Source organism: Stenella coeruleoalba (assembly GCF_951394435.1).
Source record: "Stenella coeruleoalba genome assembly, chromosome: 20".
In the NCBI taxonomy this organism is placed as follows: Eukaryota; Metazoa; Chordata; class Mammalia; order Artiodactyla; family Delphinidae; genus Stenella; species Stenella coeruleoalba.
The window spans coordinates 57,727,568-57,788,515 of record NC_137166.1 but is presented as its reverse complement, the minus strand read 5'-3'; the positions used below and the strand labels follow the sequence as shown (position 1 = coordinate 57,788,515).

General features: G+C 42.8%; 4 protein-coding genes across 8 annotated transcripts in view; 2 read left to right on the top strand and 2 right to left on the bottom strand.

Annotated features, from left to right (window-relative positions):
- Positions 1-486: 486 nt before the first annotated feature.
- On the bottom strand, positions 487-6,933 carry ZSCAN4 (zinc finger and SCAN domain containing 4). Its single transcript, XM_079907647.1, has 4 exons — positions 6,828-6,933; positions 2,531-3,033; positions 2,241-2,406; positions 487-2,148 (listed from the first exon to the last, which is right to left on the bottom strand). The coding sequence occupies exons 2-4, from the start codon at positions 2,924-2,926 to the stop codon at positions 1,391-1,393; spliced, it is 1,320 nt and encodes a 439-aa protein (XP_079763773.1). The 5' UTR covers positions 2,927-3,033; positions 6,828-6,933; the 3' UTR covers positions 487-1,390.
- Positions 6,934-7,017: 84 nt separating this feature from the next.
- Positions 7,018-27,529, bottom strand: LOC307179190 (zinc finger protein 587B-like). Of its 3 annotated transcripts, XR_013825340.1 has the most exons (5): positions 27,074-27,529; positions 26,410-26,448; positions 25,671-25,800; positions 19,384-21,108; positions 7,018-7,113 (listed from the first exon to the last, which is right to left on the bottom strand). XR_013825340.1 is itself a non-coding variant. In XM_079908055.1 (4 exons), exons 2-4 carry the CDS (start codon positions 26,440-26,442, stop codon positions 19,793-19,795), a joined length of 1,479 nt encoding a protein of 492 aa, XP_079764181.1. In that variant the 5' UTR covers positions 26,443-26,448; positions 27,074-27,529; the 3' UTR covers positions 18,467-19,792. The 3 variants fall into 3 exon arrangements, 2 of the variants coding, with proteins under 2 accessions (XP_079764181.1, XP_079764182.1); XM_079908055.1 differs by lacking the exon at positions 7,018-7,113 and having other exon boundaries at positions 18,467-21,108; XM_079908056.1 differs by lacking the exon at positions 7,018-7,113 and having other exon boundaries at positions 18,467-21,108; positions 25,671-25,797.
- Positions 27,530-33,650: 6,121 nt separating this feature from the next.
- On the top strand, positions 33,651-45,930 carry LOC307178302 (uncharacterized protein). Of its 2 annotated transcripts, none has more exons than XM_079906358.1 (4): positions 33,651-33,950; positions 34,576-34,614; positions 35,227-35,353; positions 43,930-45,930. In XM_079906358.1, exons 2-4 carry the CDS (start codon positions 34,582-34,584, stop codon positions 45,321-45,323), a joined length of 1,554 nt encoding a protein of 517 aa, XP_079762484.1. In that variant the 5' UTR covers positions 33,651-33,950; positions 34,576-34,581; the 3' UTR covers positions 45,324-45,930. The 2 variants fall into 2 exon arrangements, with proteins under 2 accessions (XP_079762484.1, XP_079762483.1); XM_079906357.1 differs by having other exon boundaries at positions 35,224-35,353.
- Positions 45,931-55,346: 9,416 nt separating this feature from the next.
- The window catches only part of LOC307178293 (uncharacterized protein), a 16,470-nt gene continuing 10,868 nt past the window's right edge, over positions 55,347-60,948 (top strand). The window contains exons 1-2 of one of the 2 annotated variants that reach the window (XM_079906343.1): positions 55,347-55,585; positions 56,700-56,826. In XM_079906343.1, coding sequence (XP_079762469.1) covers positions 55,553-55,585; positions 56,700-56,826 — 160 coding nt within the window. In that variant the 5' untranslated portion in view covers positions 55,347-55,552. The remainder of the gene's footprint in view (positions 55,586-56,699; positions 56,827-60,948) is intronic. The other variant, XM_079906344.1, reaches the window with a different exon arrangement.

Genomic DNA, 60,948 nt, shown 5'->3' with positions numbered 1-60,948 from the left:
ATTGCCAGTAAATCAAATGATTATATATTATTTAAATACAAAGGTCCCTTTCTTCAGTTAAGGTCTCTTTCTAAGTTTCCATCTCTGCTCCCCACCTTTTTAGGTGCCTGTGGCTGCACTAGAGATAAAGAGTGTGGACAGAGGACAGGGCAGCAGGCAGGGAAAGGCTCGTTGGACCACTGAGCTTGGAACTCACTGTCTTATTGTAACCGAAAGTGGGGTCCGGCTGCTCGCCACTCAAAAGCCAATAAAGAGGTCAGGTTTGTGGAAAGGAAAGTGCTTTATTTTGGATGCCGGCAACCGGGGGATGGAGAGGGTGGACGCCTGTCCTAAGGCTGACTCCACCTCCACCCCCACCCCCCCGCGACAATCAGTGGGCAAGAGCTTTTATAGACAGAGGGAGGGGACCACATGCAGAAACAGCACAGTCAGCTCTAACAGTCATCTTGAAATTGGTCATCTGTGCTCTGATCAGCGTCATCTTGATTGTTTTAAGCACAATTAGTCTTCAGGTTCAGGGTCTTTTCTTTCACATTTCTTTGAGGCCAATTCTCAAAATTGTGGCAGCTATGTCATGGCTACAACCTGGTCATCATGCTGTTAACTTCTTCCACCTGGTGGAGGTTTCAGTATCTACAAGAGAGCTCACAGGATATGGCTCAGAATATTATCTATAGTCCTTAAGGAGGAACTAAAGATCCTTGATTTTTGCTTAATGACTAAACAGTTATTATTTGGTCTCCTTTGACTGTTTTCCTTTGTTTCTGCATTTTCTCACTTCTCTGATTAAACTTATTCTTTTGCTAAAGTTTTTCCACAGACAAAAGCAGGCTGAGGACATGGTGTGTGTGGAGGGGCAAGGACCATAGGGTCCTGCTCCGTTTCATTCTCACGTGGGACACACGCCAAAATTTTAAAGAATAAACACCAACATAACACATCCATTCATTTATTCAACAGATATATATTGGTTATTTGAAATGTACCAGATGTTTTCTACACACCTGAGATACTTTAGTGAACAAAACTGAGAAATTCCCTGCTCTTCATAAACTTATTTTTTTGGGGGGAGGGGTGAAACAATAAATGGAAAATACAATCAGGAAATTACATTTTTTTAAACTGTCTTTTAAAATTTATTTTCTTTCCTTTTTAAATTTTTAATCTTATTTAATTATTATTACTTTTGGCCGTGCTGCAAGGCATGTGGGATCTTAGTTCATGGACCAGGGATGGAACTTGTGCCCCCTGCAGTGGAAGTGTGGAGTCTTAACCACTGGACCGCCAGGGAAGTTGCCACATTTTTTCTTTTTTAAATTATTTTTATAAAGTATATTCTATAGAGCAGTACTATGGAAATAAACATACGCACATACATAATTTATATACATCACATTGGGGCCACAGCCAAGGGAGCTTTTAGTGTGGAGGGAACACTTTTGAGGGCAATTTTCTGGTGAAACCTAAGGTGGCGGTGGTAGGTGGAGGACTGGCGGAAGCGTCTCTGGCAAAGGGAACATACATAGGGCTTCTCTCCCGTGTGGATTCTCTCGTGAGCCCGAAGGTTGGTTTTGTGGTTGAAGGCCATTTCACACATGCTGCACATGAAAGGCTTCTCTCCTGCATGAATCCTCTGATGCACATGTAGGTCTGATGCCTGGAAGAAGCCTTTGCCACACTCAGCACAAATATATGTCCTCTCATTATTGTGTCTTTTCTGGTGAACTTTTAACCGAGAGGAATACCTAAAGATCTTGGGACACGTCTCACATTTGTATACTTTTGGGGCTCCGTGGAATCTTTCTTGGTGTTCCCCATGTGCAGAATTCCCCTCAGTGCTCTGGTGCGTAGAAACAGGCTCAAGGGTGACCTGGTCTGGCTTGAAGAGAAACTCTGGTTCCACCTCCACAAGGACATCTTGATAGGAGGGTCCTTTCAGGGATCCTTCCTGGGACCTGGAGGGGTCTGGACCTGCTCTTCTGGAGCTGAGTGGATTCTCCAAACAAACACCTCTTTCTTCAGGCCTCAGACTGTTCTCTTCTTGGATAATGAGTAGGAAAGGTATTTGATTGCTTGGACTAGTAATACGGTCATTTACTTGACAAGTTTTCAAAGAAATGTTGCCACCATTTTCTTTACCTTCACATTCTGTAGCGGGGGAAAAAGGGACTCAGTGAAGTTATGCCCAAGAAAGAGTCCACACAGATCATCCCTCTGGTATCTGGGCTTTCCCCACTCACTTTGTCTTGTTTCAAGGGAAGTATCTTGAGGCATCCAGAAAGGTGTCCCCATTTTCTCTCTTGCTGGAGTTCCTGTCGACAACTGTTTTGTGAAGTGAACAATGACTTCTCTTAAGGGTGTATTCTCACTAAAGAGGGCTTCCTGTCCCTGCATGTGGACGTGGACCTGTGAACAAAGCCTGATTACTATCTATAATAACATCTTTCTCTACTTCCAGGCAACTCCAACAGACTACTGATTCCTTACACCCCCTTTCCCCTCACCCTGGGGGTCAGAACCCTCTACTTACTAAGCCAGGTGGCTTCATGCCATCATCGGTCAGACCTTCCATGAATTTCTCCAGGTTTCTGCCGCTTGCATTCCATTTCTCTTGTAAAGTGGACCTGTCACCGCAGCGGCCATTGATCATAAACTGTTCCAGGACCAAACGAGAAATTATTTCATCCTTGCTGTGTTTTTCTGGCTGCAGCCATGAATGAAATAATTTATAGAGTCTTTGCAGCTCCTGCCTTGCACTTGAGTTATTATTGTTTTGAAATAAGCTGAGCTGAGTGCTCTGGAACTCAGAGATCCCCTCTCTCTCCTGGATGGCAGATCCTTGTCTGGGTTTAAGCTCTAGATTATCTGACACAGGATCCTTCCTTGATGGTTCATCTTGAAAGGAGATTCTGAGGTCTAAAGCCATTCTTAACAAGAATTCTCAGAGAACCGCAACTTCAGGGATTCAAGCTCTGCTGACTTGTTTCTTGGGGGATCTCTTTCAACAACTGGTGGATGTTTAAGAACTGCAAACTAGAAATAGAAGAGATATGTAATAAATTACAACACTGGTATAATTGAAAAAAAACAAACAAAATTCAGGTTCAGTTGAGTTCACGGATGAATTCTACTAGACATTTGGTGAATACACAAATGGAGAAAAGCATAACCTCATCAGTCATCCCAGAAATGCAAAATAAAACTACAACAACATGCTACAAAATAACTACCAGAATCACTAAAATAAAATAGAGTTAGCATTGGCATGGATTGGAGCCCCTGGCACTCTCAGTCACTGCTAGTGAGTACTCACGTTGGAAATGCTTTGACTAGTATGTGCTAAATCTGTATTTATGCATTCCCTGTGACTCATCAATTTTACTCCTCGGCATGTACTCAACGGAAGAATATACTCGTGTGCATCAAAGGCATATACAATAATGTTTCTATCAACATAATTCATAATATTCCCATGCTGTAAATAATCTAAATGTCCAACATTCAATGGGACAGATTACAATTAATTGATGTAGAGGCATATTTGATAGCAATAAGAAGAAATTCTTCATGCAACAACATAGAATAACCACAAAACAGAATGTCAAATGAAATAATCCCGGCACCAAACAATACATTTTGTTTCTTCTTGTTTATGTTCATTGAAAAGCATATAAATACTATCAATATTATTTAGGATGTTGGTTAAAATTTTGGAAACAATAGTAGATCCTGGGATAGGTACATATGGAGGGCTCCATAGGACGACCACATCCCAGTTTGCCTGGGACTAAAGAGAGAGTTCGTGTGATGCTGTACTTCCAATTTTAGCTGGCGATAGTCTACCTCTTGATCTTAGAGGTAGTTACACATGAGTGTTTCTCTGTAAAAATCCACCAAGTATATACTTTCACTTTTCCTTTTTTCTGTATGTGCATTACATTTCAATTTTAAAAGTTCAATTTTAAAGAGTAAATAGCGTCTTAAGTTGTAATTGGACATGATTTAACTGAACGAAGGCGATCTAGTACAAAGATGTTCTTTCAGTCATTATAAGAAAACAAAATATGACAAACAATTGACAAGAAAGTGAATGAAATAGGACAGGCTGGAATCCATATACATGATTTCATCTTGTGTTAGAAACTCGTACATCAGACACAAACATCTGCAAAACCACCTCAGCTACACCCCGTGTCAGCCCAATGATACATTCCTCAGGAAATTTTCCTTTTACTTTCACCTCTTTCTTTTCTCCAATTACTCTTCCTTATGAAAAACATTTGTCTCTGCTTCACTGATCTTATCAAAGTTATAATTTTATATTGATCTGTTTCTTTCTTTTTAAAAGTAAATTTATTTATTTATTTTTGGCTGCGTTGTGTCTTTGTTGCTGCACATGGGCTTTCTCTACTTGCGGCGAGCGGGGGCTACTCTCCGTTGCGGTGCGCAGGTTTCTCACTGCGGTGGCTTCTCTTGTTGCGGAGCACGGGCTATGGGTACGCGGGCTTCAGAGCACAAGCTCAGTAGTTGTGGTGCACGGGCTTAGTCGCTCCACGGCATGTGGGATCTTCCCGGACCAGGGCTCTAACACATGTTCCCTGCATTGGCAGGAGGGTTCTTAACCACTGCACCACCAGGGAAGTCCCTATTGAGCTGTTTGTATTGCCTATCCTTTTCTACTGGAGTGTAGGATTCAGAGGAGAAACTGAGTTTGTATTATTCAATATTGATTTGTGACTGCAAATCAATGATCTGGGCAACCACAGGCATACCCCTTGGGATGTCAAACAGATAAAAGATTTAATCCTCTTTCTATATCATTGCTCTATTTTTGTGTGTGTGGTTTTTTTTATATATAGTCAACATTTCAAAGACTTGTATTATTATTATTATTATTTTTGTCCACACCAAGCAGCTTGCAGGATCCTAGTTCCCCCAACCAGGGATCGAACCTGCACCCTTGGAAGTGAAAGCACGGAGTCTGGACCACCAGGGAATTCCCAGAGTTTTTTTCTTTTGGCTGCGCCACGCAGCATGTGGGATCTTAGTTCTCCGACCAGGGATGGAACCCGCGCCCCCTGCATTGGAAGTTGGAGCTTTAACCACTGGACTGCCAGGAAAGTCCCTGGATTTGTTGGGGTTTTTTTTTAAAAAGCAAACCTTGTGCCACAAAATCAGAAAATGTGGGTGTTTGTTGGGATATGTGGGCTCCCAAATACCTAATTAATTTCTGTTAACTGATGTCATGTTTTATGTCAACCTCACCTGCTGATCTGATCAAACTAGCCACGCCTCATCTCATCAATGAATGAGGCAAAGATGATTCTAGGCAAAACCCTATAGGAGAAAGTTGAACACATCCTTGCCTTCTCCTAATCCACTTATCACACCTATTTAGTCAAACTTTTTTTTTTTTTTGCGGTAAGCGGTCCTCTCACTGTCGTGGCCTCTCTGGTTGCGGAGCACAGGCTCCGGACGCGCAGGCTCAGCGGCCATGGCTCACGGGCCCAGCCGCTCTGCTGCATGTGGGATCTTCCTGGACCGGGGCACGAACCTGTGTCCCCTGCATCGGCAGGGGGACCCTCAACCACTGTGCCACCAGGGAAGCCCTTAGTCAACCTTTTTAAAATGTTAATCTGCTCAGCTCATGCTCCACTTAATTCCCTCCATGGCTCCCTTTTGCTCTCAGGGAAAAGCACTAAGTCCTTCGTGGTTCCACCAGGCTTTGCCTGGGCTTGTCCTCACCCTTCCCACCCCACCTTAGGTACTGTGGCTGGTTATCTACATCCGGGTATACTGGTCTCTATTGCTTTTCTTTTTTATGTATAATCCATACCTCCTCCTTCACCTGGGACTCCCCACGAGTTCTCTCTCTCTCTCTCTATATATATATATATATTATTTTTTGGCCACACCACATAGTATGTGGGAGTTTAGCTCCCCAACAAGGGATCGAATCTGTGCCCCCTGCACTGGAAGTGTGGAGTCTTAACCACTGGATGGCCAGGGAAGTTCCATGGGTTCTCTTTCTGGACTACCCCAGGCACACACAGACCACATGGTCACATTTGCAGACATGCACTCAATTTCACACAAACAAGGCCACGGAGCACTATTATGGCTAGGACCTTGGAATTTGAAATTGCCATATTTTGAATTTTCATCACAAGAAAAAGGAATGTAATGATGAATGCTGACGGATGTTAACTAGACTTACTGTGATCATTTCCCAATACATGCAAATATTGTATCATATGCAGTACATCTGAAATTAATACAATGTTATATGTCAATCATATCTCAATAAAAAACAAAACACAACAAAACCCCCCCAGACTGCCAATGTTCTCAACCTGGAGCCTGGCATTTACAAGCTGTGTCGCCCCAGACACGTTACACATCAGGCCTCCATCCTTGTCATGGAGGCTCTGATCTCTAATGACACCCAGCTCAGAATTTCCATGGGAGCTAAAAGAATTGATACATGTGAAGCACGTGAGCATTCACCGGTAACTGACACACACCCTTTCATTTTCAGCCCCACCATCATCTCAATCGGCCGTGAACCTCCACTGCCACAAGATGCAATAAAAATGAATTACTAGAACATAAAATTAACAAAAAGCAATGCCAGACTAACAGACATTCCTAGGAGAAGTCTACTTCAGTCAGGCCAGATTTTGCACAGCCAGAGCAGCTTTCACAATCGATGATCCCCCATGCCTGAGAGACATCCATATCTTTGTACCTAGGAATTTTCTCCCCACAGCTATGCATAAATATACACGCATACACAATTGCACACACACACGAAATGGGAAACTTACCTCCTCCAGAAGACTGAACTTCAGACTGGGTAATCTTGAACTGAAGGCTGAGGACTCGCTGTGTGACTCACTTTCTGAACTGGGTTCATCTGACGTGCCTTCCCAAGGCTCCTCCCTTTTATAGGATCAGGGACAATAATGCATTTAAAGACGTGATTGGATAAAATGTAACTGTTGATGGAATCTCTGTTGGAATCTTCATCAGCTGCAGCTCCAGCTTTTCAGTATGGTATTATATAACAGCCCTGGGCCTGGGGCAATAGGCCACAATCAACCACACATATTCCTGCAGTGAAATATAACAACATTCACACTTAAGTGGGGATATAATGTTTAATCTCACGTCAAATTTTGTCCTATGTGAGTCTTATACAAAGTTAACACTTTCCAATTTTCCAACACTTGTGGATTGCAAGTGCAGAAAAAAAGGCTAAGATTCTCTCCTGGGAATTTCCTGACGGTCCAGTGGTTAGGACTCTGCACTTTCACTGCTGAGGACACAGGGAACTAAGATTCCTCAAGCCCTGTGGCACAATGCGGGGGTGGGGGTGGGGGGATTCTCTCCTCCTGTGCATCGGGTCTGGTGAGTCAGAGGGTGCCCCAGTACCCCAAAGGAGGGGTTCCTAATCCAACAAAGAAATTGTAGAGGCTGAAACTAAGGTCATTTAGTGGGAAGGAAAAGAGCAGTTCTTATTTTATATAAAGGAAGCACATGATGTTTGATGGACTTTTGGGGACTGAGTTAGAGGAAGGGGTTAAAATGGGGAGAGGCTTCTGGTTTGAAAATGTGGTGGGAGGGGTGGGGTCTTAACACTCACTAGGGGGAAAGCAGGAGGAAGAGATTTTAGGAAAACTCAGCACTTCTGTTTCCTGACTTCTTGTGGAGTGAGTGACCACCTGGAAGATCAGAGAAGAGATAGGGAAGCAGATGGAATGTTTTTTGGAGAGAAGGGACTTTTGCAGCAGTCCTAACATTATCTGCTTTCAAGTTATATCCAGAATCAAATCACGTTTTACCCTGCACTGCCCAGGCCCCATCATCCTTCCCTTGGATTAATGAGGTCAGCTCCTAACTGGCTTCCCCTCCTCCCAGTAGTCTTCCTTCCTTTCTTTTCTTTTCTTTTTTTTTTTTGGCTGAGCCACAAAGCTTACAGGATCTTAGTTCCTGACCAGGGATTGAAGCCGGGGCCATGGCATTGAAAGCACGGAGTCCTAACCACTGGACTGCCAGGGAATTCCCACACAAGTCTTTCTATTCCCAAAGCAGCCATCATAGGGACCCTGTTATAACCGAGCCTGGACACGTGCCTCCTCTGTGGAAGCTCCCCAGTGGCTTCGAGTTACTTACAGCAGGGCTCAGACTGCCTCTGGTAAAAAAACTTTGCCGCTCCCCGTGGCCTCACAGTTTCACAAAGTTCAATAAAGCCAAATTATCAGGGACTTCTTAGTGGTGCAGTGGTTAAGAATTCGCCTGACAGTGCAGGGGACACGGGTTCAAACCCTGGTCCAGCAAGATCCCACATGCCGTGGAGCAACTAAGCCTGTATGCCACAACTACCGAGCCTGCGCCCTAGAGCCCATGAGCCACAACTACTGAGCTCACGCACCACAACTACTGAAGCCCGCATGCCTAGAGCCCATGCTTCGCAACAAGAGGAGCCACCACCATGAGAAGACTGCTCACTGCAACGAAGAGCAGCCCCCACTCGATGCAACTAAAGAAAGCCTGTGTGCAGTAACGAAGACCCAACGCAGTCAAAAATAAATAAATAAATACATAAATGAATAAATAAATTTATTAAAAAGAAAAAGAAAAGCGGTTTCATACTCGCTTCGGCAGCACATGTAATAAAATCGGAACGATACAGAGAAGATTAGCATGGCCCCTGAACAAGGATGATACACAAATTAGGGAAGTGTTCCATATTTTGTGCACTTCCCTACCATCCTGAAACCCGTTGCCAATTCACACACACACACACACACAGAAAAGTGGTTTCAGTTACCACCTACATGGCCTCAGTTCAGTCATTACGAGCTGTACCAGCTTCAGACTGTGGTGCTGGAACAGACCGTGATATCTGGCAAGAGCGGTCTGAGGAGAGGTCAGGCAGATCAGCTGCCCCTGGGCTGTCAGGCCATCCCCTCTCATCCCGCAGACTTTTGGGATGACAGCTCAGGAGACGCCTCCACCCTGGTTAAGTTAAGATGAAAACAGATGATCCTGGTTGCCTAGTGTGGTGAAAACTGGGCTCCCTTCCCTAGCCCATCTCCTCATTTCATACTCTTGCATCTGCCAGGGCATCTGGCCTGACCTTGGCCATTCCTCCATACACACACAGAGCAACTCATACATCCAGGAAAAAGTAACTAGATACGGAAGAAGAATCGCAACCTCACAAAAATCATAGTAAGCAACATATGTTATATAGTATAAAGAATTGGAAGTACAAAGAAATTAAAATAAGAGGATAAAATAATCCAGGACATGAGGAAAGAAAAAATCCACAGGAGCAAGAAGATATGCTTCAAAAAATTGGGAAAATGTTGGTTATGGAAAACATTGATAAAGAAAGGACTGAGTAGAATACATAGGAGGATGGGGATATTTAAAGAATGAATCAGTGAGTCCGATGATCAGATTGAAGATGACATCTAAATGGCCAAGGGTAGGAGAATGAAATAGAAAGCATAAAAGAACAAAAGTTGTGATCAACCTGTGGGAAGGGATTTTCTCTGTTTTATGCCTCTGAAACAGTGGCTAACACCTATTGCTATTAAATACTAGTTGTGGGATACATAAAGAAAATGGAACTAGAAACACCAAGATCTGGATCCAAGTTGTCTCCAAAAGAAGGGGAAAATATGTGATGCCCGGGCAGGAGACATGGGGTGGTGGTGGGGGAGGATGGGGTTCAGCGGTCTAAAGTCAGGTGCAGACATGAGATCCTTTTTTTTTTTCTCCTAAATTATCCTTTTTTACTTTTTTAAAAACATCTTTGGGCTTCCCTGGTGGCGAAGTGGTTGAGAGTCCGCCTGCCGATGCAGGGGACACGGGTTCGTGCCCCGGTCCGGGAGGATCCCACATGCCGCGGAGCTGCTGTGCCCGTGAGCCATGGCCACTGAGCCTGCGCGTCCGGAGCCTGTTGCTCCGCAACGGGAGAGGCCACAACAGTGAGAGGCCCGCGTACCGCAAAAAAAAACCAAAAAAAACACAAAAAAACCCAAAACTTTATTGGAGTATAATTGCTTTACAATGTTATGTTAGTTTCTGCTATATAACAAAGTGAATCAGCTATATGTATACAAATATCCCCATATCCCCTCCGTCTTGCGTCTCCCTCCCACCCTCCCTATCCCACCCCTCTAGGTCGTCACAAAGCACCGAGCTGATCTCCCTGTGCTATGCAGCTGTTTCCCACTAGCTGTCTATTTTACATTTGGTAGTGTATATATGTCAGTGCTACTCTCGCATTTTGTCCCAGCTTACCTTTCCCCCTCCCCATGTCCTCAAGTTCATCTCTATGTCTGCGTCTTTATTCCCAGACACAAGATCCTTGAGTTGCTGGGCTCTGAAGGGCATGGTTGGAAGTGGCCAAAGTTCAGGGATGAGGCAGGACGACCCATGTGGGTGAGTCAGGGGACGAGAAGACAGAGGCACAGGTGACCGCTGTTGGGGGCACCATGAAGATGTTACCTGAGGGCATATGTATAGAGGCTGGCAGGAGTGGTAAAGAGGCCAGAATGCAAGAAGGCAAGGGTCCTGGGAATTCCCTGGAGGTCCAGTGGTTAGGACTCTGCGCTCTCACTTCTGAGGGCGTGGATTCGATCCCTGGTCGGGGAACTAATATCACACACACACACACGCACACACACGCACACAAAAATCCAAAAAAAAAAAAAAAAGGCAAGATTCCTAATCAGGAAATGGCGCAGCTCATTTAACTTGAGGGGGTGTGGCAGGGTCTCTCCCATCTCCCAGTGGCCCTTAATCTTGAGCCATTTAGAATAGCTCAGAGACAGTTACCGACTTGGGTTCTTGGAATTTTGCCTTTTTTTTTTTTTGGCTGCGTTGGTATTCATTGCTGCGTGTGGACTTTTAGTTGCGGTGCGTGGGCTTATTGTGGTGGCTTCTCTTGCTGTGGAGCATGGGCTCTAGGCGCGTAGGCTTCAATAGTTGTGGCTTGTGGGCTCTAGAGCACAGGCTCAGTAGTTGTGACGGACCTAGTTGCTCCACCGCATGTAGGATCTTCCCGGACCAGGGTTGGAACCAATGTCCCCTGCATTGGCAGGTGGATTCTTAGCCACTGCGCCATCAGGGAAATCCCTCTTGGACTTCTTTAATCAATAGAAATTGGTTAAGAGGCCAGGGACTTCCCTGATGGTCCAGTGGTTAAGACTCTGAGCTCCCAATGCAGGTGGCCCGGGTTCGACCCCTTGTCAGGGAACTAGATCCCACATGCATACTGCAACTAAGAGTTCACATGCTGCAATAAGACCAGGGGAAACCAAATAAATAAGTAAATAATTTAAAAAATAAAAAGAAATTGATAAGAGGACAGATGAGAAATTTAGGCAAGGCTTTATTGGGACTTGTGCTGCATCAGGAGGGAGCAAAAACAAGTAATAGATGCACTTGCTCTCTCCTCACGAAGAGACAAGCTGGTCTCTTAAATGGGGGGAAGAACAGGAGCGGATTAGTGGGTCTGCCTGCCCCCTTGGTGGTGTTCTGTGCAGGTATCATGCATAGTACACTGCTTTTGCTCCTGGCAGGCAGTCACCTCAAAGGTGGCAGTTGGGTTTTGGCCTTTTCATATCTTATTGTTTATAATTTGCCCCAACTTCTCATGCATATATTTTTAGTCCCTTAGAGTTTCTTTGTATTCTGCTGTTCAAGAAGACGTTTGTCCAGGGGCAAGTACTGCAGTAAAGGGTCTCATGTCTCAGGTCCCAGCCTGTCTCAAGGTGAGGAGCCAATCTTTCATTATTTCACCTGCGGTGGCCTATCAGAACTGGGCAGCTGAGGGCCAGATCCCAGTCTTTCTTTTGTTTTCCTGTTGGATGTTAACGTCCAATCTCAGTAGAAAGGCTTTTGGTCTCTCTAAGGCTGTTGTTGATATAGATTATGCACACATCCATACTTACTATAACGCTTTGAAATTGATGGGGGGTTTTCCCCCTGTATCAGTAGTTTATTCCTTAATATTGATGGGGAGTATTCCATTTATAAATATAACAATTTCTTAACCATTCATCTGTGGATGGATGTTTGTTTTTGTTATCTAGTTGTTGGGTTTGAAGAATAAAGTTCCTGGAAAGTGCCAATACGTACAAATAGTTCAGTGGACACAGATTTCCATTTCTCTTATAGTTATACTTAGGAAGAAGTGGATGATTAACTTCATTAACTGCCAGTGTTTCCAAATTTATTTTTACTATTTTGCATTCCTACCAGCAATGTGTGAGAGTTCCACTTTTCTTCACATCTTCAACACCTAGATATTTTCAGTCTTTTAATGTTACCATTAAAATGAGTGTGCAGTGGGACCTCACTGTGGTTTTCATTCATATTTCCTTAAATAATAATATTGAATATTTTCATGTGCTTACTTATGATTCATATATCATATTTAGTGAAATGTGTTCAGATGTTTTGCCTATTCTTTTAGTAGTGTTGTTTACCTTATTACATGTTCTGTATACCTGCCTTTTGTCAGATATAGGTTTTTAAAATATTTTTTCTTAGGCCATAGATAGATTTTTTTCCATTTCCTTATCAGTACCTTTTGAACTGTAAGAAATTTAAATTTTATTAAAGTCTAGTTTATCATATTTTTCTTTTATGGTTTGTGTTTTTTTCCTGTGTAAGAAATCTTGGCCTAAAGCAAGAACAAAGAACATTCTTCCTGTTATATTTAAGATGGTATATATTTCTATCTCTTATATTAAGGTTTATGGCCCATTTTGAGTTCACTTGTGAAGATTTTGAGGGAAGGGTTGAGGTTCTTTACTTTTATGTGTGAGGATATCACAGTTTTTCAGAATAATTTGTTGAAAATATTATCCTTTCATTTTTAATTTGGCAACTTTGTTGAAAATAAATTAGTTATATGCATGTGGCTCTATTTCTGGACTCTTCCATTGCTCCATTGTCTATCCTTTCACCAATACCACATGGTCTCATTACTATAGCTTCATAGTGTTTTTTTTTTTTCATAGTAAGTTTTGAAATCAGGTCTTTAAAGTCCAAATTTGTTCTATTTAAGAAAATAGAAAGTGCTTTGACTATTATAAGCCTTTTGCATTTCCATATATATTTTGTTTTTTTTTAAAGAGAACATATTATTGTCTTCATAATAAAAAAGATGAAGCTTGGAACTGGATTGCTTGGCCTTGTATATTCTTTTCTCAATTCACATGTGAAGCAAGGAGTGTGGGCTAGTAGCTAAGTGCTTGGACTCTAGAGACACACTGTTTTTCTAATTCGTCTGAGCTGTGCCATTTACCAACTGGCTGACCTTGGTCATGTCCATTCTCCTCAGTACTCAGGATTCACATCTGTAAATGTGGGAAAATGGGACATTGAACTGTACAGCTATGCAGTGCAATGAAGACCCCAACCAGGTGTGAAAGTGAAGAAAAATTCCCTGGAAAGAGAAAAGCATGTATTAACACCCCAAGGTTAGTGAGAGCTTGGCTTGTTGGTATAGAGAGTGAAAGACTGCAGGGCTGGAGCGGGAGACTGGTAGGTAGTGAGATGAGCGGGGTAAGGGCTGCTGCATGTATTTTGGAGTCTATGATGAGAAATTTGGGTTGTATTCTTACTACTCTGGGAAGTTGTGGGGATTTAGCAAGACAAGACACATGATCTGTTGTTTTGTTTTTTTCAATGTCTTATTCCGAAATAACTGTATATTCACGGGAAGTTGCAGATATAGTACAGAGTATCTTTCACTTAGTTTCCTCTGTGGTAGCAACTTATGTAACCTTAATATCAAAACAAGGAATTTGACATTGGTTAAATCCTCGTATCTTTTTCACAGTTCACCGTTTTTACGTGTGTGTGTGTATGTGTGTAGTTCTATGCAGTTTTTTTGTTTTTTTGTTTGTTTTGCGCTACGCGGGCCTCCCGCTGTTGTGGCCTCTCCCGTTGCAGAGCAGAGGCTGCGGATGCGCCAACTCAGTGGCCATGGCTCATGGGTCCAGCCGCTCTGCGGCATGTGGGATCTTCCTGGACCAGGGCACGAACCCGCGTCCCCTGCATCGGCAGGTGGACTCTCAACCACTGCACCACCAGGGAAGCCCCTATGCAGTTTTATCACATGTAGAATCATGTAGGCACAACCACAATCAAGATACAGAATTTTATTGGCAGGAAGCCGAAAGGTTATATGTGGCCCCCAAATGCAGATACTACAAGTCACATAAAGAGAGGGAAGTCTGATATGGAGGAGGATATGCCTGCAGAAGTGAGAAGTATTTAGGGAAATAAAACCAATAGACCTTGAGGGCTAAAATCTTGAAAACAGCATTTGACATGAGCAACCAAGAATTAATATATTGCCAACAGGAATTTTGGTCAGGACCTTATAGTGACCATCCTGAATGGCTGGAGTATTCTTTTTTTAATTAAAAAACCACTGGACCGCCAGGGAAGTCCCTAGAGTTGGTATTTTAAAGGGAAGGCCAGGGAAAGTTGCCCTTTAACTACATAAGCAAGAGTAGCCCTTAGGCACACTGGATGAAGATAAGAAATCCAGTGGGGTGGCATGAAGCTGAAATGTGTGGGGCAGTAGCCCATCTGTTCTCTGTAAGCACAACAATGAATGTATGCCTTGCACAATTGTCTAGCAAATCCCCTCACGAGGGGATGTCATCAATGTAGCGCCATACTTGGGTGTGTGGGGACAGCTGGATCCAATTAATTTCTTGTGAGTTGAGGTTGTATGTGATGGCTGAACCGTTGTGGTATCCCATGGGCAACTAAGTAAAGGTGTATAGTACTGAGTTCCTATGTAGGCAAAGGAGAGGCTGTAAAAATAGGCACTGGCTAGAATACATGTAAGAGCAAAGTATTGGCCTGTGAAGATTGAATGGCACATTCATTTGAATTATGTGAGGTATGGGACCTCAATGGATGGGATCAATGTAGCTGTAATCCACCATGAGATGCCATTCCTCCTAGGACAATTAACATCTATGGTGGTGTCTCAGATCTAAACAAAATTAGTTACTTCTCACTTTAAGTTAATGAACCTGATCTGTATGTCAAAGATATTCTTTTGATATGTCTTCAACATGATTTCTGGTCATTTTATTTTCTCATTTAATGTGTTATTTTTGTCTATTAATTCCTTTTTTTATTTCGTGTTTAAATTTACTTGGAAAAGTTCGTGTAAATACACGAGGATAAATTTAACACATACACTTTCCTCCCCACCTGTATATGTATGAAACGAATCAATTATGGTTAGGATCCTTTCCGTAACATTTGGATTTGCTTACATACAGTAGCATCTGTTCTCACTCTCCCGATATGACCACCTGACTGTTTGATTCATTCCCATAGTGCTCTTTTAGCCCCTGCCAGATGCCTATATACAGCTGCACGATTGTAGCTCGTGAGATATGCCCTTCAAGATCCTGCCCCAGAACTGTGGACAATAGGCAACTATTTTCTTCCCAAAACATTAGTGCTAATTATATTTATTATTACAGTATGCACCAAATATGGACAATTGGTATGTGACAAAGACAAAAAGATAGACAGACAGAAAGAGTCTTCAACAAATCCTAGTTTATATGCACTGGATAACTTTAGAAATTAGGACCTAAAATCTGCTCCTCTGTTAAATATGGGTGATAATATTGAGAATGTCTAGAGCTAATAGCACTTTAAATTATAACTGTGCTTCCTCTGATTGTTCTAAAATGTACTGAAATTCCCCAATCACTTTACAGAACCCCAATTATTATGAATTATGTTGGATTACTTATGGCTTTTCTGTCAACAAGAACAAAGACACAAAATACTAGAGGATTCATACTGAAAACAGTATGGTTTTGACTCCAAAATAAAATGCTGGAAAACTGCCTCTCAACTTTTAATTTATACTTTTTTTTTTTTTTGGCCATACTGAGTAGCATGCGGGATCTTAGTTCACAGACCAGGGATAGAACCCACACCCCCTGAAGCGGAAGTGTGGAGCCCTAACCACTGGACCACCAGAGAATTCCCTAATATGCATTCCTTCTGATCCTTTGTGAGAAAAACATTTTCAAAGTTTGGGGGTTTTTTTCCCTCAAGAACTGCCTGTACTTGAAATATCTTGCCTGCTCTACTTTTGTTTCTTGCATAATTGAAGTAGTGAATTGAATAATTTAACTGAATAAGTGCCATTATTATATCAATAGACTGTCTTTTGTTTCCAATGAAAATTTTGGTTTCAGGGTGTAAGAATGTATCAAAACATCAAAATGTACACCTTAAATGCATACAGTTTATATGTTCCGTCAATTATACATTCATGAAACAAATATTCAAAACCTGTCACTTCCTAATAATTTTATTATGTTTTATTATCATCTGTGTCCTACAGGTTATTGTAGCTACTGGAATAGTATGGCGGAGTTAGAATGATGGACCTCTGACAACTTTTCCCAACTCCATGTTCAGTGACATCATGTTGACAGTTTGAAATTGGCCATGGTGGGAGTATTTATATCAGGGAAATTGGAAAACACTACAAACCAGGACTTAACTGTATTATTAAAGCCTAGACTTAAGAATATAGGAACAATGCAGATTAAAATTGTACGTATATGGTGTATGTGGTAATTACATTGTACAGAATGCACAAAAATTGAGGAACAAAAATGAGCGTATTACTTGTTAATGAAAAGGGAAATAGTCACAACATAAAAAAGTAAAATAAGCATAAGATATAAACAGATATTTTACCAAGAAGGTAAACAGATGGCAAATAAACACATGAAAAAAATGCTCAACACCATGAATCCTTAGGGAGATGTAACTAAAACTACTGCTTCCTTACTAAAAGTGTAAATTCAAAAGACTGACCATACCAAGAATTGGCAAGAATGTGGAAGCATTTTACATAAACCTGGTGGGTATACAAAAGCAAACCATAATTTTAGGTCACCATTTGGCAGTTTTGTAAGTTAAACACTCACCTATTTTATGACTCAGGCATTATACTTTGAGTTACTAACACAAGACAAGTGAAAATGCGTACATACATAGAATTACACACAAATGTTCTAGCACCTTTACTCACAATAGCCAAAACTGGAAGTAACCCAAATTCTCTTAACCAGACAAATGAATAAACAAATGGTATAAGTATAGAAAAGATACTACTCAGCAATAAAAAGAATGAACTACTATGGATCATTGAAGAATCTGAAAATAATTATGAACCATGAACGAAACCAGAAAAAAAAAAGTAAACATTTTATGAATAAAACCATATAAAATTCTAGAAAATACAAAATAATCTATTATAAATAAAGGTAAATAAATGATGGCTTGGGGGCCTGGGGAGAAGAGCCTGAGTTAAACTGGGGGTGAGAGACATGTTCATTATTGTGATTATGATGAGGTTTCATGGGTTTATATGTATGTAAAATTTAAATTGTATACTTCAAATAGATACAGTATATTGCATGTTGACTATACCTGAATAAAAATTTACAAAATGGTTCAAAAGAAAAATATAGATATCCCACTCTTTTCAGAAAATCAGGCCTGGCAATCCTATATTGCCTCTCTTTCTAATGACCTTGGAGGAGCAGCCTTGCCTTAGTGGTAGAAAATACTGATGAGTAATAGATTCCTTCCCACCTGAGTTAACAGGAATGTTGGCTGGTCACAGAGCCACACTGTGGACTAAGGCAGCAGTCCCCAACCATTTTGGCACCAGGGACAGGTTTTGTGGAAGACAATTTTTCAGCAGACAGGGGAGGGGATTTGGGCAGTGAGGTGGGGTGTGTGATGGTTCAGGAGGTAACGTGAGCAATGGGGAGCAGCAGATGAAGCTTCACTCACTCGCCCACCACTCAGCTCCTGCTGTGCAGCCCGCTTCCTAGTAGGCCGAGGATCGGTGCCGGTCCGAGGCCAGTGGGTTGGGGACCCTGGACCAAGGGATCTCCTTTCGCTCTATGCTTGTTTCTTTGTGTAGCAATGGCCTTTAGCTGAACATCCAAGAGAGGCTATAGGAATCCAGAAAACCAATAGCTTATTTTCTTTCACAATGACCTCAGCTAAAAAAGATACACTTGCCTGGAGGTTCTGAGAATTTCTGAGCATCTGTGCCCACTGATACTGCACAGTCACAGTCAATTTGTTGATGCAATTTTAGAAGGGGCACACTCCATCTACTCCACTGCACTCTCCTCCGCTCCAGGGTTTCTTTACCAAGATGGTTCCCCCTGGCCCTAGTCTCACAGTGGCATTATCTAGTGAACTCTGGGGATCATGGCATGTGGTTCTTTTGCAGGATAACTGCTGAGCATTATGTGATATTTACTGTGAATAAGAAAAACAATTTGTGTTGTTATCAGAAGCACTGGAGGCTGTCATAACTTCCTGGCTCCTCAGGGTGTTTTCTGAGCCCACAAAAAAACCCTGATACCCAGTCCACAAATTAGGACTCTGAAACCCTGCAGTCTTTCCTAGGAGACCCTGGGTAACAATGTACATTAGGCCAAAACCAGAAAGAGAGCTATATTCTTTATTTATTTTTTTTGCAGTACGCGGGCCTCTCACCGCTGCGGCCTCTCCCGTTGCAGAGCACAGGCTCTAGATGCGCAGGCTCAGCGGCCAAGGCTCACAGGCCCAGCCGCTCCACGGCATGTGGGATCCCCCTGGACCGGGGCACGAACCCACGTCCCCTGCATTGGCAAGCGAACTCCCAACCACTGCATCACCAGGGAAGCCCGAGAGCTATATTCTTAATCATACTGACATGTGAGGCACACAAAGCATGGGACCTACATGAGAGCTGTGCAGTCCTTAATGCTGGTAGAGCCCAGTTGTTTTCAGATCACCTCACACAGTGAATAGAACCCCAACACCAAAGGTGGCTTAAACATTAATGCCTTTATTATTAAAAAATGCAGAGCAATAGGAGGCATGCAGTTCCCCGCTTTGTGACTCGGAGGCTGGGAAAATCCAAGAGAAGTGTCACCAGAAACTAACGTGTCCCTGAATATGCAGTGCTCCCTGACAAGTCACCAATAGAACTCAGACAGGGTCCACTGGGCCCAGACTAGGTCGGGTCCAGGCCCTACTTTGGAAATGAGAAGGGAATGAGGACCCCATAAGAGCTAAGACTACTCATTGCTTCCCCCGCAAATGGGGATGGGACAGAGGTCAGCTTCCCTGAGTATGTTGGGAGGTAACTTTTGCACACTGTGGACCTCCCAGGTGATAGAGATGAAATGAATTCTCCCATAGATGGCACTGACATAAAGCTGGCAAGGGTCCTGGGCAGGCAAGAAATTATAACACAGTTCCTTAAAGATTATCACATACCTGGGACTTTAGGGAAATCTTCCCACTGCAGACTTTCAGATATATGGGCTTTAATTCAGGCAGATGGCTCCCTCCCAACTTCTCTCCTCCAGTGTAATTATACTAGAACTGTACATCCCAGCATATCTACGGCTTTTCACTAGTCTGAAGGCTCTGGTATTGAATGAGATCAGATTAGCAGCTAACAGATTACCTGCATTCACTGCACTCGTAAAACACCTTCCACTGTGAACTCTCTAATGTTGAATGAGGCTGGAACTTTGGCTAAAGGATTTTCCAGTCTCCACACTCACAAGGCCTTTCTCCAGTGTGAATTCTCAGATAAATGGCAGTTGGGGCATGTTCAACAGCCATTTATGGCATGTTCAACGAAGTTAGATTTGCAGCTAAAAGATTTTCCACATTCTTTTCACTGATGAGGTCGTTCTCCAGTGTGAACTCTCTGGTGGTAAATGAGACTAAACTTTCGGCTAAAAGATTTCCCACATTCATGGCATTCATAAGGCCTTTCTCCAGTATGAATTCTCTGATGTTGAATGAGGATGGATCTTTGACTAAAGGATTTTCCACACTCTCCACAATCATAAGGCCTTTCTCCAGTGTGAACTCTCAGGTGGTTAATGAGGTTAGATTTGCAGCTAAAGGATTTTCCACATTCCTGACACTCATAAGGCTTTTCTCCAGTGTGAACTCTCAGGTGGATAATGAGGTTAGATTTGCAGCTAAATGATTTTCCACACTCCTGACACTCATAAGGCCTTTCTCCTGTGTGGACTTTCCGATGTGAACTGAGGCTGGAGCTTTGCTTAAAGGATTTCCCACACTTACTGCACTCATAAGGTCTTTCTCCAGTATGAAGTCTCCTGTGGTGAATGAGAGTGGAGCTTCGGCTAAAGGATTTTCCACATTCATCACACTGATGAAGCCGTTCTCCAGGGTGACCTCTCTGATGCTGAATGAGGTTGGATCTTTGACTAAAAGATTTTCCATATTCCCTGTATTCATAAAGTTTTTCTCCAGTGTGAGCTTTCTTATGGCTATTGAGGCTGTAGCTTTGGGTAAAGGACTTCCCACATTCATGGCATTTATAAGGCCTTTCTCCAGTGTGAACTTTCTTGTGCTCAATGAGGTTCCATCTTCGGGTACAGGCTTTTCCACATTTGCTGCAATTATAAAGCCCTTCTCTAGTGTGGACTCCTTGGTCCTCAACAAGTGTGTCTATGCAGCTAAAGGCTTTCCTGCCTTCTCCCCAGTTGTGATGCATTTTTCCACTGTGAAAGACAGCCTCACACTCATTATTGTTGTTTGGGTTCTCTTCAGTGTGAGTGACTGGTTGATGGAAAAATCTCGTGCTGGCTAAGAAGTCTTTCCCTATCTCCCTACAGGAAAAGGATTTCCCTGACACATAGGTTGTGTGGCTCTTTATAAACAAGGCTCTGTCCACAGAACTTCTGATGTGTATCTCTCCAATGTGCTGCCCTTGATACTGTTGAAGGTTGGCAGAGAAATAGAATCGATTCCCACAAGTGTATGGTTTCTGCCCAAGATGTGTTCCCTGGTGATCAGGCAAGTGCAAAGTATCTCCCAAGATTGGGCCACACATCTCAAAGGGCTGGGCCTTCTGGGGAGATGAACCTGCCTTGAGAGTCCTGATCTGTGACACTCCATCTACAGAAATGCTCTGTTGAGAAGGTGCTTCCTTATCTTCTACTCCATGCCAACAGCCTGAAAGTAAAGAAGTGATGATGAAGTACATGTTAACCTTATTGAGAGGGGGCAAAATCATCACAAATGTAAATTGACACATCAATGAATCAGTCCATGAAACTGTTTTCAGGAAAAGGAAGTTGGGGTCAGCTTGAGGAAACAACTGCTGTGCCCTACTGGGTCCCTAAGGTCACAGGATGGTGCAGGCCTCACTAGGCATAGGACAAGAGTAAAGGGTGTGGCCCAGGAGAAATGCCTGTTCTACAGCTTATTCTTCTGTCAACAGCTTTTCTTTTTTTGGCCGTGCCATGCGGCATGCAGGATGTTAGTTCCCCAACCAGGGATCGAACCCGTGACCACTACAGTGGAAGCGTGGAGTCTTAGCCACTGCACTGCCAGGGAAGTCCTGTCAATGGCTTTTAGCAGGATTATATCTGCTGATGACATGTGATGCTGTTCAGAAGTCTTGTTCAGGCCCAAAAATATCTGACTGAAAAAAGGTAACAGGTGTTTAAGGATTATTAGACACGTGCACTCTTTAGGACACTACAAAATGGTAAAGCACTGAGGAGGGAAGAGTGTGAGGAATCAGTGAGGTAAACAGTCCAGAGAGGTGGGGAATAGTCTCAGCTGGAGTCAGAATACAAATGACTAGTATTAGACATGACAAGTCAGCAAAGTGTTAAGAATGGAGAAGGAAAGTTGGAGGTGAAGTGTGGCCACAGGTGATGGCATCACCAAAACAAAATTAAAACAGGACAGGTTCTTGATATGATTGATATGAACCAAGCCCTGAAGTCATGTCCTCCCCCAACTGCCATTTATCGGGATCAGGCCCCATCTGGGCCCATCTTGTGGAGAATGGGATCATATCCATCCTGGGAAGCACAGAGGACTCTTCCTCTAACCCCAGCTGAGCTACTGCATGAGAGATGGATGATACAAATCCTAAGGGAAGGACAGGAGAAGTCAGTAGCCAATACTGTCCCAGACAACTCAGACAAAACAGATCACAGGAAAGATATTTCAAATATTACAAGAAGTACCCATGGGCACAGCTAAAGGGAAGGTGGCAGAGTAGTAAAACCAGGTATTTTCCCACCTGGACAGAAACTACAATGGTAGAATCAATCTGATGTAAATACTTTGCAATGCAAAATTGCTTTAATTTAGGTCAACTGCAGCTGTTACTATTACCCTGATATAAAAAAAAAACAGGCAAAGACACTAAAAGAAACCTACAGGGCAATATATTTGATGATTATTTGTGCAAAATTAATCAACAAAATACTAGCAAACTGTATTCAGCAGCATAGTAAAAAGATTATACACCATAAACACCTGGGATTTATTTCTAGAATGCCAGGATGTTTCAACATACAAAATTAATCAGGGTAATATGTCATTTTAACAGTAAGAAAAAAACTTATTATCACCTCAATCAATGTACAAAAACCATCTGACAAAATTTATCACCCTTTTATGACGAAAATACTCAACAAATTATATATAGAAGGTAACTAGCTTAACATAATGGAAGCAAAAAAATTGAAACCCACAGCAAACATTAAACTCAATGGTAAAAGACTGAAAACGATTCCTCCAAGATCACTAACAAGAAAAGAATGCCAGCTTTCACCACTACCATTCAACACAGTATTAGAAATTCTAGACAGAGCAATTAGGCAAGAAAGACAAATAGGCATCCAAAAGAGAAAGGAAGAAGTAAAACTCACTACAGCTCATGACATCTTGAAGATTCCACCATAAAACTGTTAGAATAATTGAAGTTTGCAAAGGAAGAAGATATAAATACAAAATGAAAAAAATCAGTTATATTTCGATACATTAACAATGAACAATCTGAACGGGGAACTAAGAAAACAATTCCACATATAAAAGTACCTGTCAAGGGACTTCCCTGGTGGTGCAGTGGTTAAGAATTCACCTCCCAATGCAGGGGACGTGGGTTGAATCCCTGGTCAGGGAACTAGATCCCATGTGCATGCTGCAACTAAGAGTTCGCACGCCACATCTAAGGAGCCCACCAGCCGCAACTAAGATTTGGCACAACCAAAAAAAAAAAAAGTACGTGTCAAAAGTATAAAATAATTAGAAATAAACTTAACCAAGGAAGTAAGATTTGTACAGTAAAAAGTACAAAACACAGCTAAAAAAAATTACAGACAATAAATGGAAAGATTTCTATACTCATAGGCTGGAAGACTTAACACTGTGAAGATGTCAATACTCTCCAAGCCATCTACATATTCAATGCAATTCCTATCAAAATTCCCATGATGTTTTCTGCAGTAATAGAAAAATTCATCCTAAAATTCATATGGAATCTCAAGGGACACCAAATTGCCAAAACAATATTGAAAAAGAACAACAAAGGTGGAAGAGTCACAATTCTAAATTTCAAATATTACTGAAAACCTACAGTAACCAAAACAGTGTGATACTGGAATCAAGGCAGACATATAGACCAATAGGATAGAATAAAGAGCTCAGAAATAAACTCTCACATATGCAGTCAAATGATTTTCAACAAGGAGGCCAAGAACATTCAATGGGGAAGGACAGACATTTTAACACATGATGCTGGGAAAACTGAATATACACATGCATAAGAAGGAGGTTGGATGGATACCGAGTACATAAATTAACTAAAAATGCATCAAAGATCTTAAGAGCTACAACTATAAAACTCTTTAAGAAAACATAGTGGAAAAGCTTCATGACACCACATTTGGCAATGATTCCTTGGATACGACAAATTCACAAGGAACGAAAGAAATACAAACTGGATTTCATCAAAATGAAAACCTTTAGTACATCAAAGGATAGTATGAACATAATAAATGGCAACTCATAGAATAGGAGAAAATATCTGCAAATCACCTGTCAGATGAAGGGTTAACATTCAGAATATATAGAGATTCCTAAAACTCAAGAACAAAAAATCCAAGCAACTTGATTCAAAAACTGGCAAAAGACTTGAACAGACATTTCTCCAAAGAAGATATACAAATGGGCAATAAGTGCATGAAAAGATGCTCAACATCACTAGGCTGTCAGGGAAATGCAAATCAAAATACAATGAGATACCACTTGACATTACTTAGGATGGTTATTACTCAAAAAAAACAGAAAAGAAGTGTAGGCAAGCATGGGAGAAATTGGAACCTTTGTGAAGCTGCTATGGAAAACAGTATGGTGATTCTTCAAAAAATTTAAAACAGAATTATCATAAAATGCAGCAATTCTGATTCTGGGTATATACTCAAAAAGAACTGAAGCAGGGACACTAAAAGATATCTGCACACCCATGTTCATAACATCATAATTCACAAGAGCCAAAGGCAAAATCACCCAACTGTCTACCGATAGAATAATGGGTAAACAAAACGTGGTATATACAATGTTATTCAGTCATAAAAAGGAAGCAAACATACTACAACATAGATGAACCTTTAAGATACTATGCTAAGTAAAGTAGGCCGGACATCAAAGGAGAACTACTGTCTGATTCCACACACATGGGATACTCATAATAGGAAAATTCATATTTACAGAAAGTAGAATGGTGGTTATCAGTAGATGAGGGAAGTTACTGATTAAGGGGAACAGAGTTTGTCTGAAGATGAAAAAGTTCTGTGGATGCATGACTGATGGTTGCACAATGAGAGTGTACTAAATGCCACTTAGAAATGTAAATATTTTGTTTTGTATATTTTGCCACAACTAAAATAAAGTAAAGAGACTTCCCTGGTGGTCCAGTGGTAAAGAATCCGCCTTACAATGCAGGGGACATGGGTTGGATCCCCGGTTGGGGAACTAAGATCCCACATGCTGCGGGGCAACTAAGCCCGTGCATCTCAACTACAGAGCCCACACGCTCTGGAGTCCACCCGCCACAACTGCAGAGCCCACGTGCTCTGGAGCCCAGTTGCCACAACTAGAGAGAGAAAATCTGCAAGCCACAACTAGAGAGAAGCCCACGTGCCACAACGAAGAGCCCGTGCACTGCAACGAAGATCCCGCATGACACAACAAAGACCAGGTGTAGCCAAAAGAAAATACAAGATAAATAAATAAATTAATTAAATATTTAAAAAAAGAGAAAGAAATATAAACCTTTAAAAAATAAAGTAAAACGAACTTAAAGAAAGGACCTCTCAAGATCATCTGTGTAAGCAGTGACTATATAAGTGACTACACTTCCAGGCACAGTCAGGAACAAATAAATGTGAGGTACAGGAAGGGAGCAATACTAGGGTGCCATGGAACTAGACAGTCACCCAGCGAGAGACAGGGCATGACAGGTGGGATCCATTAGGCTGACCTAAAGAACAGCGATACCTAATCCTTCCCTGTGAAGCTTCGGGGCAGGAGGTGCTGGAGTGATAAGGATGAGAAGTAGACATGCACTCAGCTCAACCCTTGAACCACAGCACATACCCAGGCAACTGGGAAAGGAAGCAGTACCCATGGTTTAGATGGAGACATACTTGACCCCGGAGAAAAGAGGAAGGCCAAGCCTTGCCCTGGGCATAGGGGCAGGTGTAAGAGCTTACCCAATGAAGATGTAAGTGCAAAATTCTCCAGCATCACATCGTGGTACAGGCATCTCTGAGCCTCATCAAGGAGAGCCCATTCCTCCCAGGAGAAATACAGGGCCACATCCTCAAAGGTCACACTTCCCTGCTAGGACAGAGACAGATGAAATCATCAACAGCCTCACTCCTGAAGACCCACAATCTATCTCCTCACACATCTACCCCATGTCCATCCTCCTCCTAAGATCTCAGAGGAGATCCCAGATCCTGGTGCCATTGGTGTCTGCTGTCTTCTCATACTCCCAGCACTGTGTTCACTCTGCTGTCCACTCTGCAACCACATGGGGCCTGTTAAGACCTAGATGCGTACACCTCCCTCATCTGATCCAGACCTCCCACTGCCTGCAGAACAGATGCCTAACCTCACAGGCAGTCATTCCAAGTCTGACTCTTACTCCCCACACCCAGTTTGTTCTCACCAGAAAGGAAGGAGACCTGCAATTCCCTAAACCAGCTTAGCCTCACCTCCAAGCACTTCCCGTTTTAGTGATAAGCTTCTACATCTCTTTCCATTGGTGGCCTGAAATGGGAACCCCTCCATCAAACCCCTGGACTCAACTCAGGACCCTGAGCTAATGTTCTCTAAGGTCCCCACACACAAAGGTTGGGAAAATGGCACGTGACAAGTCTCATGACACCACAAATTTGGAGAAAATAGGGGTTGGGACCAGTGAGGGAGGACGAAACCGCCACTTACCTGATTAGGTTCCAAAAGCACTTCCGCAGCCATGGAAACCTGTGGGAAGAGGCAGGTCTTAGAGGGATGTGAGCATGGCATCCTACTAGGGGCTCAGGCCTTCCCTGCACCCCTGGGAGTCACCAGAGCCAGGTAATCTCGGACCGACCATCTAACCTCTGTATTGACTCTCAGCAGTTTTGTGTCCTTGGGGAAAAAACCCCAAACGCCCTCTGCCGCAATGTCCTCAGCAGCCCTACAATTTGTGCTTCCACTGAACAGACTCTGGGTATTTTTTCAAACTTAACTTAGATCATGTCCCTTTTACGCAAAAATTTCCATGGCTCCAAGAGCCCTAAGAAGGAAGGTACAACTCCTCAGCCTGTCACTGCAGGTGCGACTCTACCCACACTTTGTTCCCTGCAGAAGCAACACGGACCCCAGTTTTCCCCAATCCTCCCGGCTCAATCCGACCTCCCAGCCTTTGCACCTGCCGGTGCCTCCACCTGTGACCCTCTGCCACGCGCCATCACACCGTCTGTCAGAAACAGGGCCCCACACACGGCCACCTCACCGTCCTGGACACCGGGGCCTGGGCTGCGGGCACGAGAGCAGGCGCCCCGCACTCGGGGCTTTAGTGTCTGGTGGGGCGAGGGCGGTGAGGACCCGCAGAACGAGCGTTTACCTGAGGCGGGTCCCTCGGCGCCGCCGCCGCCACCTGAGCCACAAGCCGGGGCAGAGAGGGGACAGCCGAGCGTCTCGAACGGACCGGGCACCAACGTCTCCAGACCGGCCCCGCAAGCGGCGATGTGCCCGACTATAGAACCGCCTCTAGTCACTGGGGACAAAGCCTCTTCCCGCGCCTCCTCTGTCTGTCTCCCCAATACAGACTCTGCGCTCTGACCCCAAGGACTGCCAAAATGACCGCCACAAAATACAGGAAGTCTCGTCTTCGCCCAGTGCGCCCTCCCGGAAATGCCGAAAGTCTGGATGTTCATTGGGTGTTCTTCGCTGCCGCTCAGCGCATAGCTTTCTGGGTAATGGAGTTCCCGCCGGCACACAGGCCCGCAGGAGCGGCGCCTTTGCTGGAATCTCCCAGGGAAAGGGTCAAGCAATGCCACGGGGCTGCTCAGAGCTGAAGGCCTTGTTCTTCTAGGTCGGAGAGAAGCTTCGCTTCCTTTCAAAGGGGCGAAGGCCAATTTCTGGGGAGCCCGAAGTGCATTTAGAAATCCTTCAATGCTATTGATCTCTGAAGTGTTTAGAAATTCGGATTCCATGAGAACATTGTCTGGTAGATGTTAACATTGTCTGGTAGATGCAAGTGATTATACATTATCCTATTGTCCTGTAAATGCACGCAGACTGAGGCATTAAAGTCATTTTTGTGAGCTTTAGTACGTTTTGTCTGGGAATTTAAAGAAAAGGAAAAAATCACCTGGGCCACAGTAGACAAGATAGAGGAGGCATATTGGACGGCTCTGACGAAGCCGGATGTGGTGGGATCCGGGCCTCTCCTTCCTGGTAGTCAATGATTAATGATTATGCCAACTCAGTGAGAAACACCATCTTATCCATAAAACATTAAATCATTTTATCTAAAAAACATAAATCTGTTTAACACATGCACATTCCTTTTTGTACTACACAGCTGACAGTTTCTCTTGTATGAAATATGACATTGGCTATTGTTTATTAAGGAGTACTACTCTCTGTACATTTATAAAATAAAAAGTTGTTGATAAACAAAATTTAACTGACTACATGTTAAAGATCTAAATGTGTGTATTGAATGATTTATGAATTTGGCAGCATCATATGTAGCAAGTAGAGAGGAGCTTCAAAGCTCCACGGAAAGAGAAAGATTTTTAAAGGCAACACAGGGAAGTCATAAACACAAAAAAGGATTATTTCACATAAGGTCATCTCCCTTTGGAGAAAAAAGTTCTTTTGAGGTGGGTTACCTCATCTTCCTTTGAGAAATGGAGACGGCCCATGTGACAGATGGTCCAATTGGTACTGACCTCACAATTCCACACTTACTGCTTCTGATTACATTTCTGGGGAAGGTTATAACTGCAGCTATGTTAGGTATTAAGTCTTGGTGTTAGCAGGAGCGACTCCACTTAGAGGCTGTTGTTTCTGGTTTAGCAAAGTGAAAAGTCTGATAATTCTATCTTGTGGAGAAAAGCAATGTTTATGCCATGGTAACTTTTATGAATTCTGTCTGCACATGAATGCATCTCTCTGTGTTTGCCTGTGTATTCATATATATATATATATATATATATTCCATTTTTTTGTTTGTTTAGTAAAAGGGAATTCAAAATTTGTGTATAGATCTGTTGTTTGCTTATTTAGCAAGGGTTGTTCTTATTTACTATTATATCCCCAATTCTAGCAGAATAATTTGGACCGACAATCATGTAATTTAAAAAATTAAAAATACAAATTAATATTGATCCAACTGGAGAAATCATAAGACTTATAGCTATTTGAGCTAGATTAGGAAACTTTTTTTCCTGGTTCAGAAATCACAGAAGAACTTAGAGACATGGGTGTCACTGCTGATGAACACAAAGGAAAGCAGGTAAAGTGATGCTATTAGCACAGACGTGTCCATTAGCTACTGTTTTGGATTCACAATAAGAGTAATGCAAAGACTCAAAATGGAAGAGAGACAATAAAAGTAGACAAAGGAGCTCACTAGAATCAGGGTGGTGTGCGTGTCTGTAGCCTCATGGGAAGGTCTGGGGGAGAGTCTGTTGCTGTGAATGTGTTGGACTTGTTCCTTGTGCCTGTGCAGGAAAAGGACCATGTACCCACTACTCCAGATCATGAAGCCCAAACATATAACATCCGTGTAAGATAATATAATTACACGTAATAAGCTGATAAATTTATCAGGCATGAGTGGGGAACAGTATCCATAATTTGTTTTTACACTTATATTTTTGCTACTTCTTGGGCCAATTACTCTAATAGGAATACAGACATTTACCAAGAGTTGTAGGATCCAGAAAAGAAAACTACAGAAACCAATACACTTTGTGGATCGAATTCTGAAGTCCACCCATAAAGAGGTTCTGGGGCAAAACTTAATGGCCTGGAAACCACTCAGAAGACTGGTAGTGCTGAGAGAAACCCCTCTGGCCAGTTTGTGTAAATAGAAGACAAGTTTACATCCAGCATCATCCAGGAAATATTTCAATCCAAAAGCTGCCATTGTCTGTGGGATCCCTATGGAGAAGAGAGACAAGTTGTTGGCTAAGGCCAGTGGTTGATAATCTGATCTGTGGATCTCAACTTCTATCCAGTCAACAAAGTGAAGTTTAAAAGACAAAAGAGGGAGGAGTTTCCCAGGATCACAACTCCAGTCTGAGTGAGGAAGATGATTTCCATTTCCAGGTTGACATGCCTTTAACTTTCTTCTTCTTTATTTTTTTTTAATTTTTGTTTGGCTGCGTTGGGTCTTCGGTGGGCTTTCTCTAGTTGTAGTGAGCGGGAGCTACTCTGCTGTGGCGTGCGGGCTTCTCATTGCAGAGCCTTCTCTTGTTGCAGAGCATGGGCTGTAGGCGTGCGGACTTCAGTAGTTGTGGTACGCAGGCTCAGTAGTGTGGCACACGGGCTTAGTTGCTCCAGGCATGTGGGATCTTCCCGGACCAGGGCTCGAACTTGTGTCCCCTGCATTGGCAGGTGGATTCTTAACTACTGCACCACCAGGGAAGTCCAACCCTTCACTTTCATATCTAGGAGATATTGATTTTAATTTGAGATAGAAATAAATGAATAAATGCTAGAAAGATAAATGAACATAAATGTGTCATCTTCTTCTGCTCAGCTGTATCTACTGCTAAACATAGCACATGATTTCCTCTCTTTTGGTAACACGTTTTCTTAATTTAACTGGATTATAGGAGTACATACTTATGGGTGCAGTGGTTATTAATAAAGGTCTTGAGATGGAATTCATACAAGTGTTCATATGAAGGGGTATTTGAATAAAGGATGCACCATTCACAGAACATATTTTCCTACAGCCATGAACTGAATGAAGATCATTTCCCTCCATGTATGAAATTACCTTCAGGATATATTCTTAAGTGAGAAAAGGCAAGTGGGTTAAAAGATGTTTAGTATTCTACAATTATTCTTATGATTGTGAAGGAATAAGAATATAAATAATGTAGATAAATACACATTTTCTCTCTACCTATCTATCTATACAATTACATTAAAAACAATTAAAGAATGAACTATAACCTTCAATAAGTAATGATATAGACGGGCAGAGATTAAACAATGTGGAGGGACGAATAGAAACTAGATATATCTGAATTAATTTACCTCAATTATAATTTTGACTTTGGGGTAAATATAAATATTTTACTTATTTATTAAACTATATTATATCAAAATAAAATTAAAACAATCAATCAAATTTAATGACAAAAGTAAAACAAATATATAAATCTCTTTGTGTAATAAAGTTGTAGTCTATCCATACAAAATAGTAATACTTAAAGTACTTTTTTAATTTTTGGCCGCACTGCACTGCTTTCAGGATCTTAGTTCCCCGACCAGGCATCCAACCTGGGCCCCTGGCAGTGGAAGCACAGAGTCCTGACCACAGGACCGCCAGGGAATTCCCCAAGTACATTTTAAAAAACAGTTTTGACTGTACATTTGTACTGAAACATATCTGTGGAAAATCCTTACGGAGATTTAAAAAATTTACTCATGTTTATATTTCAAGAAAATATTTATATTTAAAATTAATAAGTACATTATACAAGAGATTCGTCACAGTTTGATCAAAAGTTAGAAAAATTGAAAGGAAACAATTTAAGGAAAAATTATATCATTTTAAACTTGTTTGGAAGAATGAACTTAAACTTGATCTGTATTTGTTTAAACCATGTTTAAACCATATATGTATATTGTATCTCCTCTCATTAAAGGGATCTACAGATGATAGCCCTGTTCTGAGTAATTACCATCCAAATTACTCAGGCTGTGTTCTCCAAATGCACTTTCTCATGAAAGAAAATAGCATCTTTAAAAAATTTGCCAATTCCAGATCTAGTGCAGGAAATGTTCAAGATGGAACATCTATTCAATCCAGGACACAAGGACAGTCTACCACACAACTGGGGTCACGTGAGAATGAGGATGACACAGGATTCAACTTGAAAAGCATCCCCCTCCACAGTTGTGGTACAAATTAAATCTCAAAGAAAATTACCTGGACAAGTTTTAAATGCATCAAGTACTTTAAGTAACCACATGCTCGTGATGCTACAAAGCCAGAGTCAGAAACCTTTCAGAAAGTTAAGGAATTGACTATTTATTCTGGAAACATAAAAATAAAGGGAAATATGAATGATTTCTACTGTCTTTCCAGTACAGACTATTTCAAGGTAATCAAATAGAGGACGCAGAAAAGTTTTTTTAGAAGGATTCTAAGTGAAAATACAAAAATTGTAATAGAATATTAACATTCTGCTTCCTCTAGTATAGTAGTGGATCTACAGAATGATCATCAGTGACAGCTGCAACCAACCGATGACAGGCTGTGGGAAACTGATATTGGGGCACATGGTTGTGCTGATCAATCCTCATGATCAATCCTCATGTCACAGAAAGGGTTAAATACAGCCTGTCATAATGGCTCTCCATTGTAGGCAATGAGAAGGACATTGTACCACCTGCGAACTATCCTTGACAAAAATATGAACAAACATTAGATCACCCTTTGGAGCAAATTATGCATTTATTGGCCATTTGGAAGAAGGTGTTAGACAATATAAAACAGCTGCAATTAGATAGTAGAATGATGGAAATGATCTTGTACAAATGATCCATTTTCTTCACGAAAAAAAGTTTTGAAGGAGAGAGAAATATTAATTACAACTGGTCTAAAAGACAAAATGACTGGATCGTGATTCAAATGATCTAAAAAGGAAATTTTTGGGGGGGAGGAAATTTGTTATGCATAAACTCTGACCATGTGTTTGATGTCACTGTTATTTTTGTAGGTGTGAAATGCACATACATGCTCTGCTCATGAATGAATTTCATGTTTAAGAGATACATTCATGATTATATACTTTTAATTTTTTTGAAAACTATTTTCTTTCTTTTTTAAAATTAATTAGTTTATTTATTTTTGGCTGCGTTGGGTCCTGGTTCCTGCACGTTGGTTTTCTCTAGTTGCCGGGAGCAGAGGCTACTCTTTGTTGCAGTGTGCGGGTTTCACATTGCGGTGGCTTCTCTTGTTGCCGAGCACAGGCTCTAGGTGTGCGGGCTTCAGTAGTTGTGGCTCATGGGCTCTAGAGCACAGGCTCAGTAGTTGAGGCGCAGGGACTTAGTTGCTCCACGGCATGTGGGATCGTCCCGGACCAGGGCTCGAACCCGTGTCCCCTGAATTGGCAGGCAGATTCTTAACCACTGCACCAACAGGGAAGCCCCCATTTAGATCTTTAACATGTAGTCAGTTAAATTTTGTTTATCAACAACTTTTTATTTTATAAATGTACAGAGAGTAGTACTCCTTAATAAACAATAGCCAATGTCATATTTCATACAAGAGAAACTGTCAGCTGTGTAGTACAAAAAGGAATGTGCATGTGTTAAACAGATTTATGTTTTTTAGATAAAATGATTTAATGTTTTATGGATAAGATGGTGTTTCTCACTGAGTTGGCATAATCATTAATCATTGACTACCAGGAAGGAGAGGCCCGGATCCCACCACATCCGGCTTCGTCAGAGCCGTCCAATATGCCTCCTCTATCTTGTCTACTGTGGCCCAGGTGATTTTTTCCTTTTCTTTAAATTCCCAGACAAAACGTACTAAAGCTCACAAAAATGACTTTAATGCCTCAGTCTGCGTGCATTTACAGGACAATAGGATAATGTATAATCACTTGCATCTACCAGACAATGTTAACATCTACCAGACAATGTTCGCATGGAATCCGAATTTCTAAACACTTCAGAGATCAATAGCATTGAAGGATTTCTAAATGCACTTCGGGCTCCCCAGAAATTGGCCTTCGCCCCTTTGAAAAGAAGCGAAGCTTCTCTCCGACCTAGAAGAACAAGGCCTTCAGCTCTGAGCAGCCCCGTGGCATTGCTTGACCCTTTCCCTGGGAGATTCCAGCAAAGGCGCCGCTCCTGCGGGCCTGTGTGCCGGCGGGAACTCCATTACCCAGAAAGCTATGCGCTGAGCGGCAGCGAAGAACACCCAATGAACATCCAGACTTTCGGCATTTCCGGGAGGGCGCACTGGGCGAAGACGAGACTTCCTGTATTTTGTGGCGGTCATTTTGGCAGTCCTTGGGGTCAGAGCGCAGAGTCTGTATTGGGGAGACAGACAGAGGAGGCGCGGGAAGAGGCTTTGTCCCCAGTGACTAGAGGCGGTTCTATAGTCGGGCACATCGCCGCTTGCGGGGCCGGTCTGGAGACGTTGGTGCCCGGTCCGTTCGGGACGCTCGGCTGTCCCCTCTCTGCCCCGGCTTGTGGCTCAGGTGGCGGCGGCGGCGCCGAGGGACCCGCCTCAGGTAAACGCTCGTTCTGCGGGTCCTCACCGCCCTCGCCCCACCAGACACTAAAGCCCCGAGTGCGGGGCGCCTGCTCTCGTGCCCGCAGCCCAGGCCCCGGTGTCCAGGACGGTGAGGTGGCCGTGTGTGGGGCCCTGTTTCTGACAGACGGTGTGATGGCGCGTGGCAGAGGGTCACAGGTGGAGGCACCGGCAGGTGCAAAGGCTGGGAGGTCGGATTGAGCCGGGAGGATTGGGGAAAACTGGGGTCCGTGTTGCTTCTGCAGGGAACAAAGTGTGGGTAGAGTCGCACCTGCAGTGACAGGCTGAGGAGTTGTACCTTCCTTCTTAGGGCTCTTGGAGCCATGGAAATTTTTGCGTAAAAGGGACATGATCTAAGTTAAGTTTGAAAAAATACCCAGAGTCTGTTCAGTGGAAGCACAAATTGTAGGGCTGCTGAGGACATTGCGGCAGAGGGCGTTTGGGGTTTTTTCCCCAAGGACACAAAACTGCTGAGAGTCAATACAGAGGTTAGATGGTCGGTCCGAGATTACCTGGCTCTGGTGACTCCCAGGGGTGCAGGGAAGGCCTGAGCCCCTAGTAGGATGCCATGCTCACATCCCTCTAAGACCTGCCTCTTCCCACAGGTTTCCATGGCTGCGGAAGTGCTTTTGGAACCTAATCAGGTAAGTGGCGGTTTCGTCCTCCCTCACTGGTCCCAACCCCTATTTTCTCCAAATTTGTGGTGTCATGAGACTTGTCACGTGCCATTTTCCCAACCTTTGTGTGTGGGGACCTTAGAGAACATTAGCTCAGGGTCCTGAGTTGAGTCCAGGGGTTTGATGGAGGGGTTCCCATTTCAGGCCACCAATGGAAAGAGATGTAGAAGCTTATCACTAAAACGGGAAGTGCTTGGAGGTGAGGCTAAGCTGGTTTAGGGAATTGCAGGTCTCCTTCCTTTCTGGTGAGAACAAACTGGGTGTGGGGAGTAAGAGTCAGACTTGGAATGACTGCCTGTGAGGTTAGGCATCTGTTCTGCAGGCAGTGGGAGGTCTGGATCAGATGAGGGAGGTGTACGCATCTAGGTCTTAACAGGCCCCATGTGGTTGCAGAGTGGACAGCAGAGTGAACACAGTGCTGGGAGTATGAGAAGACAGCAGACACCAATGGCACCAGGATCTGGGATCTCCTCTGAGATCTTAGGAGGAGGATGGACATGGGGTAGATGTGTGAGGAGATAGATTGTGGGTCTTCAGGAGTGAGGCTGTTGATGATTTCATCTGTCTCTGTCCTAGCAGGGAAGTGTGACCTTTGAGGATGTGGCCCTGTATTTCTCCTGGGAGGAATGGGCTCTCCTTGATGAGGCTCAGAGATGCCTGTACCACGATGTGATGCTGGAGAATTTTGCACTTACATCTTCATTGGGTAAGCTCTTACACCTGCCCCTATGCCCAGGGCAAGGCTTGGCCTTCCTCTTTTCTCCGGGGTCAAGTATGTCTCCATCTAAACCATGGGTACTGCTTCCTTTCCCAGTTGCCTGGGTATGTGCTGTGGTTCAAGGGTTGAGCTGAGTGCATGTCTACTTCTCATCCTTATCACTCCAGCACCTCCTGCCCCGAAGCTTCACAGGGAAGGATTAGGTATCGCTGTTCTTTAGGTCAGCCTAATGGATCCCACCTGTCATGCCCTGTCTCTCGCTGGGTGACTGTCTAGTTCCATGGCACCCTAGTATTGCTCCCTTCCTGTACCTCACATTTATTTGTTCCTGACTGTGCCTGGAAGTGTAGTCACTTATATAGTCACTGCTTACACAAATTTTCTTGAGAGGTCTTTTGCTAAGATTCTTTTTTCTTTATTTTAGTTGTGGCAATTTTGCAAAACAAAATATTTACCACTTCTAAGTGGCATTTAGTAATTCTCATTGTACAACCATCACAATCATGCATCCACAGAAGTTTTTCATCTTGTAAACTTCAACTCTGTACCCATTAAACAGTAACTTCCCCCATCCACTCACAACCACCATTCTACTTTCTCTGAGTTTGACTATTCTGAGTGTCACATATTGGCAGAATCATCAGCAGTTTTTGTTTTTGGTCTGGTTTTTTGACTTAGCATAATATCTTAAAGGTTCATCTGTGTTGTAGTATGTGTCAGAATTTCCTTTCTTTTTAAGGCTGAATAATATTCTATTTTATGAATGTAGCACATTTTGTTTACTATTAATCTATAGGGGGACACTTGAGTGCTTCTACATTTTGGCTCTTGTGTATAATGCTGTTATGAACATGGGTGTGCAGATATTTAGTGTCCCTGTTTCAATTTTTTGGGGTATATACGGAAAATTGGAATTGCTTCATCTTATGTTAAATCTGTCTTTAATAGAATTAAAATTACAGCTGCACAAAGGTTCCAATTTCTCCCATCCTTGCAAACACTTCTGTTTTTTTGGGTGATAACCATCCTAATTGGTATGAAGTGGTAGCATAGTTGGGTTTTTTTGTTTGTTTTGTTTTTGTTTTTTTTAAACAGGCATGTTCTTTTATTTATTTATTTATTTTTGGCTGCATTTTGTCTTTGTTGCTGGGCACGGGCTTTCTGTAGTTGTGGCGAGTGGGGGCTACTGTTCGTTGTGGTACGCGGGCTTCTCATTGTAGTGGCTTCTCTTGTTGCAGAGCATGGGCTCTAGGTGCACGGGCTTCAGTAGTTGTGGCATGTGGGCTCAGTAGTTGTGGCTCGCGGGCTCTAGAGCCCAAGCTCAAGAGTTGTGGTGCACAGGCTTAGTTGCTTCGCAGCCTGTGGGATCTTGCCGGATCAGGGATCACATCCGTGTCCCCTGCATTGACAGGCAAATTCTTAACCACTGCACCACCAGGGAAGTCCCAGTATCATAGTGTTTCAATTTGCATTTCCCTAACAGCTGGTGATGTTGAGCATCTTTTTGTGTGCTTATTACCCTTTTGTATATCTTTGTCGGAGTAATGTCTGTTGAAGTCTTTTCCCAATTTTTTTTTTTTTTTTTTTTTTTTGCGGTACGCGGGCCTCTCACTGTTGTGGCCTCTCCCGTTGCGGAGCACAGGCTCCGGACGCGCAGGCTCAGCGGCCATGGCTCACGGGCGCAGCCGCTCTGCGGCATGTGGGTTCTTCCCGGACCAGGGCACGAACCCGTGTCCCCTGCATCGGCAGGTGGACTCTCAACCACTGATCCACGAGGGAAGCCCTTTTCCCAACTTTTGAATCAAGTTGCTTGATGTTTTTGTTTTTGAATTTTAGGAATTCTCTATATATTCTGGATATTAATTTTTTTATCAGATATTTGACTTGTAAATATTATCTCCCATTATGTAAGTTGCCTTTTTACTATTTTCTTAGCATCGTTTGATGTACCAAAGTTTTTCATTTTGATGAAGTCCAGTTTGTTTTCCTTTTGTTCCTTGTGCCTTTGATGTCATTTCCAAGGAATCACTGCCAAATGCAATGTCATGAAGTTTTCCTCTGTTTTCTTTGAAGCATTTTATATTTGTAGCTCTTAAGTTTATATCTTTGATCCATTTTGAGTTAATTTATGTACCTGGTGTCCATCTAATTTCATTCTTATGCATGTGGTATTCAGTTTTCCCAGCATCATGTGTTGAAAAGCCTGTCCTTCCCTGTCGAATGGTCTTGACCTCGTTTTTGAAAACCATTTAACCATATATGTGAGAGTTTATTTCTGAGCTCTTTATACTGTGCCATTGGTCTGTATGTCTGCCTTGATTCCAGTATCACACTGTTTTGATTACTGTAGCTTCACACTAATAACTTGAAATTTAGAATTGTGACTCCTCCAACTTTGTTCTTCTTTTTCAAGATTGTTTTGGCTGTTTGTTGTCATTTGAGATTGCATATGAATTTTAGGATGAATTTTTATATTACTGCAGAAAACATCATTAGAATTTTGATAGGGATTGCATTGAGTCTGTAGATGGCTTGGGGGTCATATCGACATCTTCACAATATTAAGTTTTCCAATTTATGAGCATAGAAGTCTTTCCACTTACTGTCTTTAATTTTTTTTTTAGCAGTGTTTTATATTTTTTAGTGTACAAGTCTTACTTCCTTAGTTAAGTTTATTTCTAAGTATTTTATTCTTTTGATAGATAGTTTTATAAGTGGAGTTTTTTCTTAGTTTCCTGTTCAGATTGTTCATTGTTAGTGTGTAGAAGTACAACTGTGGAAAACTGCCGCCATGTCCTGCTTGCCGTCTGCCGCACATGGTGGGTAGTTGATCCAGGACCTTGCTTCATACGTGTGGAGGGAAGCCCTTCCCCTGAAGTTAGTTATGACTTACAGCAATTGGGTAAACTACACCTGTGTGTAGAATTGAAACATTTTTCTTTTCTCCCTGCCTGGTGCCTCCAGAAATTGGGGACTCTTGGGTTCTGAACAGCCTTATCAGGGGAATGGAAAAGGCTGACTCCTGACATGTGCAGGAATCTCAATATTTTGGGAACTTCTAGAAGAGAAAAATCCACCAAGGCATAATCTGGTGGCATGCCTTTGGCATGGCTTTCCTGGCCTTGAGAGGCCTTTTGGGAATTCATTCTGACACTCCTTCTGAGGAATTCCACCACAACTAGTTTGGAGGAGCCTAAGTGGTCAATTGACCACACTTGTTTTACAAACAGATTAGTTTCGATTTGGCTGTTTGGTGGAGATGAGGGTAATTTCAAGGAGAAAAAAGGCTATGTTTTAGTGGATATTAAATTCTAGTTCTGTTAATTGAGGTTTGTATTTATGAAAGTTATTATGTTAGCCATACTTTTGCCCTGATGTTCTGGATGGAAAGAAACTTATCTAGTGAAATTGCCACAGAGTGTGTGACAGTGTGACTGTGTCACATTAAGTGTGACACTGCTTGCTTTAAGTCTGCTACTAAAAGCACATGTACAATGCTTGTGTGACAATTGGGTATAAGAAATATATGGTCTAGGGCTTCCCTGGTGGCACAGTGGTTAAGAATCCACCTGCCAGTGCAGCGGACATGGGTTCGAGCCCTGGATCAGGAAGATCCCACATGCCACGCAACAACTAAACACGTGCACCACAACAACTGAAGCCCACGTGCCTAGAGCCCGTGCTCTGTAACAAGAGAAGCCACCAAATGAGAAGCCCACGCACCACAATGAAGAGTAGCCCCTGCTCACTGCAACTAGAGAAAGCCCATGTGCAGCAACAAAGACCCAATGTAGCCAAAAATAAATAAATCAATTTATTTAAAAAAAAGAAAGAAAGAAGTATATGGCCTATAAAGTGTTTGCCCATTAACATTCCTCTGAGCCTGTTCATGAGATCTGATTGGTTTTTCCCCACCTTGTATAACTAGGCAAATATAAAGGAGGCCTAGCACTGAGGGACATGATCTGAACCTGGGGTAGGAGCCAGCACCCCAGCCTAGAGGGACGGATATTTTAGTCATCAATATTTTCTACTGAGAGATTTGCAATCAGAAGGGGAAATGATGGGGAAAATCTCCATGTGTTGAGGTATAGGGGAGTCATTCTGGCTTAACTTAAATTTTACTGATCAGAGCAGCCTATTTGTGATCTTTCAGACATGGGTTGTACATCTGCTTTGGCCATTGAGGAAGGGAATGTGTTTGAAAGTCAAAATGGAGTAACTTGTTCAGACATCCAAGGTGAAACTAAGGGGCCATCGTATACATGATTTTAGTCACGTTCTTGTGTTATTGAAAGTTGAGTTTTTGAACTGTTTTACAGACTAGGAGAAAAACCACAGGCAGGTGTGTTATCTCAGAATGTGGTTACTGCTTGTGTTTTGCTTAATTGTCATAATCTCCCCGTGTTGTGCCTGTTAGATGTCTTAAATTTCATCTCTAGCCTGAAGGAGGAAATCTATTCCACGACTGAGCAGCAACACTGGCCTCACTGTGAAGTGAGTCTAATTGCTGGGTCTCCAGCGAGATGTGATTGTCAACCTTCTCTGGACTTCCATGAAAAATTGACCTGGCTACTATGACTATTTGGGGACTACTGACAATGGGGGAGAAAGACTCTCACCATATTTTTGTCCTGCATGCCAGTACATCAGAAGGAGCCCTGTTGAACTAAGATCTCGCATGCTTCATGGCACAGCCAAAAATTAAAAAAAAGAAAAAAAAAGAAGGACCCCGTTGGTAAACGTTACTATACAGCTGACTGCCCATGAGCCTCCCTTGGCTATGCTGTGTGAAATGGAATAGGCTGGCTTCTGGACACATAAGTCCAACTAGTGGGATTAACTCTTTTTTGTTTGGAAGGATCTAATGGGTCCAACCTTAATGGCACTCAACCTAGCATGGGGAGACAGATCTGTAGTGCGACTGCTGACCATTGACCAGGTCACCAGAATGTTTCTTTAAAATCCGGACCTCCCCATGGGGGTAGCTCTGGGTTTATGAAAACCCGGGGTGGCCTTACCTTCCTTATAACTGGACAGGGCACTCTTACTATTGACTCTCTTTCCATTGACCTTGTAAGATCTTGGCTCCAAAATTTGCCCACATCCTGGCAAATGACTCTTCTGAGCATAGTAGGTATCTTGATACTCTGAGGCTGCTGCTGTCTGTATTGTATTTGTGGTATCTGGTTGCAGTGCCCCCTACATACTTGACCCCAGGGATATCGCGGAAGAGGGTAGACCAAGATTGTAAGGGTCGTGCAGTGTCTGTAGGGGTAGAGTGTATGGTCAGGCCACTCAAGATAGCTGTTCTCTTGCTCTCTGTACATCCCCTGCCCGACCATTGCCTGCTTCATCTATACCCTATGCACATGACTGACCTTCCTACTCACTTGCCCCAGGCCCCAGCTAGTGATCATTCTTATCAAAGGGGTGGTGAGGGGTTTGCCTCTCTACTGGTTTCCCTGGTAACTAATGAGCCCACCTGATGCCAGTTCCCCTATAACTGGTAATCTTCTGTTCCCCCGGGAACAAGGACTGTTGTCATGTCCTGCCCATTGTCTGCTGTACAGGGTGGGGTGTCACGTCAGGACCTTGCTTCAGATTTGTAAGCTCCCCCATCCATTAAACCATTGATGTCTCTGTTGCTGGGAGGAACACAGCAACACAACACAAAAAAAACACAACTGTTTAATTCTTTTTTTTTTTTTTTTTTTTGCCACACTGCCTGGCTTGGAGGATCTTAGTTCCGGACCAGGGAGTGAACCCAGACCTTGGCAGTGAAAGCTCTGAGTCCTAACTACTGGACCACTAGGGAATTCCCACAACTGTTCAATTTGTATGCTCTTCCTTTGCTGAATTCATTTATTCTAACAGTTTTGTGGTGGAATCTTTAAAATTTCATGAGCTATGGATGCCTTTTGTCTTTCCTGCCTAATGCTCTGTCTAGAATTTCCAGCACTATGTTGAATAGTAGTGGTGGAAGCTGGTGTCCTTTTCTTGTTTTTGATATTGTAGGAATACTTTTCAGTCTTTTACCGTTGAGTACAATATTTGTCATGGATTTTAAATCCTTTGCTTTTATTATGTTAAGCTAGTTTCCTTCTATTGATAGTTTGTTGAGTATTTTATTATGAAAGGGTATTAAATTTTGTCATGTGGTTTTTGTGCATTGATTGAGGTGGTATGATTTTTTTCCTCATTCTGTTAATGTGATATATTACACTGAATTTTGTATCTGTTTTAAAAATATTTATTTATTTATTTATTGGCTGCATCAGATCTTAGTTGCAGCACGCAGGATCTTCCTTGCAGCATATGTGATCTTTCATTGTGGTGCATGCTTCGTCGTGGCGTGCAGGCTCAGTAGTTGTGGCTTAAGGGCTTTAGTTGCCCCGCGACATGTAGGATCTTAGTTCCCTGACCAGGGATCGAACCCATGTCCCCTGCATTGGAAGGTGGATTCTTAACCACTGGAACACCAGGGAAACCCCTGAATTTTTTATGTTGAACCATCCTGGCAAGTTGTGTCTTGTAGAAAGCATATAGTTGGATTATGTTCTTTTATCCATTCTGCCAGTTTCTCTTTTGCTTAGAAATTTTATTCCATTGACATTTAGAATAATTACTAATGAGGGGGGAATTACTTCTGTCATTTTGCTATTTGTTTTCTACATGTCTTTTGGTCTCTTTTGTCCCTTGTTTCCTCATTACTGTTTTTTGTGTTCCACTTGTGTTTTGGTAGTAAAATGTTTACATTTTTTGTCATTTCCTTTGTGTACTTTCTATAGTTATTTTTTTCTTTGTAGTTACCATGGAAATTACATTTACCATGCTAAAATTATAACACATTATTTGAATTTATACCCTTTTAGCTTCAACGATATTTTAACAAGGGTGAAAGGGGGTGGAGGGATAAACTGTTGGTTTGTATGTCCCATGATTTTTTTTTGTTGTTGAAAAATGGGTGTTTGTGTCTTACATTGTGGTAACTTGAGATTCAGTTCTCCCTCTTCCTAGGGTTTGCTGGGATCTGTTTGTTTGTCTTTCTGTTTGTTTGTTTAATGGCTATAGGGTGTCTCCAACCTGGAGATCAGTCTGAGGTATAAAGTTAAGGTCTACTCAGATTTTTTTCTTACCCAGATATGCATGGTGACTTTGTAAATTCCCCTGCGTATATGATTGATTTTGAGTGCCTTAGTCCTTGAATTTCTGCCTATCAAAATGAGACTAAGAGAAAAATGATGTGAGGGGGGTGGACAGAATAGACGCCTGCCCTTTAAATCCCCTGTGAAATTGCTTCAGCTAGTGAGGGGAGGGCCTTTGCAACATTGGTAGTGTGGTTTCCAACAATGGCTGCCCAACTCTGTAGCACTACCATCATTAGAAGCAGCAAAAAGAGCACAGATTTCTGATATTTGGAGGACAGATGCCTTATTGCCCAACCTGGCTCCTAGAAGCTTCTCCAGGAACACATACATGGTGCCTGCCCCAGGGCTCAGAGTTAGGGGAGTTGGAGAATGAAAACCATTACCATGTTAAGAGCTGAAAGTGATCAAAATTAAAGCAGTTTAGCATTGCAGAGGGGTTACATCAGATTGATTCTACCAGTATAGTTGTCCAGAAGGGAAGACACATTGCTGGTTCTTACTTTTCTGCTCTCTTACCTCTGTCTGTCCTTAGGAACTTTTTTGTAGTATTTAAATAGCTTTCTGGTGGTCTATTGTGTGCTGAGTTGTCTGGGACAGTATTGGCTACTGACTTGTCCTGTCATTCCCTTAGGAATTGGGTACTCTTGGTCTCATGCAGATCCTCAGATGAGGCTACAGAAAATGTCCTCTGCTTCACAGGATGGACATGACTCCATTCTCAACAAGATGGGCTCAGAGCAGGCCTGACACAGATGAATGGCATTTGAGAGAGGACATCACTTCAGGGCTTTGTCAAAATCATACAAAGAACCTGTCCTGTTTAATTGTGTTTTGGTGCCATTGCTAGTGGCCACACCTCACTTCTACCTTCCCTTCTCCATTCTTAACACTTTGCTGACTTGTCATTTCTACTAGTCATTTTTATTCTGACTCCAGCTGAGAGCTACTCCCCACCTCTCTGGACTGCTTACCTCACTTATTCCTCACACTGTTCCCTCCTTAGTGCATTCCCACTTTGTAGTGTCCTAAAGTGTGCAAGTGTCTAATTATCCTTAAGCATTTTTTACCTTTGTTCCAGTCAGATTTTTCTGGGACTGGACTGGACTTCTGCACAGCATCCCGTTGTCAGCAGATATAATCCTGCTAAAAGCCATTAGCAGAAGAATGAGCTGTAGGACATGCCTTTCTCCCTGGGCCACACCCTTTACTCATGTCCTGTGCCTGGGGAGGCCCACACCATCCTGTGAACTTAGGGAACCAGTGGGGCAGAGCAGCTGCTTCCTCAAGCTGACCCCAACTTTCTTTTCCTGAAAACAGTTTCATGGACTGATTCTTTGATGCATCAATTTACATTTGTGATTGTTTTGCCCCCTCTCAATATAGTTAACGTGTACTTCACCATCACTTTTTCAGGCTGTTGGCATGAAGTGGAAGATAAGGAAACATCTCCTGAACAGAGCATTTCTGTAGAAGGAGTGTCACAGATCAGAACTCTTAAAGCAATTTCATCTCCCCAGAAGGCCCAGCCCTTTGAGATGTGGGGCCCAATCTTGAGAGATATTTTGCACTTGCCTGAGCACCAGGGAATGCATCTTGGGCAGAAACCATACACGTATGGGAAACAATTTTATTTCACTGCCAACCTTCAGCAGTACCAGGGGCAGCACATTGGAAAGATACCCATCAGAAGTTCTGCAGACCAAGACTTGTATGTAAAGAGTTGCACATCCCACTTGTCAGGGAAATCCATTATCTGTATGGAGATTGCGAAGGACTTCTTAGCCAGCATGGGATTTTTCCATCAACAGGTCATTCACACTGAGGAGAAGCCAAACAACAGTAATGAGTGTGAGGCTGTCTTTCACAGTGGAAAAAAGCATCAGAACTGGGGAGAAGGCAAAAAAGCCCTCAACTGCACAGACAAACTTGTTGAGGACCAAGGAGTCCTCACTAGAGAAGGGCTTTACGAGTGCAGCAAATGTGGAAAAGCCTGTACCCGAAGATGTAACCTCATTCAGCACCAGAAAGTCCACACTGGAGAAAGGCCTTACGAATGCCATGAATGTGGAAAATTCTTTACCTACCTTTCCAGCTTCATTATACATCAGAGAGTTCACACTGGAGAAAGGCCTTATGAGTGCAGTGAATGTGGGAAATCCTTTAGCCAGAGCTATAGCCTCAATAGCCATAGGAAAGTTCACACAGGAGAAAAACCTTATGAGTGCAGGGAATGTGGGAAGTCTTTTAGTCAAAGATCTAACCTCATTCAACATCAGAGAGTTCACACTGGAGAAAGGCCTTATGAGTGCAGTGAATGTGGGAAATCCTTTAGCCAAAACTTTAGCCTCATTTACCACCGGAGAGTTCACACTGGAGAACGGCCTCATCAGTGCGGTGAATGTGGGAAATCCTTTAGCCGAAGCTCCAGCCTCATTCACCACAGGAGACTTCATACTGGAGAAAGGCCTTATGAGTGCAGTAAATGTGGGAAATCCTTTAAGCAAAGCTCCAGCTTTAGTTCACATCGGAAAGTCCACACAGGAGAAAGGCCCTATGAGTGTGGGGACTGTGGAAAATCATTTAGCCATAGTTCCAACCTCAAGAACCACTGGAGAGTTCACACTGGAGAAAGGCCTATTGAGTGCAATGAATGTGGGAAATCGTTTAGCTGCAAATCTAACCTCGTTAAACACCTGAGAGTCCACACAGGAGAAAGGCCGTATGAGTGTGGGGACTGTGGAAAATCCTTTAGCCAAAGTTCCAGCCTCATCCAGCACCAGAGAGTTCACACTGGAAAAAGGTCCTGAGTGCAGTGAATGTTGGAAAAAATTTTCAGCTGCAAATATAACCTCATTCAACACGAGAGACTTCACACTAGTGAAGGGCCATAGATAGCTGGGATGTGCAGTTTCCTTCTAGTGTAATTACAGTGGAGGATAGAAGTTGTGAGGGAGCCATTCATCTGAATTAAAGCCCATACATCCAAAAATCTGCAGTGGGGAGTGTTATGTAGGAATCCTTAAGGAGCTGTGTTATACTTTATTTCCTGCCAGGCTCTTTCTAGCTTTATGTCACTGCCAGTATGACAGAATTCATTTCACCTGTGTTACCCAGCAGGTTCACACAATGTGCAAAAGTTATCTCCCAACATGTTCAGGGAAGTTGACTTCTGTCCCATTCCTGTTTGTGGGGTAAGTAATGAGTAGTCTTAGCTCTTGTGGGATCCTCATTCCCTTCCCATTTCCAAAGTAGGGCCTGGACCCGATCCAGTTTGGGCCCAGTGGACCCAGTCTGAGTTCTATTTGTGACTTGACAGGAAAGACTGCATTTTCAGGGACATGTTTGTTTATGGTGACATTTCTTTTGGATTTTCCCAGCCTCTGAGTCACAAAGCTGGGAATTGCAAGCCTCCTATTGCTCTGCATTTTGCAATAATAAAGGCATTAATGTTTAAGCCACCTTTGGTGTTGGAGTTCCATTCACTGTGTGAGGTGATCTGAAAACAACTGGGCTCTACCAGCATTAAGGACTGCACAGCTCTCATGGTGGGAGGGGGGTCCCATGCTTTGTGTGCCTCACATGTCAGTATGATTAAGAATATAGCTCTTGGGCTTCCCTGGTGGTGCAGTGGTTGACAGTCCACCTGCCGATGCAGGTGACTCGGGTTCGTGCCCTTGTCCGGGAGGATCCCACATGCCACGGAGCAGCTAGGCCCGTGAGCCATGGCCGCTGAGCCTGCACGTCTGGAGACTGCTCCACAATGGGAGAGGCCACAGTGGTGAGAGGCCCGTGTACCACACACACACACACACACACACACACACTAGATATATATAGATAGATAGATATATATCTTTCTGGTTTTGGTCTAAGGTAAATATATTGTTGCCCAGGGTCTCCTAGAAAAGACTGCAGGGTTTTAGGGTCCTAATTTGTGGACTGGGTATCAGGATTTTTTGTGGGCTCAGAAAACACCCTGAGGAGCCAGGAAGTTATGACAGCCTTCAGTGCTTCTGATAACAACACAAATTTTTTTTCTTATTCACAGTAAATATCACATAATGCTCAGCAGTTATCCTGCAAAAGAACCACATGCCGTGATCCCCAGAGTTCACTAGATAATGCCACTGTAAGACTAGGGCCAGGGGGAACCATCTTGGTAAAGAAACCCTGGAGCGGAGGAGAGTGCAGTGGAGTAGATGGAGTGTGCCCCTTCTAAAATTGCATCAACAAATGCTCCATTGACTCTGACTGTGCAGTATCAGTGGGCACAGATGACCAGAAATTCTCACAACCTCCAGGCAAGTGTATATTTTGTAGCTGAGGTCCTTGTGAAAGAAAATAAGCTATTGTTTTTCTGGATTCCTATAGCCTCTCTGGGATGTTCACCTAAAGGCCATTGCTACAGAGGCAGAGAAACAGAGAAAGGAAATCCCTTAGTCCAGGGTTCCCTAACCCACTGGCCCTGGACCAGCAGGCACTGATTCGTGGCCTGTTAGGAAGCGGGTCGCACATCAGGAGCTGAGTGGCGGGCGAGCAAGTGAAGCTTCATCTGCTGCTCCCCATTGCTCACGTTACCTCCTGAACTATCACACCCCACACCCCACCCCCCGCCCCCCCTCCCCTGTATGTTGAAAAATTGTCTTCCACGAAACCGGTCCCTGATGCCAAAAAGGTTGGGGACCACTGCCTTAGTCCACAGTGTGGCTCTGTGACCAGCCAGCATTCCTGTTAACTCAGGTGGGAAGGAATCTATTACTCATCAGTAGTTGCTACCACTAAAGCAAGGCTTTTCCTCCAAGGTCATCAGAAAAGTGAGGCAATATAGGATTGCTAGGCCTGATTTTTGTTTGTTTGTTAGTTTTTGTTTTTTGGCTGTGCCATGCAGCTTTTGGGATCTTAGTTCCCTGACCAGGGATTGAACCCAGGCCATGGCAGTGAACCACTGGACCTGCCAGGGAAATTCCCCAGACCTGAGTTTTTGAAAAAAGTGAGAGATCTAGATTTTTATTTTGAACAATTTTGTGAATTTTTATTCAGGTATAGTTGACATGTGATATACTGTATCTATTTGAAGTGTATAAATTTTTACATATAGAACCACAAAGTCTCATCATAATCATGATAATGAACATGTCTATCATCTCCAGTTTACCTCATGCCATTTTATAATGTCCTTCCTCTCCCCCACCCACAGATCACCATTCATTTACTTTTATTTATAGTAGATTAGTTTGTATTTTCTAGAATTTTATATGATTTTATTAATGAAATGTTTACTTTTTTTCCTGGTTTCATTCATGATTAATAAATATTTTGAGATTCTTCAGTGATCCGTATATAAGCAGTTCATTTTTTTTATTGCTGAGTAGTTTCTTTCCTATACTTATAGTATTTGTTTATCCATTTGTCTGGTTATGGTTATTTGGGTTATTTCCAGTTTTGGCTATTGTAAATAAAGGTGCTAGAACATTTGTGTGCAATTCTATATGTACGTATGTATTTTCACTTGCCTTGTGTTAGTAACTCAGGGTGTAATGCCTGACTCATCGAATAGGTGAATGGTTAACTTATGAAACTGCCAAACTGTGACCTGAAATTGTTGTTTCCTTTTACATACCCACCAGAAGCATGCAAAATGCTTCCACATTCTTGCCAATACTGGTATGGTCGGTCTTTTGAATTTCCTTAAATTTTGAATTTAAGCAACCAGTAGTTTTAATTGCATTATTTTCCATTTGTATATCTTCTTGGTAAAATGTCTGTTCATATCTTTTGACTATTTTTCTTTTCATTAACAATTAAATACCTTATTTTTATCCTCAATTTTTTGCGTGCTACATACAATGTAATTACCACAAAAACCATGTATATACCTTAAATTTAATCTGCATTGTTCACATATTCTTCTTTTTTTTTCTGCAGTATGCAGGCCTCTCACTGTTGTGACCTCTCCCATTGTGGAGCACAGGCTCCGGATGCGCAGGCTCAGCGGCCATGGCTCATGGGCCCAGCCACTCTGCGGCATGTGGGATCTTTCCAGACTGGGGTATGAACCTGTGTCCCCTGCATCAGCAGATGAACTCCCAACCACTGCACCACCAGGGAAGCCCTATTCATATATTCTTAAATCTTGACTTTGAATAATATACTGAAGTCCTGGTTTGTAGTATTTTCCAGTTCACCTGATACAAATACTGCCACCACGGACAATTTCAAACTAGGAAACCGATGAAACAATGATTGTAAATCAGCAAGAACTTGCCCACCCTTCTTTGGGACCCACACTTGACCAACCTAACTTAAAAGCTGAGTCTTAATGCAGGCAGACATCTCCAATGAAGACTGTAAAATGGCACTATGAAATCATTATGATTTTAATTGCATTTCTCTCAGGATACTTTTTCTTTTAAAATTAATTAATTAATTTTTTGGCTGCGTTGGTCTTCCATTGCTGTGCCTGGGCTTTCTCTAGTTGCGGCGAGCAGGGTCTACTCTTTGTTGCAGTGTGCGGGCTTATTATTGTGGTGGCTTCTCTTGTTGCGGAGTGTGGGCTATAGGCATGTGGGCTTCAGTAGTTGTGGCACGCAGGCTGTAGAGTGCAGGCTCAGTAGTTGTGGTGCACAGGTTTAGTTGCTCTGCTGCATGTGGGATCTTCCCAGACCAGGGCTCGGACCCGTGTCCCTGCATTGGCAGGCGGATTCTTAACCATTGCACCACCAGGGAAGCCCCATCCCTCAGGATTCTTGATGTTGAAGTTTCTTTTTTTTTCTCAAAAGATGCTCTTTATTCATTCACATATATTATTGCATTTAATGCTCACTTGGTACCCATGAACAGAGGAAGCAGAAAGATAATTCCTTCACAGACGAAGAGTTTGAGATCCATAATAAAGTCCTTCTTCCCAATTAACAGCGAGTGAACAGAAGATCAAAAACCACCTCTGCTTTCAGCTCTCCAACTTCACCCTTCTTTCTTGAAGACAATGGAGTGTTCAGCCCTCATTTTCACATATGTTTATTGTTATTAAAAATATTTTTAGCAAACAAACTTGAAGTATAACCAAAAATCCATACTTCAAAATGTATAGAAATTATATTTACATATAATTTTTCACATTAACTCATTCAAAGTGTATCTATTATATTACAGGTGTTGGTTGAAACATCTAGGCATCTTAGTATTTTATCTTCATATCATGCAAACTAAGTCCTAACCAGGACTTAGTTGTGTCCTGTCTGGTTAAATTTCTATTCCTATTTTTTGCCTACTTTTATTTTGTGAGGTTTGCCTATTTTCTCTTTTTTTGACAAATAGGAGAGCAGGGAAACAACAAAGACATCTGTGAGATTTCACTCATTCACCAATAATGTGAGTGAATTTTTTCTGAATGTAATTGTAATTGGGAATAGTTTCTCATGTTTTCTTCAATTTTTTTTTACTATGCATGACATAATGACCACATACATTATACATGTTTAAGATAAATCTGCATTAACATATGCTACCTCAGGCCTAAGTCGAAACATTCAATTACACAGTAAATTAAGCCCGGTTTTGTAGTGTTTGCCAATTTCACACCATAGCCAATGTCAAATTGCCAACATAATGTCACCGAACATGGAGTTGGGAAGCATTGCCAGTAGGCCACCATTGTATACTTTTTCCACCTTACAGGTTCAGCAGCAGCAAATAATTTTAAGATTGTAGTTACCATAGTAGAATGATTATAAAGTGACAGCTTTTGCATATTTGTTTTGTGAATCATTTCATGGGTGTATAATTGACTTAGAATAAATTACAAGTATTTGAAATGTACATTTTGACATTTTGATACTTGTGCACACCCCTGAAATCAGTTTCCTCCTGCCATTTTTAATTCATCCTCAACATTAAAATTGCTGTTGCAAGGGACTTTCCTAGTGGTCCAATGTTTAAAAATCCGCCTTCCAATGCAGGGGACCTGGGTTGGATCACTGGTCAGGGAACAAAGACCCCATATGCCGTGGGGCAACTAAGCCCGCATGCCACAACTACAGAGGAGCCCGGGTGCAGAAACGAAAAATCCTACATGCCACAACTAACACCCTATGCAGCCAAATAAATAAATATTTTTTAAAAATTACTGATGCAAGAATATATTCTACTTTTGTGATGACTATTTTCAAGTGTTTATATAAACAGAATGACTGTTGGATCCTACCCCTATGTTAGATCATTTATCATATCATGCACATTTTTATGCTTGTGTAACATCATGTATGTCGTGATTTTTAAATTTATAATTCCAGGTATCATGTCATTGAATACATAATTTCTTAGCATGTATTTCTAAAATAAAAGAGCCCTCACATAACTCTGGTAACTTTATTGCACATGAAAGTATTCTAAATATTACTGCATATCAGCACAACTGGGGACACAGTGTGTTAGATTTTGAATGCTAACACCCTTCAATGCAGCCTGGACGTACAAGCTCATGTACCACAGCACAAAAGATGTGTGACAGAAATGAAACCTCGGGAAAATAAAATGGGAGGTGCTGACCCAGCATGGCAGGGGTGGCCACACAAACACTCCAGGTAGATTGTGGGACAGGCGTGTTATAGGGATGCTCAACATTCTGGCGTGTGGGCCACACACAATCACACAGTTCTCGTGGATCCATGTGATGAGGTGGGTGCAGACTGGTTTAGAAAGTATAGCCTCTCCCACATCACTGCAAGTTTGATGATGCACTGATGGTGTTCAGTTCAGGGACTGGGTCATCACCTTGTTACAAGCGGGAGATTCACACCTGTGAGCAGCTTTATCAAGCAAAGGACTTGGGGTGGGGTTTTACATGGTTTATGTGAGGTGTCAGCCTGCATTCAGCCCTTGGCATTTGGATGAATGTTTGTCAAGGGTGAGTCCTGAGGAGTTGTGGGCACGTTCTTGCTGATTAGCAATCATTCGGTGATTTATGTTTTTCTGGTGGGTAGGAGGAGCTGTAAGGAGATGGGTGAGGGGGTTAGGAGGAAGAGCCTTGTTTACAGGGAGAGTGCTGCAGTGGACATTCTTTGTCCTTCAGGGACCCTCACAGGGTTCGAAATACTTACCAGGACAATTTGTACCCAGGCACATTGTGAAGTGGGTTCATGAAGAACATGGACACGACCTTGGAAACAAATCACTGCATATGTCTTATGGTGGAGGTACGTGTCATATTTGGGGCGATGCTGAAGACCCTGTGTGGTTTGTTGTGTTCATGCTGCTGTCCCTGTGAACAATTTCACAAAAGGAAAGGTGTTTGCAGGGAGATGTACACTGGGGGAGGTGGAGCTGGAGGCCCTGGTGTGGATGCAGACGTGAGCTGTGGGTAGTTCATGGTCGGGACACAGCTGATGTATTCTGTGCAGGGAGGTGCAGAAGAGAAGCCAGTGCACCTGTTCAGTGTAGAGGATGCACTCTCATCAAAGGGATGGCAGCTGAATGCCATTCTGGAAGTCCCTCAAACTTTCTGAACTGCAGACCCCTCCTTTCACAAATAGGAAAAATAATAATACATTCCGAGCACTGGGCAGGTTGGGTTGATAAGTGGGGTCATTCACAGGAAAGCCATCAATGTTTGTTCCCAGTGAAAAGATAGTCCTGTCCATTAGCATGGGGTAGAGGGAATGAGAGGGGCTCTTGGGGAGAAGGGTACAGAGGGTGTCAGGTTGGGCAAGGTGTTCTGTGAGTCCCCAAACCTACTTGGGGAGTGAAAGAGGACTACAGTGACCAGACTGCTTGTGACCTGAACCAGGTGACCTAACATTGAATCCCAATTCCTGGTCCATTGCTGGGGGTTCACAAGCAGAGCAGAAGATACCCTGTATGTGGGCCACACTTTCCTCTCAAGAAATGGTCCATTTGCTGCAGGATAAATGCCCCTACATCCTCCCACTCTGTTACCATCTAAACTACAACCCCAGTGCCCTCTGTGACCTTTCTGATTCCTGCTTCATCTGAACTCCCTGGGTCCTCTCCCACAGTTCCTTGGGTAGGAAATGGGACTTTCAAATCCCCTTCACAGCATTTGTTCCCTTTGAGCAGCCACAGCAAGGAGCAGAGGCTGCAGAGTCTAAAGACCTCTTTGTGAATTCTGACTGAGTCCCCTCTGGGGTTGTGACTTTGAGGAAGTTCCCTCTCAGCCCTTCCATTACTTCAGGTCTGAAATGGGGATATTATCAATACCTCCTATGGATTGAGAAGATTGTGGAGGGTACATGTGAGATCCAAGTCCCTCAGTGCCCAGGTGGCTCCCTAGGTGCCCTTTTTGGTGGTGCGTAAGGATCCTCCCAATACTATGTCCTTGTCTACAGAGAGTAGGTTTATGTTTGACTGAAATGGATTTAACAGTGTTATGGGAAAATTTTATTCTGACACTTGTTAAAATGGTAAGGAATTCTTTATTCAGAACTATCAATATTTTGGATGTGTCAAGATTCTGACAATATAGGTGAAATATTGAGTTCAACTTTAAGACAGCTGAGGATTTGAGCCAAGGAGTAGAGTGAATGAGTCAGTGGATGGAAAATCACTAACAGAAAACAGGGTAAGGGGTGTTCTTGGTAAACCAACTTAAAAATCTTGCCGTAGAGGTCAGATATCGAGGATAGGAAATGGGTGTTTGATCAGATATCACTGAGGGAGTTATTCTTACTAAGCGGGCTTTGAAGATTTCTTGATAAAACTTGGCTAAGCAGGCCCTGCAAGGATGGGTCAAAGACCAAGATCTGTGGGAAAGAACGCTCAGAGGATTCCGACTAAAGCTTAGGCAAGTAGAGAGGCTTTGTCAGTCTCTGGTGTTGAAGGAAGTGACCTTTTTTCTTCCAAACAATATAGGTTCATTTCTCATTTGGTTCTTTTTGTTCGTTATGGACCAGCTGAGAGGAAATCAAGGTGGCAGTGTAAGAGGACATGAGCTCACTTCTCCACATGAACACATCAAAAATACATCTACAGTGGAACAATCTTCACTGAAAACTAAATGGAAACTGGCAGAAGGACTCCTGTACAACCAAGGCTGTAAGCATCATACACACACGTAATCTGGCAGGAAGGGAAGAAAAGCACTGGGGTCTAGAGATATGGGACTCAGAGGAGAAGGGAGATCACAGGTGGCAGACACCCACCCGGGGCAGTGAGCTGATCGAGCCACAGACTGGGTGACCAATTCCTAGGTTCTATATGGCAGAGGCAAGCCTCCTGACTTGTTGGAGGACGAGTGGGACAGAGAGAAAGGTTGGAGGATCCTGGACTCTGTTTGGAAGGAGTATGCATGCTCCCACCTGGTCCTGGGACCGGGCAGAGAGAGATCTGCTTCAGCAGCTGCCGGTTTCCAGTGAGCAGGTTCACCACACACCCCGGCCAGAGCAGAAGAAATGCTCTGGCTACACTAACTCCATGCCCCAACATGTCGCTGGATCTGGGGCAGTCAAGACCAGGGAAAGACTCCATTTATGGATGAAGAGGCAAGCTAGTCCCAGGGCAGAGCCCAGGTGGGGCTGCGGTGGCCATTGAGGGAACTTGCTCCACTGGTACATGAGAAGCAGCCCACACCTCTGACGGTAGCTGTTTGGCCACAGCTCACCCACTCCACCATACATGCAGAGAAACCACACTGGCTCTGCCTTCTCCCTGTGGAGCGGTGCCACAGCAGGGCGGGAGTGGTGGAGGCTGGAGACACTGGTCAGCTGGGAGAGAGTAAGGGGTCTTGTCCCAGAGGCAGGATAATATATGAATAATTGCCCAGCTTGAAGACCAAAGAAAGAGCCCAGAGACAAGGACAGAGACATCAATGGTTTAATGGATAGGGGATCTTACTTATCCAGAGCAAGGTCCTGGAGACACACTCCCACCATTGTCTGCAGACAGGAGGCAGAATGTGACTGCAGTTCTTTTTTACTGGGGGGCAGAAGGAGTTTACCTGATTTAGAGGGAATTGACGTGAGGTTAGCTCATCAGTTCTCAGGGAAACCATCATAGGAGAACAGCACTCAGCCCCTTTGATAAACTATCAATGTGAAGAAGTTATGATCTAAAGATTAGAAAAATCACTACCTGTGGCTAGGGCAAGAAGGTAGGCATTGACTGAATAAGCCTTATGATTAACAGGGAAGGTCAGCCATGTGAGTAGGGTGCAGATGAATCAGACTGGTGGGGCAGGGATGTACATAGAGCAAGAATACAGCCATTTGGGGTGGCCTGATCATCCGTCAGTGTTTCTCAGTGACTTGGGCACAATCACTGACTATGCAGCCAGGAGAGCCTTTGCTGGGGGGACCAAAAGCTGTGCTTTCCCTCTTGTTTAGCTGCATCAGGCCAGCCCAATATCTCCTTTCCAGATTCCCAGTCAGGGTCCTGTCTTTTTTCTTGTCCCTGATCATAGCTTACAAAATGACTCTAGCACTTCAGGGTGCACGCATTTCAAGAGCAATAGGATGTTTATTTACTTCTAGTTACCACTGGATGTCGACGTGGTTTGGCTTCAAGGAGTCTGAGATTAAATAAATGCTCTGAATTATACCCCCCCTTTTCCTCATGTATCCCCACCCAGACCTTAAGAGGGATGGAGCCGCTTCCTCGCCCCCCCACCCCAGCTGATTTCCCAGCGCTCCTCTCGGTGCTGTTTGGCTTTTTTCCTGGTGCTTCCAGTGTGGGGCGCCACTGCTTCAGGCCACGGAACTACATTACACAGAAGAACTTGCGCTAAGGGAACGTTCATCCAATGAAAATCTAGAAAAGGAGCATTTCCGGAAGGGGAACATCAGGGAGGGGTACTTCCGATGTCTTCGTAAGGAGATTTTGATTGTTGTTGAGACTGTAGACCTGTTCAATACCTCCGCTGTGCGATGTTGGGAACAAGGTGAAGGGCCCAGGAGGCGGAAGTGGAGGGTTTGTGCGCACTAGACAGGGGCGGGGCGGGGACGACGCCGCCGCTTGCGGCGAGTAACCGTGCCGACTCCGACCCGGAAGCTGGACTGTCGACGCTCCGCTCCGCGCAAAGGCTCCGATGGCGGCTTCTGCACTGAGGGACCAACCTCAGGTAAACGCTGCAGTCTCCGGGTTCTCGCCTGCCCGTTTCCCCACCGAAATACAAACGCCCCGAGTGAGCGGCGCCTGGTCACGTCTGGTCCAGGACAGTGAGGGCTTCAGGGGTGTTTTATCTATTTCTGACCACCAGTGTATGCGGTGTGAGTGAGGCTTGGAGATGCAACCGAAGCAGGAACATTCCGGAGACGTGTATTCCGCCTTGTTTCTGCGAGGAATCAAGTTTGAGGCCAGGCTGTATCTGCAGTGGTAGCTGAGAGGCTATACTTTTCTTCTTAGGGCCCTCGGATCGGTGGAGAGTTTTGAACAAAGGAAGGACACAATCTGAGTTAGGCTTTTAAAAATTCTCCAAAGCCTGTTCAGTGGAAGAAAAGACTCTAGGTGGGCGATGAGGACTTTGAGGCAGAGGGAAGTTGTGGAATTTCCAAGGTCACAACTGATAAAAGGTAGCACTGGGGACGGAGGCAGGGAGGGGAGATTAGCCAGTCAGCCCGAGATTATCTGGCTCTGGTTCCGCCATGGGACCACGGAAGGCCTGATCTCCTGGAATAACACCATGGTCACTTTTTTCTATGGCCTGCTTGTTCCCACAGATTCCCAGGGCTGCAGAAGCACTTTTGGTTAATGGAGGTTGTCCCAATCCCTCACTTGTTTTGACCCCCACGCACACATTCTCTGTATTTGAGGTGTCTTAGGGCTCTTCACCTGCCATTCTACTAGCTTTTTGGTTGGGGGACCTTGGAGAACCTCATGCTCTGGGTACTGAGTGCAGGCCCAGACGTTCTATGGAGGGAGTATGGAAGGTTACTCCAGAACCCACACCAGTATGTGGAAGTACTTTGAGGTGAGGTTGAGTTGGTTTAGGTAAGTGCAGGTCTCCTTTATTTTCTGGTGGGAATAAACAGCACAGAAAAGCAGGATTTCGGCTTCAAATGACTGCCTGTGTGTTCTGGAGGTATTGGGAGATTCAGATCAGAGGAGGGAGGTTTTCTACCCCAGGTCTCAAATGGCTCCATCTTTTTGGGCAGTAGGGGAAGTGTGTGGGAAGATGGATTGTGGGTTTTCAGGAGTGAGACCGTTCATGGTTTCATTTGTCCCTCTTATACCAGGGCAGTGTGACCTTTGAGGATGTGGCCGTGTACTTCTCCTGGGAGGAATGGTGTCTTCTTGATGAGGTTCAGATACACCTGTATCTTGATGTCATGCTGGAGAACTTTGCAGTTGTATGCATGCTGGGTAAGGTCCTCACACCCACCCCTATCCTCTGAGCTAGGTTCTTCCTTTCTTCTCTTCCTCAAGGGCAGCTCTGTCCTCACATCTGGTACATGGGCACTGCTTTCTTCTTAAATTCCTTGGTTATGTGCTGTGGTTACTATGGCTAGGCAGAGTGCATCCCTAGTCCTTAGTGCCCGATGACCAGTTAGCCCCAAAGTTGCAGCTAAAGATTCAGGGTCAGTAGTCTTTTTTGTAGATTGTTTTTAGTTTTATTGAAGTATTGTTGATTTACAATTTTGTTTTAATTTCTGCTGTACAGTAGGTCCGTGGTTATCCATTTAAAATACAGCAGTGTTTACATGTCAATTCCAAACTCCCTAACTATCCATCCCCTTCACCCTTCCCCCTTGGCTACCACAAGTTCATTCTCTATGTCCGTGAGTCTGTTTCTGTTTTCTAAATAAGTTTATATGTATCAACTTTTTTTTTTTACATTCTGCATATCTTTCTCTTTGTGACTTAACGTCACTCAGTATGACAATCTGTAGGTCCATCCATGTTGCTGTGAATGGCATTATTTCATTCGTTTTAATGACTGAGTAATATTCCATGGTATATAAGCACCACATCTTTTTTATCCATTCAACTGTCGATGAACATTTAGTTTGCTTCCATGTCTTGGCTATTGTAAACAGTGCTGCATTGAACATTGGGGTGCATGTATCCTTTCAAACCATGTTTTTCTCTGGATAAATGGTGAGGAATGGGATTGCTGGAATATATGGTAACTCTATTTTTTGTTTTTTGAGGAACCTCCATGCTATTCTCCATAGTCGCTGTACCAATTTACAGTCCTAGCAGCAGTGTAAGAGGTTTCCTTTTTCTCCACACCCTTTCCTACACTTGTTATTTGTAGGATTTTTAATGATGGCCATTCTGACTGGTGTGAGGTTGTACCTCATTGTATTGAATAATTTTGATTTGTATTTTTCTGATAATTAGCGATGATCAGCATCTTTTCATGTGCCTATTGCCCAGTTGTGTTTTTGCTTTAGAGAGATGTTTATTTAGGTCTTCAAGGTTGTTTGTTTTTGTTATTGAGTTGTATAGCTGTTTATATATTTTGGAAATTAAGCCTTTGTCAGTCACATTATTTGGAAATAGGATATCTTTTTGTTTTCTTTATGGTTTCCTTTGCTGTGCCAAAGCTTGTAAGTTTGATGAGGTCCCATTTGTTTATTTTTGCTTTTATTTCTGTTGCCTTGGGAGACTGTCATGGTCAGTAGTCTTGCCATCCACCTGATCAATCCCTCCTTGTTTGCCCTGTCTTTGGCCAGGTGACTGTCCAAATGAATGGTACCCAAACTTTGCTCCATTCTTGTACCTGACATATTTTTGTGCCTGACTGTGTGACAGTGTTGTCACTGACATTGTTACTACTAAAACAGACCATAGGATGTTTTTTCAAGACTTTTTTCAAGATTCCAATTTCTCTATATCCACGCCAGCATCTGGGTTTTTGTTTCTTTTTATTTTTTTAACATTTATTTATTTATTTCAGTTTTGCCAAGTCTTAGTTGTGGAAGGCAGGTTCCTTAGTTCTGGCTCACTTGTTCCTTAGATGCAGCTTGCAGACTCCTTAGTTGTGGCATGTGAACTGTTAGTTGTGGCATGCATGTGGGATCTAGTTCCCTGACCAGGAATCGAGCCCCGACCCCCTGCGTTAGAAGTGCAGAGTCTTAACCATTGCTCCACCCCGGATGTTCCAGCATCTGTTATTTTCTGTTCTCTTTTTTTGTTTTGTTTCGGCCTTGCTGGGGGGCTTGCAGGATCTTAGTTCCCCAAGAAGTGATGACCAGGGATCAAACCTGTGCCCCCTTCAGTGACAGCATGCAGTCTTAACCACTGGACTGCCAGGGAGGTCCCTGTTATTTTCTGTTCTTTAGATCATAGCCATCCTAATGGAGGTGAAATGGTATATTTTTCCCATTTCAATTACATCCCTTTCGGTGTGCTTATTGGCCATTTGTACAGCTTTAGAAAAATATCTGTTAAAGTTCTTTTTTATTTATTAATCAAGTTGGTTTTTTGGTTGTTGTTGAATTACAGATTTATCCATAAATTGTGGATATGAATCCCTTTTTATATACGTGTTTTGGAAATGTTTTCTCCCAATCTGTGGTTTCTTTCTTACTGTGTTTATAGTGTCCTTTGATGTTAAAAAGTTCTTCATTTTTTTCCTTTCTTCCCCCAGCTTTCTTAGGCTATAATGACACATAAGTTTGTGTAAATTAAAGGTATGCAACCAAAATTGTTCGTTTTTATGAGGTCCAATTTGTTTATTTTTTGTTTTGTTGCTTTTGCCTTTGTTGTCAAAGGCAAGAAATCATGGCTGAATCCAACGTTTTGAAGCTTTACTTGTTTGTTTTTTCTAACTCTCCCTGTAAACAAGGCTCTTACATGTTAGCTCTTACGTTTAGGCCTTTGATATATTTTGAGTGAATTTTTGTGTCTGGTGTTAGGTAAGGTTCTAATTTCATTGTTGTGCATGTGGGTATCTGGTTTTCCCTGTGCCATTTGTTGAAAAGGCTGTCTTTATTCAATGAAAATCATCCTCTTGTTAGTAATTATTGCATCATATATTTGAGGGCTGATTTTTAGACACTCTAGTCTCTGTTCTATTCCACTGGAGTATATATCTGTCTTTATGCCAGTAGCACCTTATGGTGTTTTGCTTACTGTAGCTTTGTAAGAAAGTTTGAATTCATGTGTTGTGAATCCTTCAACTTTGTTTTTTTTCACAATTGCTTTGGCTGTATTGAATCCCTTGAGAGTCTATGTGAATTTGAGTCTGAATATTTTTTTTTGAATTTTTCTATTTCTTGAAGACGTCATTGTTTTTGATAGGGATTGCATTGAATCAAAAATCCCCCATCTGAGTGTTAAAACTGATGAACCTACACGAACACATCATTATCACTCAAAATCTAAAGTTTGCAATAGGGTTCACTCGTGGTGTTGTACATTCTGTGGGCTTTGATAAATGTATAATGACATGTATTCACCGTTATAGTATCATACAGAATGTGTTCAATTTTCAATTAAAAATTCTCTGTGCCCCACCTGTTCATCCCTTCTTCCCCCATACTCCTTGGTGTCCCCTGATTACTTTTTTACTGTCTCATTAGTTTCCCCTTTTTGAGAATGTCATATCCTTGGACTCATACAGTATGTAGCCTTTTCATCTTGGCTTATTTCACATAGTAACATGCATTTTAAGTTTCCTTGACTTGATAGCTCATTGCAGTTTATTTGTAAATAATGTTGCTGTTCTCTAGATGTATCATGTTTATCCATTCATCTACTGAAGGATTTCTTGATTACTTCCAAGTTTTGAAAGTTTTGAATAAAGCTACTGTAAATATCTGTTTGAAGGTTTTTGTGTATATGTCCCTTTTCAACTCCTTTGTATAAATACCGCAGAGTACAATTGCTGGAGGATATAAGATTATGTTCATTTCAGTTTAGTAAGAAACTACCAAACTGCCTTTCAAAGTGGACTACCATTAAGCATTCCAATCGGCAATGAATGAAATTCTTGTTGCTCCACACCCTCACCAGCATTTGGTGTTGTCAGTGTTTGGATTTTGGCCATTTTTATAGGTATGTATTGGTATCTGCTTTTGAGTTTAATTTGCATTTCCGTGCATCTTTGTATATGCTAAATTTTTATGTGTATATCTTCTTTTAATAAAGTGTTTGTTAAGGTGTTTTGCTCATTTTTTATTTGGGTTGTTGTTTTCGTACTGAATTTTAAGATTTTTTTTTTTTTTTTTTTTTTTTGCGGTACGCAGGCCTCTCACTGTTGTGGCCCCTCCCGTTGCGGAGCACAGGCTCCAGACGCGCAGGCTCAGTGGCCATGGCTCACAGGCCTAGCCGCTCCGTAGCATGTGAGATCTTCCCGGACCGGGTCAGGAACCCATGTCCCCTGCATCGGCAGGCAGACTCTCAACCACTGCGCCACCAGGGAAGCCCAAGGGTTTTTTGTACTTAACTTTTAGTCCCATTATCTATTTTGAGTTAATTTTTTGTGAAGGGTGTAAGGTTTGTGTCTAGAATTCATGTCTTGGCATGTGATGTTCG

Bases quoted from the DNA above. Each gene is read 5' to 3' on its own strand.
- ZSCAN4 (XM_079907647.1), bottom strand. From the start codon at position 2,926: ATGGCTTTAGACCTCAGAATCTCCTTTCAAGATGAACCATCAAGGAAG. The intron at 2,407-2,530 runs GTAAGTAGAGGG...CTTTGTTCACAG, and splicing joins GCATGAAGCCACCTGGCTTA to GTCCACGTCCACATGCAGGG. The intron at 2,149-2,240 runs GTGAGTGGGGAA...CCCCCGCTACAG, and splicing joins TTCCCTTGAAACAAGACAAA to AATGTGAAGGTAAAGAAAAT.
- LOC307179190 (XM_079908055.1), bottom strand. From the start codon at position 26,442: ATGGCTGCGGAAGTGCTTTTGGAACCTAATCAG. The intron at 25,801-26,409 runs GTAAGTGGCGGT...TCTCTGTCCTAG, and splicing joins TGCTTTTGGAACCTAATCAG to CAGGGAAGTGTGACCTTTGA. The intron at 21,109-25,670 runs GTAAGCTCTTAC...CTTTACTTTCAG, and splicing joins TGCACTTACATCTTCATTGG to GCTGTTGGCATGGAGTAGAA.
- LOC307178302 (XM_079906357.1), top strand. From the start codon at position 34,582: ATGGCTGCGGAAGTGCTTTTGGAACCTAATCAG. The intron at 34,615-35,223 runs GTAAGTGGCGGT...TCTCTGTCCTAG, and splicing joins TGCTTTTGGAACCTAATCAG to CAGGGAAGTGTGACCTTTGA. The intron at 35,354-43,929 runs GTAAGCTCTTAC...TCACTTTTTCAG, and splicing joins TGCACTTACATCTTCATTGG to GCTGTTGGCATGAAGTGGAA.